The 51456-nt window shown below is 42.0% G+C and overlaps 7 protein-coding genes and 1 long non-coding RNA gene across 9 annotated transcripts; 5 read left to right on the top strand and 3 right to left on the bottom strand.

Annotated features, from left to right (window-relative positions):
* The first annotated feature begins 8269 nt into the window (after positions 1-8269).
* Positions 8270-11816, top strand: LOC108095303 (putative uncharacterized protein DDB_G0291608). Its single transcript, XM_017196363.2, has one exon. It carries the CDS (start codon positions 8825-8827, stop codon positions 11162-11164), a length of 2340 nt encoding a protein of 779 aa, XP_017051852.1. The 5' UTR covers positions 8270-8824; the 3' UTR covers positions 11165-11816.
* Positions 11817-16168: 4352 nt separating this feature from the next.
* Positions 16169-28402, bottom strand: LOC108095374 (autophagy protein 5). Its single transcript, XM_017196454.1, has 6 exons — positions 28152-28402; positions 27987-28086; positions 27817-27922; positions 26996-27221; positions 26786-26891; positions 16169-16700 (listed from the first exon to the last, which is right to left on the bottom strand). Exons 1-6 carry the CDS (start codon positions 28302-28304, stop codon positions 16582-16584), a joined length of 810 nt encoding a protein of 269 aa, XP_017051943.1. The 5' UTR covers positions 28305-28402; the 3' UTR covers positions 16169-16581.
* On the top strand, positions 18546-19101 carry LOC122319772. The gene is made up of 2 exons (XR_006245317.1): positions 18546-18858; positions 19029-19101. It is a non-coding gene; the product is annotated as an uncharacterized LOC122319772 (long non-coding RNA).
* A 453-nt stretch (positions 28403-28855) lies between the features above and the next one.
* LOC108095321 lies at positions 28856-35463 on the top strand. 2 transcript variants are annotated; one of them, XM_017196400.2, is made up of 3 exons: positions 28856-29292; positions 30228-30533; positions 32551-35463. In XM_017196400.2, the coding sequence occupies exons 1-3, from the start codon at positions 29209-29211 to the stop codon at positions 34090-34092; spliced, it is 1932 nt and encodes a 643-aa protein (XP_017051889.1). In that variant the 5' UTR covers positions 28856-29208; the 3' UTR covers positions 34093-35463. The 2 variants fall into 2 exon arrangements, with proteins under 2 accessions (XP_017051889.1, XP_017051888.1); XM_017196399.2 differs by having other exon boundaries at positions 32548-35463.
* Positions 30597-32474, bottom strand: LOC108095323. Its single transcript, XM_017196402.2, has 3 exons — positions 31297-32474; positions 31032-31240; positions 30597-30972 (listed from the first exon to the last, which is right to left on the bottom strand). The coding sequence occupies exons 1-3, from the start codon at positions 32284-32286 to the stop codon at positions 30735-30737; spliced, it is 1437 nt and encodes a 478-aa protein (XP_017051891.1). The 5' UTR covers positions 32287-32474; the 3' UTR covers positions 30597-30734.
* Positions 35464-35541: 78 nt separating the features above from the next.
* Positions 35542-38019, top strand: LOC108095322 (malonate--CoA ligase ACSF3, mitochondrial). The gene is made up of 3 exons (XM_017196401.2): positions 35542-35752; positions 35815-36004; positions 36316-38019. The coding sequence occupies exons 1-3, from the start codon at positions 35675-35677 to the stop codon at positions 37875-37877; spliced, it is 1830 nt and encodes a 609-aa protein (XP_017051890.1). The 5' UTR covers positions 35542-35674; the 3' UTR covers positions 37878-38019.
* An 8-nt stretch (positions 38020-38027) lies between these two features.
* On the bottom strand, positions 38028-38977 carry LOC108095324 (antigen 5 like allergen Cul n 1). Its single transcript, XM_017196403.2, has 3 exons — positions 38842-38977; positions 38362-38780; positions 38028-38306 (listed from the first exon to the last, which is right to left on the bottom strand). The coding sequence occupies exons 1-3, from the start codon at positions 38947-38949 to the stop codon at positions 38087-38089; spliced, it is 747 nt and encodes a 248-aa protein (XP_017051892.1). The 5' UTR covers positions 38950-38977; the 3' UTR covers positions 38028-38086.
* A 5955-nt stretch (positions 38978-44932) lies between these two features.
* LOC108095373 lies at positions 44933-50866 on the top strand. Its single transcript, XM_017196452.2, is given in 4 exon segments — positions 44933-45443; positions 48467-48691; positions 49343-49651; positions 49722-50866. Coding segments are annotated over 4 exon segments (1659 nt in total). The 5' UTR covers positions 44933-45302; the 3' UTR covers positions 50706-50866.
* Positions 50867-51456: the final 590 nt, after the last annotated feature.

Genomic DNA, 51456 nt, shown 5'->3' with positions numbered 1-51456 from the left:
GGCTGAACTGCTGTACTTGTATGGGTGAATGGGGGTACAAAGGGTGGCATGTCCATGTGCGCAAAGCCAAAAGCTCAAAGCTACAGTCGAACCCCTCGAACAAGTAATACCTAAAAAATACATTAGATTTTGCATTTTGGAAAGCTTTTTTAATTACCAGTTTGAAAATATAGGACAGATTAAATAACTTCCTTGTACCGTGTACGATTCGTACTTTTTAAACTAAATTTACAGAACCTTAAAATGTCTTACATTTTGAATAAAAAAGATAATTGATCAGCATTTAAAAAAAAACATGGATATAAGCACTTATGATTCAATCTTTTTCAATGGGGAACCTTTGGAGGTTTTGGTAATCAACATTTTCGTGGGGACGCCAAACAAAAAGTTTCTTTTGGAATTTCGCCTGTACCGGAGCGTCGACGTCGGCAGCGACAGGGGCGTCAGCAGCGTCGGCGGCAGCGACGACAGAGTGTCTGGCGGCGTAGCAAGAACTGGCGACATTCTGTCTGGTGGCGATCGCCGCAACGTTGCCACTTTTCACCAGCCACAATGGGAATCGCTCTCTCTCTCTTATTCGCACTCTTCGAGTACCTGTTTGGTCGAGCTCCCGCTCTCCCTCTCTCTCTTTCTGATTTTGGACTAGACAGAGCGACGTCAGCGAGTGAACGCCGTGTTGGAGTGAATGTGTGGCAACTCCCTGCCCCCTCTGCCCCACTATACGGATCACTTTGGCCGCTTCCTCTCTTCCTTCCAACGAGTGCTCCTTCATTCTATTCATTCTCTCTGGCGTTCATCCGCACAGACACACACATACACTTTGGCGCTTGCTGCCCACGTCCGCTTCTCAATTCCCCATCTCGCTCCAGCACACAGTAGAATCAGGCGCAATGTGTGAATACGAAAATAAATTAAATAACATTAGCTTGGGTACACCTTGCTTTTGCCACTGTGCGGTTCTCTTTATCGCTCTCTCCTTCTTGCGCTGCCGCCAACGCAGACGTTGAGGCGCCGTTTTCTTGTTGTTATTAACGTGGCAAAAGCCAAGATCCTGGAAAGCTTTACTCCTGGCATTTCCGTAAGAGAGCGCATGTGATTTCTGCTATTTCCTGTGTGCCGCCCTACCAGGGCTGGGAATGAAATGAACATGGCGCCAGGGCTGGCATATTAAATTAGCCAAGCTCCCCACTCTTTCTCTCTCTCTCTCTCTCCCCACTCACTTTTTTCTTGCTACCGCTCTGTCTGTCTTTCCAATTGAAAATTGACAACGGCGCAACAACAACAAAGTGTGGCGCTGCAAAAGAAAGAGAGAGAGGGGTCAGGGGTAAGGGGGAGCCAGCTCGACAGACGAGTTATGTGTGGCTGGCGGTGTAAAAAAAACCTGTTTGTTTAAACAACAATTTTGTACTAAAAATACACACAGATACACACACAAAAGCTGTGAAGTGGAAGAAGAAGAAGTGGCCAAGTGGAAGGAGAGAAAAAGAGAGTGGGAGCGGGAGCGGGAGAACCAACGAGCACGAGTGCGAGAGTGAACTCGTAATCGCACACACAAACACACCTATACGCGCACACACTCACACATGGTGTGGCGCTTTATGCTGCGCTGCTTGGGGCGCAGCCGAAAGAAGAAGAGGAGGCCAAAGAAGCCGAAGCAGCGGCAGAATGCAAGGAATGAGCGGATGCAAGAGGAGGGGAGCAACCAGGAGGAAGAGGAAGAGCCGCCTGCCAGCTTGTCTGCCAGAGTGCGCCACACAGTCTTCGATTGTTCCTCTCCCTCTTCCTCTTTCCCTTTTCCTTCCCATGCTCCTTGGCCCCCCCTTTTATTGCCTCCCCCCAAACACTCCACGCTGTGCACACAGCTGCATCGACGGAGGCAACTTTTCGAACGTTGTTGTTTTTGTTGCTGCTGGCTGAGCACGTAGGCGTCCGCTCGTCTGTCGCTGTGGCCACAGTCACACTCAATAAAATAACACTTGTAACAATCGATCCGAAAAAAAAATTAAAGAAGTTGACAACAGCTTGAAATTTAGATTATTTACTTTTGATAAGTCATCAGAAAGACCAGTGCTTTGAGTATGAGTAAATCTTTCAAAGATAAGATAGAAACTCAAGCAAAAATAAATAATATGTATTTTAACTTGAGGAGCGCATATTATAAGCAATAAATGTTAACGTAATAATGCATAATAACACATTTTCTATTTGTTTAACCCAGACTGTGGGTTTGCTGCGTTTTGTGGTTATATGCCAGTGTGTGTGTGTGTTGGCGTTGGAGGGCCCCCAATATTTTTGAGGCACAGGCCCCAGGCAGCGCCTTCTTCTTCTGCTGCTTCTTCCTTTGCTGTTTCTTCTGCCCTCTTCTTCTGGCTATTTTTGTTGTTGTTGTTTTTTCACGTTTTTATGCGCTACGTTCACGTTCGACTGCAAAACAGAAATTGCCTCAAATCGACGTCGTTCCCCCCTTTTAGCCACTATCCCCCCGTTTTGAGAATCCCCAAACTCTGTCGCTGTTTGCAAAAGTGCAACCGCAAAACTTCGACGCTGGCAGCGACTGCGCAGTCAACGCCGTCGTTTGCTAACTAGCCAAAGACGAAAAAAAGGATGAGAGGAGTGGGGAGAGGAGAGAAGTTGTGAAAAAAGGAAGAAGACGGCAGAACACCTGAAGCTTAAAGGCTGAGCTTAACCTGTGTAAGTGTGTGAGTGCGAAGGAGAGAGCCAAAGAGAAGGAGCCGAGGAAGAGGAGCAGAAGGAGGAGAAGGAGGCAGCGCATTAAAAGTCAGGCGAAGCGAGGCGAAAACAGAAAACAGGCAACACAAGGATCCAAGAAATTCCAATTCTCGGAAAAGTTAATAAAAGTTTTGCCTTCGCGCATTGCTTTTCTCATGTGTGCACTGCAAAAAAACGAGCAGAAAGATCAAATTATAGGCGGTATTAATACAGATCTATCTTCGCAACTATCAAATAGTATCTGAGGGTCATATGTTTTATTTCAAGGATATACATATATCTTTAAGAACATTATAAAAATCTGAAAAGCTTGTATTACTTTAATAATATTAATAAAATTTTTGCATAACTAATTTATGAAATAAAAGTTTGAATGCAGTATATTGTTTCTTAAAATTTGTAGTTTTTGAGGAAAGCTTTCGCGACAGTGTGTTTGTCCGTCCCTCCTTTCCGCCTCCTTTGTATGTATATGTATACATATTTATGTAGCGCGGTTTTTTCCTTTGTATATGGTCAGCGTGCATTTTTATGCGCCTTCCAACCGCCAAGGCGGCCCAATGTCTGGCCCATAGGGGCCCCACCAAGCGGGGGACTGCGGCGTCTTGAGATCCGAGCGGGGCGGCCAACTGGGGAGGCAGGGGAGGGGGGTCATGGGGATACTGGGGATGGGACAACGACAACGTTACTTTACCATGACGCTGGCTTTTTGGCTCGCAGCTTTGGCAGGCCGCTTTCTTTTCCGAGAAGAACTATCCATTAGGCGCCTGAGTTCGCTTCGGTTCGTAGTTACCTGGAATCGGACCTGCGAGTCGATTCTTCGAGAATCGGGAATTGGGAATCGGAAGAGGAGGAGGTTGGGGAGGAGTGGATGGGGAAAACCCATCCCAAGTAAAAACGATCGTGCAGCGAACGATCCTTAATGCTGCCATTGGAAGTCGTTAAGATTGGGCAAACACACAAGAACTTTGAAGAGGGGGGAAACGAGGAGGAGCCGAACTGAAAAGGTTCGAGGAGAACAACTGAAAATGGATATTTCACACATTCCCAGTAGCGCAGCAAATAATGAACCGGAAAATCGGAAAACGCAGGCGTCATACGGTGAAAAACGTGGATTCGGCGATATGTGATAGCCATACAACAATCAAAAGCTCCAAAAGCAAATATTATAATTAGGTTTTGGAGAACATCTAAAATTGGTTTTCAAAAAAGGGAACTAGCCTAGATTGTACTGAAACTCACTAAGAAGGTTACTAATCTAATTATTGAAAATATTACGACTTCGATTAGTCTGAAGCTTTAGTTACTAACCGTGAAGTGGGGCGATAATGAGCTATAAACAGGCTGGGTCAATGCTAAGCTTTACAGAGAATGGAAACCAGTCAATCAATTAATTGTATACATATATGAATCATTTTTCTGAAACAGATCACTTTAAAAACTAATAAAACACATTGATAAGAATTGGTCTTATAATTTTATGTATATAACACTTAGGTACTGTTTGTTTTTGCAAACCATAAACAGTTTGATAGGAATAAATCTGAACAGCACAAGAGACGTGATATCGGTGGAAAAACAAGAGTGGAACCTGCAATTTGTAATAACTATTCATACGTACTATATCATTTAGGCCTTCAACTGATATAATTTAGCGCTCGAACAATGTTTCCTGGATCAAGTTTTTGCTCGCCACCCGAAACGTGATCGACCCACGTGGATCGGTGGGGGGCAATAGCAAATAGGGCTTATTCGAGGGGGTGACGTACCCCATAAAGATACCGGAGTGGTCAGTGGCGAAGAGATTGCAGCAGGGGCCCCCAACCGATAACCCGGGGGCACTACGTGTTCAGATAGATAGTGCCGATATGAGTGTGCTGTGCGCACATATAGCATGTATACGAATACGTATATTTGTATATATGTATATACAGGGGGTATTCACGATTCCGATTGTGGATGCCACTATATAGTGCACTTTGTAATTGCTCGAGCCCCATTCCGTCGAAAATTGTTTACAGAATCGACTTTTATTGGCCGACAAATAGAACTTGGCACTTGAATCGCCTTTGTTTGATCTTATCGCCTGATAACGCTTATATATATACCTATATTTTGTACTCTTCGGGTTTAGTCATAGGCTAAATGAGCGTGCCTGCCTTCATAGTTGAGGAATTTCCTGTTGTTTTTTTTTGTACTTATGGGTTCTGAAGAGGATAATATATGTAGATAGGAATGTTGGCATTGCAGCGGGGGAGATATTAAATTATTGGCACTATTTATTTTGGAATTACAATTTTCTTTAAGAAACTCCCCAAAATGTATCCTTTGAAAATCGTTCTAGGTTCGTTAATAAAAAAGGATCACATCTTGTGGGTTAAGATCCTTCTATGGGCTCCATTCTTCTCCCGGCCCTTTGAGTGTATCCTGGCATTTGTGCTTCTTCTTTTTGTGGCTCCATCTTGCGATTCTTCAGTCTTCCTCTTGTCTTCCTTCCCCCTTGTGGCTCTTTCGTGTGTGATTGTTTGTGTGGGCTTATTCAAACGCAGACAGCGCGGCGGCAGCTTCGTTGAAAAAAAGCAAAGTGAGGTTCTCCTCCTTCCCCACTTCTCCTTCTCCCACTCTTTTTCCTCCACCTCCTGTTTCTTCGCTCCCCCTTCTCCGTGAGATTGGAGATCATAAGTGCCCCAGCACGTCGTTCTCCAACTTCTCCTCCTTTTTCGTCGGCTGCCGCGCCCTTTCCCTTTCCCAATTTTTTATACTTGGTTTTTTTCTCAACTTTTTAATCAATTCATGGGTATGGGTGTATGTGTGTATAGGTTTCTTCGATTTTTACGTTACCTTTTTATATTCAATTTTTATCTCTTTGGCTTCGTCTTTTCCGCTTCTTTTTTTGTTTTGTTTTTGATAAATCGATTTAGAAGCCGACGGGGTCTAAATAAAAAAAGTGGAATTCTTTTGATTTTTATGTGGCAGTGTTGTGTGTGTTGCTTTTGAACTTTTTGTCGGTTGAATTTTTCGTATGTGTGTGCGTTTTTTCGGCATATTTTTGTGTTGTTTGTGGCCGCATTACGTGGAAATGCAATTCAAAAATGTATTTTTCGCGCCTTCTTTTTTAATTTCGTACACATTCTTTTTCAAAATGTATTTTTTAAAAAAATTGTGATCTTTACTCTAATTAATTTTTTACACAAATGATTTTAAAAACAACGAATACCTTATCATGTATTTAATATTAAATTTTGTTGAATTTCTAATTATAAGAGTAACATGTTTTTAATTCCAGTACATACGGTTTAAATCTGTTTTTTCTTAGTTTTTTGTGTATTATTTTTTTATGTGCAGGCGCTTCGCAGACTCCATCTTGTCTTGTCGTCCCTTTTCCTCCTTCCTTGATCTTTCTAGACAGTCCGTCGTCAACTTCTTATTCGTCGGTACTGTGGGATCCGCATTCATCCCACAGTACAGACGAATAAAAAATTGGGGGTTTTGGGTACAGTGGGGCGGGGCCCTACCGACGTGGGAATCTGGACCCCAGAGATCTATCATCGTTGTTTTTTCCGAGATATTTTAAAGAGCTTGGTGACTCAAAGATCTTTCGTTTCCCCCTTATATTTTACCATATCGCACGCGCAAATTGATGCTGAACAACAACACCTTGTATATTTTTGTTTTATGTTTTTTATTTTCATAAATTTGCATACACACGCAAGCAAAGCAACCCACTGTCGCCAACACTCATACGCATGCAAATAGGGAAAGAGAGCGAGGTGTCTGTGTGTGAGTATGTGTTTCATTCATGAATTCCAGATTTTGCCGAAGCAGGAGAATAACAAGAGGAAGAACAGGCGACAGATGTAGAAGAAGAAGAGGTAGCATTTTCGTTTGTCATTTGCAACAAGTGCGGAGGGTCCCCTCTTGCTGTTGTTGCACTTATTGCATGCCCTTTTAGTTGTTCTTCGTTATATTATATTTTTTACTTTTTAAGCTTAGACAGAACGGCGGCAACGTCGACAGAAATAAACTATAGCTACACATATATAAATATATATATTATATATGCACCCACGGCCATAACAACGAGTAAAAAAATAAAACCAAGATAGTTGGAAACCATTCGTTGTGTGTGTAAAAATATAAAAAATGCAGCAATGCATTCAACAGTTGATTCACGAGAGAAAGAGAGCGGCTAGTGAGAGAGCGGCGGCGAGAGAGCGCTCAACAAGTTCATCGACGATCTGTTGCGTCGTTTACTTCTCGGGTTGTGTGTGTGTAAAATGAGTGGAAGAGGGGGTCGGTGGCACAGGGGTGTGGGTCAAAAGTGGTGGGGGGATATGCCGGCGGGGGCAGGGGGGCGTCGTGTGGAGTGGCAGTGCCAGAATGTCTGGCAGCCACGACTCAGGCGCACACACACACACCACTCCAATGGGTCAGCGTGAGCCTGCGAGTTTGTGTAAGTGAGTATCTGTGTGAGCAACTGGCAGAGCCAGCGAATTTGTAGCGCGGCCAGCAGCTAAGGCAAGAACAACACAACACGGCAACAGCAACCGCAGTCGCTAACGAAAGTCGCAGCACAGTGGGGAAAAAGCTTCCAACAAGTGGTTATCGATTTCTTTGCTATTTGTATCTTGACTTATTATTTTTAAAATATGCATATACATATGTACATATATGTTTATGTATACTCCCTGCCAACTGCTAAGTAATATAAGAACTGGTTCTAGCATCTTTATAATAAGTGCTTAAATTATTTTTAGCAAGCTAGTACAATTAAAATTTGTTTAATTTTTATAAAATAATAAAATTTAGTTCAAGAGCTTTTTGAAAAGAGACATTTTTAGAAATATGTAATTTATTTGACTTGAAAAATATATTTAATTTTATATATATGTACCTATGTTTTGTAATTTTTTTCTCCATTTAATACTCCCTTTCCTACCATTTTTGCTTTACTGTGCCCGTTTGCGGTGTTTGTCAGTTAGTCAGTCGACGGGTGACTGTGGCAGTGGCTCCGCACTCGAAAAAGGAAGGGGGAAAAGGGAATGGGTTGGTTCGTCCCCTGGTGTTCATTCGGTCCCACCGTGCACACACAACAGCAACAACACGACGAAAAAAACAACACGGCGCACAAAAGCGCCGCGGCAGCAACAACAAAAACGCAACGAACGGGTATTTTGCATCCTGCTCGCACTCACGCAAGCACTCGACACAAGCAGACGCAGACACCTCGCGACACGATTGTCGTCAGTTTGTCTGCAATGCTCAGCGCCATGCTTCTTGTTCTCGTTGTTGTTGTTGCCGCTGCGCCACTCGACTGCGCTCTCTCTTGCTTGCGTTCGCTCTCTCCTCCGCCTCTGCTTCTGCTTCTGGCTCGGCTCTCTTGCACACCCACACGAAGGCAGCGCAACAGCGGCGGCAGCAATAACAACCCGAGCGGCAGCCGCAGACAGGCAGGCACTCTACGTCTGTGTTTGTGAGTGAGCACTCCGAGCAGCGACGCCGACAGTGACGCCGGCAGAGAGCGGCCGTCTAGAACGTATCTTCGAACTAGAACGCCGAGGGCAGAACAATTGTGTTTTGGATTCCTTGCCGTGCGGATCGCAAACGCGAGTTGTATGCGAAGAGCGTAGTAGTAGCAAAACGTACGAAGTAGCTAAAACAACAGGAAAAAAGAAGACTAAAAGCCAGTCAGTCAGCCAAAAAACACAAACATTAGTGCTTATACATTTTTTTTAACTGTGTCTTCTGATATACACTATACAATATAAACGTCGTATACACCACGAAACGGATTTTAAACAGAGTGTGTTTTTTGTCCGATTATAAACTCCAAAAGTATCAGAGTGCGTGTGTGTGTGTGTGAGTCGCAGTCGACGTCGCTGCTTTGGGGACAGAGCTGCCAGATCGCGAGTTATGAAAGCGCAAGCGTCGCACGCAAGTAGCAACAACAGCTACAACAAAAGCACCTAAACCTACAAAACACCAGCTAGCCAGCACACTTTTATACATCTCTATATATATTTTGATACAAAAAAATATATAACTCGACTCTCAGAATAAATCTTGAAAGACTAAAAAACCCATACAAAAAACCAACATGGATAGCAGCAGCGAGCAGTTGAACGGCTCTGGAGCTTTGAATTTTAAGCGGCCCAAGGATTCTTCCGCGGAGAACTCGACAAACAACAATAACAACAACAACAACAGCTCGTCTTCGGGGAGCCCAAAGATGGGCAGTCGTCGGATTTTCACGCCCCATTTTAAGCTGCAGGTGTTGGAATCGTACAGAAATGATAATGACTGCAAGGGCAATCAAAGGGCCACGGCGAGAAAATATAACATTCACCGCCGGCAAATCCAGAAGTGGCTGCAGTGCGAGTCGAATCTGCGATCTTCGGTGGCCAACAACCAGCAGCAGCAGCAGCAGCAGCAACACCAACAGCAGCAGCACCACCAGCAGCAGCAGCAACACCAGCAACATCAGCAGCAGCAACTCCTCCCGCAGCAATCGGTATCGCCCACACCGTCGGCGGTCAAGGTGTTCCACCAGCTGAACCATCCGCTGGTGCACCAGTTGCACCACCATCACGCTGCCGCGGCGCACCACCATCATCATGCCCACCATCATGCGGCACATCATCATCATGCGGCAGCAGCGGCGGCGGCAGCAGCAGCGGCAGCGGCAGCAGCGGCGGCCCACCATCATGCCGCCCATCACTTGCTGGCCGCCAACGGGATGGTGCCACACCCACTGGCCGCCCATCCCCATCTGCATGTCCCGGTGGCGATTCACCCGCAACTGCAACATCAGAAGGAGCAGCAGCAGCAGCAGCAGCAACAGTTGCAAGAAGAACAGCAGCAACAGGAGCAGCAGCAGCAACACAAGTTGCAGCAGGATCTGGCGGAGCCAACAGCAACTATTGCTGCAACAAATGGCAGCAACCAAGGCTCCTCCTCGAGTGTCCTTTCGGCTGTGAAAATCGCCGCCGTTGTTGCCGCCGCCATGGCCACCAGCAATGGCAATCCCGCAGCAACGCCAGCAACAGCAATCCCCGCCAGCAGCAGCAACACATTGCCGACCAACAGCAACAGCAGTTGCAACAACGGCAGCAGCAGCAGCAGCAGCAACAGCAACAGCTGCAACACCAGCAACCAAGTGCCAATACAAGTGCCAATTCTGAGTGGATCCCCAGCAGGAGGAGCCCCGTCATCGCCAGCCAGTCACATTCCACACATGCCCTATGCCTTCCACCACCACCACCACCAGCACCACCATCATCCGCATCCGCAGCTCCACAGCCACGCCTTCTTGGAGAGCCGCCTGGAGGCGGTGGCCACGCCCGCGCCCATGGACCTCTCCCTCGGTTCCTCCGCCCGCCGCCAGATGCAGCTGCACGAGGAGGATCCCTCGGGCGTGGACCTCACCTTCCGCAAGCGCAAAGTGGCCACCAGTCCCATGCAGCCGGACAAGATCAGCAAGCTGGAGGTGCAGCTGGAGGTGGAGGTGATCAAGAAGGAACCCGAAACGGAGGCGGAAACCGAAGCAGAGGCGGAGGCGGAGGCGGAAACGGAGAACGAGAACGAGGACGTCGAGGTGGATGTGGACGTGGAGACGGAGCAGCCGGAGGAGCACAAGCTGCCCTCCAAGCAGGTGAAGCTCTTCAAGCCCTATCTGCTGGACGACGAGGAGGAGGAGCAGGACAACGAGTCGGATTTGCCGGCTGCCGGCGAGGAGAAGCGTGACCAGGAGGCGGATGAGTCCCGGGATGCCGATGACGACGAGGTGGACTCCAAAGTGTCGTCCGCCGACAAGAAGCAGCGCCGCCTGAAGAAGAAGCCATCGGTGGTCAGCGAGCAGAGGGAGCCCATCATCTGGAGCAATCATCCGTATCCCGGCTGCCTTTCGCCCGGCAGTTCCACTGCCAGCTTTCAGTGCCCCATTGGCAACTTGCAACAGCAGCAGCAGCAGCAACAGCAACAGCAGCAACAGCAGACATTTCCCGTCGGCGGCGGCGGCGGGAGTCCTAATCAACAGTTTCAGGATAACTGCGGCGGCCCCAGCAAGGCAACCACGCCCCTCAGCCCCTTCTCGGGCCCCGCCCTCTCGCCCACCGGCTTCTGCTGCCCCAAAGGATCGCCCGTCTCCGGCTACGAGAGCAGCTCCTCCACCTACAGCGACAGCGGCAGCAACTACAGCCTCAATCTCCAGCTGCACGCCGTCTACAACGACAATCTGATGTACATGCAACAGCAGCAGCAGCAACATCAGTTGCAAAGCCAGCAGCAACATCAGTTGCAACACCAGCACTTGCACCTGCAACGCTGGCTGGATCAGGAGTCGCTGGCGAGTGCAAGGACATCGTCCTCGTTGTCCGCCAACCTGCCGCTGATCCTTGTGGCGGATCCTGCGCCCACAAACCTGACCCTGGTGGCCTAAAAAGGGGGAAAAAAAGAGGGGGAAAGGGGAGCACACACAAATACACACATACAACATTGAACACTGAATCGTAGAGAGTAAGGAAAGCAGCAATCCCACCAATCGGATCGGTTACAACGGCAGTCACTGGGCCTGGCCTTTTAGTTCCCTAAGCCATATTTAAGATACAGCAGAACACATTTTTTTTAGCTCTACCACCTAAGTTTACCTTAAACAACAACAACAACAATTGTACATCTAAGCGACGACATATATCTTCCAAGCATATCAAGCAGAAAAAAATGCCCCAACCCTAGGATATAAGACCCAAATTTTTTTTTTTTTTTGGTTACCAACTAAGAACAAATTAAGCTTAGGTTCAGTTTTTTTTTTTTTTTTTTTTCTTGGTTTAGCTTGTGTAAATAATTGTGTACAAAAACTAAAACAAAGCGAAACATTTAAATTTGCTTAAGAATTTCAACGCTAAATTTAATTTGTAAAAGAGGAAGAGACGGGCGGAAAGGGGGTGAGAAAATTGTGAAAAATGCAACTGGAAAAACTGAGAAAATTGTTAAGAGTAAAGCTTTAAAAAATGAAACAAACACACACATCTTTACAAATACACACTTTTTTATTTGGAAATTGAAAATTGAAAATTCTTGTGATATGAAAAAACAACAAACAAAATTTTAATAAAATTGTTGAAAACTGAAGCTTAATAAATATATAGCTATACGTATATATACTATATATATATTTACAAACACAAATGAGAGCAAGAAATTAAATGTAATCTTAAGCAGTTACATCTAAAAGTTAATTATAATTATATACAATATACATATATACAATATATTTATATACAAGCAAGATGATTACGTTTTTTTTCATTGCCAAGGGAAATCTTTACTGAACCTATTTAAAAGTGCATACACACACACAGAGAGATATACACCTAAATATTTATATATAAAAAAATCAGTATTTTTATATATAACATTTGACAACAACAATAATTTTGTGACCATACAACAACCAACAAGCAACAACAAAAATCAATAACAAAATGAATTGATTAAATTAACAACAGAAAACTAAAAACTTTAAATTGAACTGGTTTTATCATTGAATTTTGGGCGGAGTTTCAATCGAGGTTTTGCTTTTCAGATAGAAAACGATTGGGAATTTTTCTCACCTTCATGGATCAACAGATGGTTTCCTAAACTTATGGTTAAGAAGAATGAAACCATAGTCTGTTTGAATGAAAGGACATTACTTAATCATTTAAAAGTATATCTACTTACGTAGTTCGTTGACTAAGCGCTTGCTAATATTTTTCTAAATACCCCCCGGTGTTTTTTGTTCGAAGTCTAGAAAGATCTCCCTGATTTTCGGATCGGTGGTAATTCTTGGCTGGCTGAATGACTGACAAATGTGTGAGGTTAAGGCCCCATTTATAGAATCGATCGCCGTTTGATCTCCGGCGATGTTTGACTTAGTGTGTGTGAGTGTGCGTGCGTGTGTGTGTATTGTATTTGCGTGCCGCATTGTGACAACTCATGGGTTGTCAGGGCATAGCTTGAGGCTTTGGGGCTTTCCATTTCAACATTTCGACATTTCGCCACTGCCACGCCCCCTCCCGCGTACCCACCCATTTGGACCACACACCACCACCCACCGCCCACACCCCACTCCAACCCCCTTCCCTAATCCCCTCGAAAATGCCTCGGTTTCTGGTCGAAATTCGCGCTGGCACATTTTGGTCGGCGGGGTATGACTAAGCCGCAAATTCTATAATGATCGTATTTTTAAAACGTTTAAAAATAAAGTGCTCTCGTTTGCCAATGTGTGCGCCAATCACGAGCTCCGAGCCGCAGCATTCAGCATTCAGCATTCACAGCACAGCACAGCACCACCGCTATCCGCAGCCACATCCATCCATCCACATAGTCACATCCACAACCAGATCCACAGCCACAGCCACAGCCACCGTCACATCCACATTGGCATCAGAGAAACCACCGCAACCGCCACCGCCGCCAGCTATCGCATCGTATCGTATCGTTTGGGATCGTTTGGGGATCGCTTGGGATCGGATCGGATCAGATCGGATAAGTTTTGGGGATTGGTTCTCGAGTCAGAGCGGCACATAGTCATTGTTTTTCACTTGACGCGCAATCCCTTCAGCAGAGCGAAAAAAAAACGAAGCAAATCCGTCCGATCGCTGCCAAAGAATTTCTGCGACATTTGCGGACTCAGCGGACGGACGGAGGCGATCGCAGACCCCCTGGGATACCCTAGTCGTACACAGAACAAAAAACTTACTAACTTTGATCATTTGGTAATATTTAAAATCATATTCTACAGAAACCACATAAGGCTGTGAACCAACTTTACCTTTACGTTAGTTTTTTTAAAATATTTTTTCTGTTTGAAAATGGTGTGTGGATGTTGCCGGGAGATCGGAACTGTTGGCATCTATGTGGTTTCATAGTTCAGGTGATCGTTCCCACGTAGTCAAGTAAAAATGGGAGAAAAGGTGAAGGTAGAAGGGGAGAGACTAGCTGAAAAAAGAACGGAGGTATTGATTTAGGAGAACTACATATATGAACCAACCACTCCGGAATTAAAACTAAGCTAAATCAAATTTAAAGCACTTTGAAACAGGGATTTTAATCGGGAAGCCTAACAGGAATACGGAAGGGAAAAAACCCATGAATGTAAGCCACATACCTTTATGTAGATGCACAAGATTGGGAAAAAAGCCACAGTGAAAGATAAACTTTGAACAGGGAACAAAAGATGACGAACTTAGGGACAGAAATGAAATGGGAAGAGCAAGGTGTTAGGAAGCCATACAACCTTCTCGATGAGAAACTCCAAAAAAAGATAAAAAAAAAAAAAAAAAAAGAAAAAACCCCGCGAAGATGGGCAAACGCAAAGATGGGTCCCCGTGACAGGGAACACATTTCGATTTTCGATGCGAGGTGGGGCCCACAGGTATGGGAAACTGGGAAACTGTGGGAGGAGCGACCGACCGACCGCAGATGATTGCTAAATTTCGATTTATTTTCGTGTTGTTTTCGTCGAACCGCGTTGCCGTGTAAACTTTTTCGTGTCTTTTTTTTTTTTTTTTTTTGCCCACCTCCACCTCCCATCGAAATGTGCGGTTTTTGTTGCTGTGCTTTCATGCCACGTGACAAATTTCGATCGCTCGGACGTAACAAAAAATATATATTTTGATTTGCAGCCAGCCAACATTTTACAAAGTAAATAGGGGAAGACGAAACAGTGCCGTGCAGTGCAGCAATTGAATAGAATTCACCTGAGTCCCGAGACTCGAGATTCAAGTCTCGAGTGCCTTTGCAGATGGCGATCGTCTCTATGGCTATTTAAAATATATATACGCTTATATAGTTTGTTATTGATCAAGCGAGTGATGTTGTAATCAAGGGAACGGATCTCGCGCGATCCGATCGACAATCGTGACATAATGTCTTATATGAATTCTTTCAGCTCTGAACTGTACCAATCGGTTTCTTTGCTCTATATCTTTTGGGTTCTACATGACATAACGTAAAAGCAGCTGTGGTAAAAATGACAGCCTTCAAAACACGAAAGAAAAATTACAAAAAATAATCTTGGAGAGAGAGGAAAAATCAGATCAGTAATTTTTAATCGAAGAGATTTAATATAATTTTGGTAACAAGATATAAGTATAAGTATATATTGGTATAGGATATACACCCACTTTTATTGGAAATCGGTTTCTTTGCTCTATATCTTTTGGGTTCTACATGACATAACGTAAAAGCAGCTGTGGTAAAAATGACAGCCTTCAAAACACGAAAGAAAAATTACAAAAAATAATCTTGGAAAGAGAGGAAAAATCAGATCAGTAATTTTTAATCGAAGAGATTTAATATCATTTTGGATAGATATAAGTATAGGTATATATTGGTATATCCACCCACTTTTATTGGAAAAACCAACCCAATGCACCCGCCGAACCCTTAAGATCCCTGATCAATCAGAATCGCTGACAGAACAGAGGACGAACGCAAGGATCCATCAATGTTGCGGGAGCACTTCGCCGAATCCATCAGATTTGCGATAATGTTAACCCCCTCTTGTCTTGAGAAGCCTTACTACCTTACCTACCCACATGCACTATTTTCGGCTAATAATTCATACGAAAATTGATTTTAATTTGGACTGGCTTTTTATCAGATTTGCGGCTATTTTTGGGACTCGCCGGGGCAAATGTGGCAGACAAACGATACGAATAACAATCAAATAAATCATTCTCGAGTGGGCTAGAACGTCAACTAATTATAGATCAGGACAATGTTGTTGCTACACGATGACTATAGGCTATATGTTCCGCTGACAGTGTCAAATCGATGTTCTTCAAATAAAGGAAACTCGGTTAAGATCGCCGAACGATTTCGGGGTTGGCCAAAAACGTATTGTGTAAGGTCCGCCGGGTGGCTAACCGAAAAAGATATAGCACTGCCACCAGTCCAGACCCAATTTTCGATTTCGGGCGTTATCTCGACAGGCGGATAAATCGCAAGCGAAATTGATAACCCAGACCGTTTGCTAGTTTGTTTGTTGGGCTTGACCAGTTTCCGGCGGCTTAAAAGTATCTAATGGAGGTTGATCGATGAACAGTGAAACCGATCTGCCGATCCACACGCCAGAAAAATTGTAAACTAAAAGGGTACTTACCTCAGACTTTCTTGAAATTGCACCACATATTTATATTTGTTTTTATTGGAGCTGAAAAAAATAAATCCAAAAAGTTTTACCTGTTTTAATCATATTTATCAAAAGAATAAAACTAAAAAAAAATCCCCAACAATTTCATATTAAAAATTTCCCCCCAAAAACAAATACAATTTTTCATAACTTTTGTATATATATTTTGATTAAGTCAATACAAAATAGGTTTCATAGATCGTTAATGTAGTGTGATGTTATTTTAATAATAAAACTGCAAAGTAGAAAAAGGAAAGGAATATGTAATTTGATAAAATAACTAAAAAACTGTGGTTTAATTTCAGAAAACATTTCCGCAACTCAAACTGGCAGATTGAATCGAGTTATATATAGTAAATGGGGGTATCATTAGTTAGTGGGTAGTTCCAGTAATCGATTGGTTTGCGCTGCTCGCTTCCTTTAAATGCTGGCGTATATCATAAACATTACATACAGATTAGCTTAACTAGTCGTATATTTCTATATATACATTTAGGCGTATATATGACTGTAAATCGATCGCGGAGGATCGCCCTGGGATTTGCTGGAATCGAAAAATAGAACGGCACACACACTCTCACAAACACACACACGGACATGGACGCACACACACACACGCACACTCACACGCGGACTGGGCAAAACATCGAGAATATATATATACACATTGACATAGGCTAAACATCCTTGAAGTCCACCGATAGATGCAGAAAGTTGTCGGGATAGCTCAGGTGTTCGGACATCCATTGCAGTTGGGTCTCCTCGTGAAGATCGATGCCATGGGTGCGGCATCCAACTAAAAATAAGAAAAATCAATATTCAAGTGATACTATAGCAGATCCAATGGAAAAAATATAAATTTGGCACTCTAAAAACCGTAGATAATTTAAAGTAAATAACCCTCAGTTTTCGTAAAGCCCAAAGTAATCGTTTTACCTATTTAAATTATTTTATTAAGGATTAATTTAAGGATTTAAACTTAATTGAAGTGGAGACTTATTTCTATAATAAATTGCATTAGCATTCCCATTTTCATTTCTAGCTATTGGTAACCAGGATTTAATTCAACCATCGATCATTATTAAGACTGCAAATTAGGCAAACACACATTATCGATCTTCATAAAAGTTAATGAGATCATTTAAAGTTCTGAGGAATTATGCCGCTGAACGCAGCGGAAACTAAATTAGTCTGATAGCAGAAAATAGGGTTAAATAATAGATATTTTTCGGTCTTCACAATGTCTGATCTTTTCTAATACCACTAAATATTCGGAAAGGTAATCCTAGAAAGCATAAACGTGCCCGAGAATTATCCAAGGATCTATCATTAAATATCACAAGGGTTTTTCTGAAGATACACGGTATAAAAATTAAAGTTCTCATCAACGGCGTACTGAACCATTATGTAAAAGATTAGCAATCAATATTTCATTAATGAGAGACAGCGCTGCTGGCGAAGCCTCCATAGGCGAGTACCTATATTATAATGAATGAGATCAGGCAGCGATTACTGGCGACTGATAAGCCTCCACCTCTGTCGCTTCTATACAGTACAAAACGCCGATTTGATCGTGATCAATTTGCGAGCTATAAAGATTGTGGAATCCGAGCCGAAAAGAGGAGGCGGGCTCTTCAGAAAATCAGAAAATATCAACTCGCTTGGAAATCAGAAATCAGAGTTCTAGCGGCTTATCTACGAGTGTGTAGAGTGTGTTTCCTATTCTTATTTTTCCTTCTTTTTTTTTTTTTTTTTTTGGCGTACCCAATCATGACGATTTTCGTCATTTTTAATTTTAGCATATGAATTGTAATTATAGATTGGCGATTGCCAATTTTCGATGCCGTGCGATTGCCAATCGGCCGGTGGTTATAGCGAGCGTCCCGATCGAGGCTTTATGTATGTCCATGTGTGCCTGGTATTTCACACACACATATGAACGAACACCCGGGAGATATAGGGTGTATGGGCTGATAATGCCTGATTACGGACGGTGGGAGGCGGGAGGCGGCAGGCGAGTGTGGAGTGGTGTGGTGTTGGGTGGTGTGTTTTGGTGTGTGTGGTGGTGGCGATAAGATTTGTGCAACGGGGCGCGAGTTCAAGTAGGGCGCATAGGCGGCAAAGCCCATGGAGCTCCGTAATATTATAGACCCCGCGATACTACCCACACACCGTTCCATTCCACTTCGATCCGCTTGCGTTTCGGTTGGGCAAGTCACGAGTTTAATGACCAAGCTAAAGCTAATGGCTAATGGCGCTACCCCAAAAATAATAAATGACCGGAATCCAATTGCCTCGAGTGGAAATATGGGAAGCCGCCCAGCGGGAAAGTGAGAAGTAGGTTTTTTATTTGAGTGGAAAACCTCCTTCTTTTAGCAGGCGTAGGGGTAGGGATAGTTGAAAACCTACTTCTTTTAGCAGGCGTAGGTAAGGGATAGAAAATTTCGGACCGCTAAATGGGGTGGGTTTCTGAATATGACCATAAGTTACAACGAAGTTGTGACTAAATATTGTCTTTCTTCGGGATTTTGTTATATGATGCCCGGTCACATCAGTATAAAATTTCGTGCAAAAAGTGTAAAAAGTGAAAGAATGTTGTGTTAATCTTAAAAAACAAGATAAAGGTAAGTTATAACATAAATATTTTTGTTTGTATATCCTTATTTCAGCGTTACGGATATGGTGAACATAGGCATTTTTCCAAAAACTACATTTTAGCCGCCGGAGGCGTTTGTCAAGTAAGTATGTAAGTTTTTCATTTAAATTTATTTTTCAATTTTAAAAGAACAAACAATGTTTTTTTTAGAGTTTGTAATAGATTCGACTTCAAAGATTCTGGCCCTTGTGTTAATATTAACGGCAAATCTGAACAGGCGCAAGCGGACAATTCGATTTCGTCATTTGAAGAACTCGGCCATTTAGACTCCGATGGCGAAGCCAATCCAGAAGCATTTGTAAGTACTCACTACATTTTTAATAAGTTTCAACAGCCCTGTGTTCCCATGCTTTTTACTATGTTTATTACTTACTTTTCTAAATTTCTCTAATTTTCCCATTACTTTTTATATATTTATTATTTGTGTTAATATGTAATATATTAATGTATTATGGTTTTTATTTTCAGAGTCACTCAGAAACGACAATTACAGTCTTACCCAATATCAAGATGATCTGCGTTCACCGTTCACTAAGGCAAATAATAACATACAACAATACTTATGATAAAGGCCCTTGGACTGTAAATAGATTAATAAATGCATATACCAAATAAAAAGTATTATTTTTTATTGTGGAAATTCTGTAAAGCGGGAAGGCCAAAAACCAGTGGATTTTGCCCTGCATTCAGCAGTTACAGATCCACTGGATTTTGCCCTGCATTCAGCAGCTGTAGGTCCACTGGATTTTGTCCTGCATTTAGCAGCTGTAGGTCCAGTGGATTTTGTCCTGCATTGAGCAGCTTTGGGTCCACTGGATTTTTCCCTTTACCCCTTACTTTTGTGTGTCACCCCCGTGTATTTTGAAAGGAGAGACGGCAGATTTGTAAGGGGTAAAGGGGATTTTCCACATTCCGCTTGTATGAAGAAACCACTGGAAAATAGCATATTTTCCACAGGTTTTTCCCGCTGGGCGATCCGATCGATCGGCGGTACGGGGGCGCATTCCCAGCGGGAAAGTGAGAAGTAGGTTTTTTATTTGAGTGGAAAACCTCCTTCTTTTAGCAGGCGTAGGGGTAGGGATAGTTGAAAACCTACTTCTTTTGGCAGGCGTTGGGAAGGGGTAAATAATTTCGGACCGCTAAATGGGGTGGGTTTCTGAATATGACCATAAGTTACAACGAAGTTGTGACTAAATATTGTCTTTCTTCGGGATTTTGTTATATGATGCCCGGTCACATCAGTATAAAATTTCGTGCAAAAAGTGTAAAAAGTGAAAGAATGTTGTGTTAATCTTAAAAAACAAGATAAAGGTAAGTTATAACATAAATATTTTTGTTTGTATATCCTTATTTCAGCGTTACGGATATGGTGAACATAGGCATTTTTCCAAAAACTACATTTTAGCCGCCGGAGGCGTTTGTCAAGTAAGTATGTAAGTTTTTCATTTAAATTTATTTTTCAATTTTAAAAGAACAAACAATGTTTTTTTTAGAGTTTGTAATAGATTCGACTTCAAAGATTCTGGCCCTTGTGTTAATATTAACGGCAAATCTGAACAGGCGCAAGCGGACAATTCGATTTCGTCATTTGAAGAACTCGGCCATTTAGACTCCGATGGCGAAGCCAATCCAGAAGCATTTGTAAGTACTCACTACATTTTTAATAAGTTTCAACAGTCCTGTGTTCCCATGCTTTTTACTATGTTTATTACTTATTTTTCAAAATTTCTCTATTTTTTCCCATTACTTTATATATATTTAATATTTGTATTAATATGTAATATATTAATGTATTATGGTTTTTATTTTCAGAGTCACTCAGAAACGACAATTACAGACTTCCTCAATATCAAGATGATCTGCGTTCACCGTTCACTAAGGCAAAAAATAAAACATACAACAATATTTATGATAAAGGCCCTTGGACTGTAAATAGATTAATAAATGCATATACCAAATTAAAAAGTATTATTTTTTATTGTGGAAATTCTGTAAAGCGGGAAGGTCAAAAACCAGTGGATTTTGTCCTGCGTTAAGCAGCCAGATTTTCACTGGTTTTTTCAGTAAAAAAACCATTGGATTTTGCCCTGCATTCAGCAGCTGTAGGTGCACTGGATTTTGTCCTGCATTTAGCAGCTGTAGGTCCAGTGGATTTTGTCCTGCATTTAGCAGCTGTAGGTCCAGTGGATTTTGTCCTGCATTGAGCAGCTTTGGGTCCACTGGATTTTTCCCTTTACCCCTTACTTTTGTGTGTCACCCCCGTGTATTTTGAAAGGAGAGACGGCAGATTTGTAAGGGGTAAAGGGGATTTTCCACATTCCGCTTGTATGAAGAAACCACTGGAAAATAGCATATTTTCCACAGGTTTTTCCCGCTGGGTTGTTCAGGTGCTTTTACAGTCGCCGAATTTCAATAATTATCGTTTTAATTTATACGATGCTAAATAGAGTGGTACACCTAATGTCTAACCTATATTTTAGTTTCAAAGCCAGTATTCCGAACGCAAATAATTACAAACCTTAAAAGGGTAAACTTATACTTTAAAAAGTCAGGTATTAGTTAGAACTAATTTAAGAAATGCAATAAATATCAAACGCTTGAAGTGAAATTATGGAAACTAAACCTATTGGATTGTTCCAAAGTTCGCTAAATGAGTGATTACATTCAACAATCATTTTATAATACAAATTTTGAGTGGCTGTTGTCATAACTATGAACACGAAAGCAATTAATACAGTAATTATTGTCTGTGTTGTAAAAAAAATATTTATTTACAAATAAATATATAAACTATAAATACCTAAGCATTTTTGAAAGCGATTCAACTGTTTTCTGAATTATATTACTAAACTTCCAGAGCCACATAATGCCATATAAATCGCATATTTGACTCACAGATCTAGTTTTATGGTTCCGAAAAATAAAATTGTAAAACAGTTAAACGTAATATCTCCCAAGGTGACGCTCAATCGGCGATATATCCAGCGATTTGAGGAAACCATAAAACCAAAGACACCTCCAAAGCGCCAAAGAGATCATAAATCTTGCATAGGAAACGGAGCCGAACGATATAAACTATTAAATGGGGGACAAGCCCGCAGACAAGCATTATACATATACTATATGCCTCTGATCTCGGGGTGATATGTGTGTGCGGCCCCCACAGAAAGAGAGGGGAGACAGCCGTGTGAAAGAGAGGGAGCGAGAGCGAGAGTGGCGCCAAACAGTCTGAAAATTTATTGATCCCATTTTTATTATCGTCAACGTGGAAAGAAACGAGGGAGCGGTGGAAAGCGAACGACATCGCATAGCTCATGGCTAAAAATAACAGCGATCCATCGATCTGATAAGGTGCCCCAATCGTTATAATCACTTAATAGATTGTGCTCCATAAAGCCATTAAATAAGAGTATAAAAAACCCCTCTCTGTTCCACACGATTCCAAACGTTCCGACGCCAAAAAAAAAAAAAAAAAAAAAAAAACACGCTTGCACTGGGAAAACTCAATTTTTACAGTTCAGTGACGCCATTAAAAAAGAGTGCGAAATCGAAAAGTGCTAATCAATTGTTTTTGCCTTCGCTTGCCTTCTTTTTTTTTCGGGGCCCCCATAATTTCAATTTTAATTTCGGTTTCTTTTCATCCAGCAACAAAGTAGGGGAATTACGAGCAAAGGCGGAAGGGAAGGGGGAGGGGAAGGGGGAAGGGACAGGGGTTGCGGATGTTTAGCGAAAGAAATAAAATCGGATTTCGTTGACGGTGCAGTTGAATTGTGAATTGAAGATTGCACCCGATTATGGCCGATCAAGCAGACAAAAAACAACAAACAAACAAAAAAGTGGGGAAATTAAGTGGGTGCTCAAAGGGCGGGGGTGTGGCAGGAAATGGAAGAAGCGAAGGCTTTTTAAGTGCTGTCTAATTGGGAATGCCAACAATGTATCAATATTGTGCCGATAATGAATATTGATAATTAAACAAAGTTAAATGTATCTTAAGAAAAGGTGTATTTAAGGTGTATTTTGGAGCATTGTTAAAAAATGTTGTATACTGTCCAGAAACTTTATTTAGTAAAGAAATATATATTTCGGTTATATAAACCACATATGTATATAAAGATAGGCAGAACTTTAAAACAATCTTTCTAGAAAGATTTGAAATCGTTTGGGATCATTTAAATGCCGTATGATTGATGATCGCCGGGTGTTAAAAAAGGTAAATTAAAATAATGATGATGCTGCGAAGTCAAACACACAAACACTCGTACTCACACTTACACTTACAGGGCAGCAGCCCACCCAAAAAGCGGGGCGTGGCACTGCCAATTGTCACACACAAACACAAACACCTGCCCACACAGATACACACCGATTCCCATACATGGGCATTGTCCAGGTTGCATTTTGCAGGTTGGCATTTGTATTTGTATTTGTATTTGCGTTTGTGTTTGTATTGTTTGTCTGATTGACGAAATGCAAACGAAAATGTGTCGAAATGGGACTAAGCAAATGCGCCGATGAACGAGCGAGGAAGAGGGAGAGCAAAAAAAAGGTGTGTGGGGGGAGGGGGGATGGATGGACAAGGAGTGGAGGAGAGGAGAGGAGAGGAGAGAGGCTAAAGTGATAAACATTGAGGTGCGATTTCCGTGCGCCGCCGTTTTCACCGGAGTTTTGTTGGAGTGCAGCGAAAAAAAACAGGGAAAATAAAGAAGTGGCGGGGGAAGTAGGAGAAAAAGATCGGGGGCAGGGGGACAAGGTGCCGGCGAAGGTGTAAATACAAATAAGCGGAGGTGATATCTCAGAACTTCCTTTTCACACATTCGAGAGCACCCTACACAAATACAAACACAGCCAGCATGCCACACTCACAAACACACCGAAAGTAGCTGCAATAGCGCAGAGATATTTGATTTTTTTCAGGCTAAATCTAGCTTTTTATGCTTATAACATTTCCATAAATATATTTTTAAATATTATAATATAATATAATAATATAGTATATAGATAAATATATAGCTAATATCTGGAATCCAATAAAAGTGGGCTTTTCGTAAACTTTAAAAAGCCTTGCAACACTAAAAGCCACTTGCATTTATTGTTGCTGCTTTCCGGCAAAGGCAAAGGCATCGCAGTCGGCGGCAAATCATGAAAGCAGCAACAACAAATGATGCGAATGCCAATGCAGCAGGAGCAGAACGCGAGCGAGCGAGACGGGCTGAAAGGAGCGAACGAGATGGAGAGAGATGGAGGAGCCAAAGGCAAAGCCAAAAGAAATGCGTTTCTTTTATTTTTGACGCGTCTTAGATTCTTCCTCTGCCGCCGCTTTGCTTCTTTTTTCGTTTCTTCCCGATTTTTGTTGTATGTATTTTTTTGTTGTAGTTGTTGTTGTTGTTTTTGATTTCTCGGAATCGCATCTACTTTGAACCTTTCACGTTCCGACTGAAAACTCAGAGACCCGGCTGCATTGTATATTTGAATTTCATTTCAATTTAAATACGATTTTCTATGAAAATGCACGCACCACAAATACGTGCAATCGTTATCCAAACGATCGCTCCCTCTCCACCGCCTTATCCGTCCTTCTTCTTCTTCTTCTCCTTGCCCCATCCAGTCCGTATGTATATAATACCATCCGAGTTTCATGAAAAACCCGGCGAAACAAATTGATCATGTTTTGAATGCATTTCTGTTTGATTTTAATTTGGATTTGTGTACTCCAAAAATGCGAAAGATTCTCGGATGGAGTTGGATCGGTAGAAAGAGGAGAATGGGAAAGATCGCCACGTCTTTTTGGAAATGCATCTTCCCCAAAGGAAACTCTGAACACTATATACCGTTATCTTCAGCCAACATTGCATATAGTCCATCTTTTTTAACTTTGTGTTAGGTTTAATTAGTTTTCCCAAGCAAATATTAATTAAGTAAAATGCATATCTAATAACACTCAACGTGTTTGTTAGCCCTCCCAAAATCCCGCTAAAACACGCAACATTCTATCCTGATCCCAAGGGATCTTAAGAGTTGCATACCCAGTAGAACCCGGAAAATGTCAGCGGATTGAATTGCTTTTGGCCCACTTAAGCCAGGCGTGCGGCCAAAACTATCCGAACAATAATACAATACTAGCTGAATCCGAACCCGAATCCGAATCCAAATCTAAATGTGAATGTGAAGGACAACGACGACGAATGACCTTTCGTTTCGGAAAGTACGTTTTACGTTTTGATCGACGTCCATCGGCAATTGTTTGGGATCGTCGGAAATTTCTCACCTTTCGAATGGGAAATTCCCTAGGAGAGCCTGCATAGTACATAGTACATGGCCGAGAAGGCCGTGTAAGCATGCAAATAAAGATTTCACACCTTGGCCAGCGCACCAGGGTGCACCGAATGCCAAGGAATGCCAAAGGACACAGAGATCTGAACACCTGGGAAATACCCAACCTGCCCGAAACATATGGACAGGACACACAGAGCACAGCACTTAGAGCACAGAACACAGGAGGGATCTCTCTCTGAATGGAAAGAGGAGAGCTCAGAGATCCTCTTCTGCGGCACTGGCTGTCCATCCAGTCCAAGTGGTTCCCGAAAAACCCCTAACAATATAATTCGTAAATCCCAGCCGCAGGTATTTAGTTCCGCCTTTTGTCCGTCGCTGGAATTCCCAATGCTATTATTGCACCTAAGCCACTGGAGTGGGAAGTTGGCAGTGTGTGTGCGTTGCAAGTTGCTGCCGGCCAGCAACACACGTTGCTCTGTCTCGCTCGCGCCGCTTTATCTCCTTCTCTTTCGCTCAGGTGCCATCTCGCTCTGGTTCGTGCTGTTCTTGTCACCGGCGCCGCAGGTCAACAGCGCAAGCAATGTGTGGCACCATCTAACAGTTGCTGCTGCCGCCGTTGTTGCAGGTTGCTGGTTGCAGGTTGCTAGTTGCATTTAGCTGGTGTATTTTGTTGCAGGTTCCATGACTCTGGCATTTGTATGATTGCCGTTGCAGGGAGTTCCCTTTGATGTTGCAGGTTTTCGACTGATATTGTTGCACCTTCGAGTGCCTGCTGTTGCATGTTCTGTGTCTGATATTCATATTTATGCAACTTTAGCTGGCATTTTCATTGATGTTGCAGGTCTACAGCTCAGATTGCACCTTCTATGGAATCTTTAGGAGTTTGTTAAGTTGATGCTTCAAGTTTGTATTTATGGTTCTTTTAATCCTGATAATTTAATGTCCCATATTTATATCTTGTGACATAGTTATAATATTTTTCTTATTGTTAGAAATATTTCTGCTTTATTCGATCCTTTAAGTAATTTAGTAAATGTTGGTTTTGTTAAATCTCTTATGGTTTTTCGGATGTTGTTTCTTCATCAACTAGCGCTGTTTTTGTTGCATTTACTGCACCTCTGGCTGTTGTTTTAGTTGCCGCTTTGCTTTGCTTTATTGTTGCAGCAAACAGCAGTTGTTGTTGTTGTTGTTGCTGCTGCTGCCCCGAAAATCCACACGCACATTTCATTGTCGACAAATTTCCAGCCGGCAGACAAAGAATTATTCATTCGTTTTTGTTCAACGCACTGCACTCGGTGTTTGAATGGCCAAGAAAAATGTGTGGCGAGCAAGAGGGAAACAGAGGGCACATTTTCGGATTTTTAGCCATATTTCCAAAGGGGGCAAGCGAGATGGCCAAAAAGACCTGCGATCCGCACCGCACCGATCCGATCCGATCCGCTCCGGGTCGCTTTTCCACCCCGGGGGCATTGCATTCAGCCCGACAGCATCGGAGAATCATCTCCTTTTCCATCTTCCATTTCCAGTTCTTTTTTTTTTTGTTCAGGTTTTTGTTCAGATGGGACATTGATGAATTGAAGAATGATTGCCGGAGAGTGCCGCTTAGGGCGGATTTTTCGGCTTGGCTCGCCTCGGCTCGTTTGTGTTATTCAATAGAAAAATAAATAAGTCAGACGGGTCAGCAGGGAGAGGTACAGATACACAGATGCAGATACAGATACATTTACAGGAAGATAGACATGCACTTGGCCATGCCAGACTGACTGGCACCTTTTCCCTAATTTCCAAGAGACGCTGCGTCTGCCCAGACAATGGGTTCTTCTCGTTTTCCTTTTCCCTTACACTTATTTTAAGGTTTTTTCTTCTACATTTTTTTTAGAGTGCCTGTGGTAATTGATAGCCGGCTAAAGGCTAAAGAGCCCGAAATCGAAAATCACCGGAGCCAAACTCACCCGCTTTGCGCACAGGTGTCGATAATTCGGCCATCAGGTCGGCTAGACTCTTCTTTTGTCCGCCCTCGCTGATCGGCGAAATCAGTTTTTGCGTGTACGTGAAGTCCTGTCAACAATGGGGATAAACAAAAAAAAAAAAAAACAGGGAGAGAATCCATCAATTTGAGCTGAACTGATCTGATCTGATCTGGTCGTGGGTTTTCCACTCACATCATCCGTGTAGATTCGCAGGGGAATGTTTTTGAAGGACTCCTGCTCGCCGTACGGTTCCATCAGCCTCCGGTTGACCGCCCAGAACTGATCGAACTTGTCGTTGACCAATCCCAGCCACAGTTGATTGTGGTCCTTCTTCTGCATCGCGGATATCACCAGACCGCGGTGCTTCAGCACGTCAGCCTCCTTCAGGCAGGACATGTAGTGCGATTCCAGCAGCTCCCTACAATGCATTAATGGTTAATATGGTTTTTTTAATTCAGTTAGACCTGTACTTCTAACCCCGCAACTTTTCGAATTTAAACAATTTCTATTTTTATCCTGAAGGGTTTCTTGTTAGAGTCCCTAACAAACTGCATCATTAGTTTGTTTTCGATTTTTTGGTCAATGTTATGATGTCATTTTTTATGATGTCCCCCTTTCAAAATTTGCAAAACATGGATTTGCAGAAAAGTGACCAGCACTTCTAATCCCTTTACTTTTCTAATTTTTATTCGATTTACAAGCGGCGTACCTCTTTGAATTTGTTATTTAAATATCTATCTAGCCGCATAACTAGTTTATTTTCGATTTTTTTTATCGAAGTATTGTAATTTTTTATGATGTCCCCCCTTTCAAAATTTGCAAAATTGGGTTTTCAGAAAAGTAACCAGATTCCAGTACTTCTAAGCACATAACTTTTCTAATTTTCCTGCGATTTACAAGTGTCATACCTCTATGAATTCGTACTTTAATTCCCTAGCAAACTGCATCATTAGTTATTTTCAGGCTTCGGCTTGCCGAAGAAGCTAACTTTCCCCTTTTGGTTTGATATTTACTTGGAGTTCAGCTTGACGAGCGTGTCCTCGGGGAACTTGGAGAAGTGGATAGTGATGCACCAGGGCGTGCTGTCCTCCTCCGGATGCAGCAGATCGTAGAGGACACCTGACCAAGGGTATAAACAGTTTGTAAACAATAGGAATCTGATGATATCATCCGTATATCCCACCAATTGGATAGTGAAGGCGAAGGGGCGTTCCATTAAAGTCGAACCACACGGCTCCGTCCTGATATTCGGCGGCTATGTAGCGGGAGAAGTACTTGCGCACCTGTCAACACCAACGGATATTATCACGATTGTCACAATACATCACCATGTTAGGCCATTGTTTACCTTGTCAGTGACCAGAGGCAAATAGCTTAGTCGAGATATCATCAAATAGAAGGGCTCCGGCTTAATGCCCACGATCTCATCGCGATCCGCCTGGAAGCATATGCCTATCTGGCCCTCCCAGATCATTCGCAACACCTCGCGGTCGTGGGCCATGCTCCTTTTTTTGCTATTGTTTTGACTAAATTCTATTTCCTTTTTGCACAATACGACTTGATAATAGCGATGGCACTTGCACGAACGAGGTGGCAGTGCTGCGCTATCGATAGAGCGTACATCGCAGTCGGGCCCAAAAAACATTGCCAGACTGCCTGATTTTTGTAAACAATGTAGCTACTTTTAATTTTAGATTTTTTCATAAATGACAAATGTTTGCATAATAAAATGTTCCAAAATGAACGATTGTTTTATAATTTGTGCGGTGTGAATGGCAACTCGTGAAATTTATTTCGTAGATTTAAAATAAATTTTAGCGATCCATTTTTGATTTTCAAGCTCGATAAATAGTATCTCAAAAGCAGTGATGAGTTTAAGCAACGCAATTATGAGAAATATATAAATTTAAAAGAAGAAAAGTAAACGATGAATTAAAAACTAAAATTAAAGCTAATTTGTTGAAAAAAACGTTCCAATTTTTTAAATTTTTGGAGTGCTTAAGCCTATCAATCGCCGAATGTTATCGATGTCGATTGCAGCTTGATCATGCAACCGTTCAGCGCATAAATAAATAAAGTCGACTTGACTCTGCTCGCATTTATTGGTGATATTTTTTTGTGCTGCGACTGCGCTTTTCGAAACTTCGTATTGCCGTGCGATGTGATGTAAAATATGAAGTGATAACACCCCAAACGTGAAACGATCGAAAATCCCTGAAAATCGAATGAAATACGGGAAAACTTCAGAAATCGCATAGCCAACTCCAACAACAATTCGGAATCGGAATCGGAGGCGCATTGTGTGAGCAAGATCGACGAAGGAGTGCGAGAGGGAGGGCGACAGAGATAAGGAGACGAAGGAGAGTGGGAAGAAGGAGAGGAGAGGAGGAGGAGTGGTGCACAGAATGGATGTTGAAATACCTGTTTTGGCTGGATTTCTTAATGTGCCGACCCAAACTGGATTTTCGCTAAATCGCATCTCGAAAAAGGTATGGAAAATCGTAGAACTCCCCATTCAGTACATTTGGATTCCCAGATTTTACCCATTTATCAAGATTTCAACACTTCTCCCAATAGCTGCTATTTTTGAAATTCCCTACAAGTGCGTAGTGTTTCAATAAACCAAACAGGACTTACATGTGCCTGTGTGTTTCGCTGTGTCTGCATACTTGTTGCATACAAATGAGTTCCACTGTGCGAGTGGGAGTGAGAAGGAGAATGTGCGAGTGAGAGGGGGCCGACAATATATAGAAATGGTCAAAATAATAGCACTCACGGCTTTTTTGGAATTCCGATGTCTTGTACTTCAAACTCCTTCATTATTTTATAATCTAATAATTATTGTTACAGATTAATTAAATAAATTTCGGTAAAAGCATAGTTTTTTTCAAGAAAATAATATTGTGAGTGCTATAATGACATTACGATTTAAACAGATGATATGAAATGCTTTTTAAAATCAATAGTGAATGTTTTGGGTAATAAGCACTATTTTTTTTATATGTATGTTATAATTGTAGAGTGGCTAATGCCTTGACCGCAAATGTTGGAGTTTCAGATGGCACACACAGCTGGGCGATTCATGCGATTTCATGGTATTTGTGTTTATGTACGACAGGAAATTCTTGAGCCAGCAAAAAACTGAGAAAAAGCGGGGGGAAAAGGGGGGCTCAAAGGAGGGGGAGTGGGGAGCGGAGGATTACTTCATGGCTTAGGCCATTATGTAAGCCAGAATCTCTGCTCTACTTGCTCTACAAATATTACATGTCATCAAGGGATAACCATAACTCCAATGGAATATTGCTAGACTTATATTCTATTCTATTTCCTGTTCCCTAAGTCCTTATTGTCTATATCGTGTATAGTCTTCATTGCATGATTTCGAACAGCTCAACCAATATAATAATATTGCAATTCTTTGCAGAAAGCATGCAGTCGCCACTGCTTGCTATTCAAGGCGAGTCGCCATGGAATCGCCCGACTGGAGATGTGCGAGAGCAAGGAGGACCGCTTCCCCAAGATCTTCACGCTCGAGAACTGTGTGAAAATCACACAGGAGCCTCCGCCCGACCGCCTTATCCACATTGTCAAACGGCATGAGACGCTCACACTGAGCACGAGCAGCGATGATGAGCTCAAGGATTGGATCACCGCCCTCCAGACAGTCGCCTTTTGCGACACCGTGATTGAGGCCATCGAGGAGGACAACGACCTCTACTGCAGCTCCTTTGTGAGTGTTCCATGTTGTATACATCCTGGGTGTGTCGGTTTTGGTACATATGTAATTACCAAATTACTGGGGATTTCTAGAGTTCGTTTATTATTATTATATAAATTCACTGATAAGAAAGATCGCCTTTCCGGTCCCAAAATAATATTTCTAAATTAAGTTAGACAGTTTAATGAGTCACTAGAATTTGTTTCTAGCTGATTATTTGCAATTCTCCCGCGGACAGCATTTGACGTCGGGATCGTCGATAATTCGAACTGATTGCCAGTGCTTGGGTCCGGCGGTGTGCAGAAACCTCAGATAATTCACAAAGGTCTTAAAGTCAATGTAGTGGACCCGCCGGCAACTGATACCGTGATGATGGGACGCCCGGGAATCAAAGATCCAGTTGCGATGACCGGCTCCGCAGCCTCCTTGGAACTTCCTCGGCGATTTGCCACTATGGTTGGGAATAGATACCCCTGTCGATTATAGTTATTCAACTGGATTTGCACTTACATTAATGCCAAGGTTTGGAATACCCGCCTTCGAACAGCGGTGGCGTTAGCTATCATGCGAACAACTGGCGGACCATCCCGTCGCGTTGCCACGGACATTAGAAACGCATAGGGCAGCATCTCGAAGCGTATGCTATCCATTATGCCCAAGACATGCATTTTGCGGCGGGGCCATTTGTAATCCAGCCAAAGAACGGCAGCCAGATAGACCTTAATGTGACCTTATAAACCCGGTAACAAATGATGATATACCATTCCTAACCTACCTCCGATTCCGAATTCACAGCCAGGGTAGATAATCCCAGTAATCTTCGCATGGGGCTCGCATCCATGAGCAAAAACTGCTTGCTGGCGGCAAATTGCAGAAAGATACTGCCCAAGCGAGTTAACAAACCCTCCTCCAGATGCAATCCCAACGCTCGGCTGTAGGCATACAGGCGCAACGTTCGATCCGGCTGGCGGGAACCCGCATCGAGTCCCTGCCAACAGTTGTTGATCAGTTCCCGGCAATCGAAGAACTCTGCTGCCCGGTAAACCTGCACCAGCAGGGTGCCACTCATCACGAATGACGGCTCCATTGTCCAGCGATACAGGGCCACGAATGCCCGCGTTGTGACTGGCACTGGACTGGGCAGCTGGAAGACATATGGAGCCGGGTAAGCCGGCTTCGGTCGTTGGAAATAGGTGGAGATCACTTGGAGTAGCATGGCGTGGCACAGGAACTGGTGCTGCTCGACCCGAATGGTCAAAGTGGGTATCGCGTTCGTTCGAAACGATCGGAGTAGAGCCTCGGCGGCTTCATAGCGAGGAGGACACTGCGACTCTCGCCAGAGTTGATCCAACTCCAGATCCCGGGTCTTCTCCGGATCCAAGCTGTCGAGCAGTCGATTGATGGATATTTTCGCGAATTGGCGAGCGCTTCTTTGGGGTTCGCTTTGGACTAACCGGTCGAGTACTTCATCAAAGTTTCCCACTTGCAGTTTAAGCGGTTTTCCAAGCAAAAACGTCCTCCTCAGGCGATCTGTAACTGCCGTTCTTTGAATGCTAGGATCCATGCTTTCGAAGCACTCGACGACTTTGTTTGACAATCTAGGAGATTCCTGGTCTTCTTTTGCGGTTGTATCAGCTTTATTACCATCTGTTTCTAACAAATTTGGCAACATCCCATCGGGGGCTTCCTTATCATTATTTTCTTCTGATAATTCCGACATTATTCTTGTATAACTTCTGTTTTCACACGTTGGATTTTGGATCATTTTACACGGCTGAATATCAAATCTTGTTGATGTGTCTAAGTCACTGTATAGATTGTGATCCTGAATAATGTTTGTTTTCGTTCGATTTAAAAAGCAACGAAAACTTCTGACAAAATTTAATATTTGGTGCGAGAAAGAAATAAACCTATGTGTACTAAAAACTTTGAATGATTAATTCATTTTAAGTTAATTAAATATAATTTGGGGAAAAGAATAAAACTAGTTAGGTTGAAAATATTAAAGATTCCTTTTGTTTACCAGCAGGATGGCATGTTCACAATCACACTGATCCCCTCCGAGGCCTCCATTCGCTGCTGCATCGAACCCAAGACCTACAAGCTCCAGATGACGCCCTCGGAGCTGCAGCTAAAGTCGGAGGACTCGGCTGCCATAATCGCCATGTGGCCGTATCGCTTCATCAGGAAGTACGGCTATCGCGACGGGAAGTTCACCTTCGAGGCGGGCAGAAAGTGCACGACGGGCGAGGGCGTGTTCACCCTGGACCACAGCAATCCGCAGGAGGTCTTCCGCTGCATGTCCGGCAAAATGAAGTCGATGAAGAAGAAAATCATTAGCGGCGATAGTCTGAGCACCTTGGAGTGCGGCGAGAATCAATTTAGCGCGGCTGCCGGCATGGAGCCGGGCTCGCGGAGTCCCCTGCCGCCTTCCCCGTCGAGCAATCCCCACGGCGGGGAGTTCGAGATCAACTCGCTGCAGAGTTGCATTTCCCTGCGGGGCTTCATTAGCTCCAACGATTCCCTCAACAACTTTTCGTCGTGTGCTGGCGGTGGTGGTGCTGGTGGTGGTGGTTCAAGTGGAGCAGCCGCGGCAGCAGCAGCAGCAGCCGTAGCAGCTGCGGTGGCGGCAACAGGAAATCCCAGCGGAATCACACTGACCGTGCCCGCAAATAGCAACAGCAACAGCAGCAAGCACATACCCAACAAACCGCCACGCAAACTGGGCGGAGTCAGCCCAACAACAACCAACCATTGTGATAAATACAGGAACATTGTGAAATATGAGCCTGTGGCCATAACGACGATATCCTCGCCATCGGCCACCTCCGATGTGAACAGTTCGGTGATACTGAAGCCGCTGGAGGGCGAGTCGTCGATGATCAACCTGCCGCTGGACAATAAGCCCGACCTGCCGCCCGACTTGCCGCTGCGCAACGAGAGCGCCTCGAAGGCGCCGCCGCCGGAGCGCGACTACGAGTGCATCGAGAACATCACGGAGGCGTGGCGCACGAGGGGCGTCGGCGATGTCAGACACTGCGAACGGATGCCCATTCTCTGCGACACCTCGGAGTTTGTGCGCCAGCGGTCCGTTGGCAAGACGTCGACTTGTGGCCAAAGCACACCCAAGATCATAGACATCGACATTGGGGAGGGGGGGACGGTGGCGTCCATTGCCGAGTCCACCTACGATCGTTTGGACTTCCTGTCGCCAAACAACAAGACGGCGAGCGGCTATAAAACCATCGTGAACGTAACCCTGCCCGGCAATCGCCGTTGTAGTCCGCCGCCGCCCAACGAATACGAACTGATCGCTAGTCCCGACACGGAAAGCTTCCGCAAGGCCGACGACAGTCACCAGGGCTACGGGGTGCTGCGGAAAACCAGCGGCACAGCGAACAGCATCAACATCAACAACAACAATAACAGTCTAGGAATCTCCAACAGCAACATCAGCGGTGGCAGCAGTAGTGCTTCTGCAAACAAAAGCAGCCTCGAGGCGGCCGCCATCGATCATCGCAGCTACAATGGCCTCAACTACACGATCGTCAGCAAACCGAAGCGAGTGTGAAAGGATGGATGGAAGGAAGGATCCGTGGGGGAGAGGAAATCCGGGGTTACTGCGATCGAACCGGGTGCACTGGGGTTGGGGGGTGGATCAGGAGGAGATGAGCAAGGCATTGTTTGTCCCAAAAAACTCTACTGTTTCCAATTTAATGCAGCATGCCACTTGTCGTTTTTAAGATATATACTTTTTTTTTTTTGAAGAGATCTACAAGATATAGTTTAGTAAACTGGTAACTCGGACAATTAACGAGTTTAGAGAATAGAAGTACGTGTACTTTAAGTTCAGTTTACACAGCCAGTTTTAAAAGTCTCAAAAGAATAGTTTTCTTGTGAAATTATTTAAATAGTGAAAACAGTAAGCCAGTACACTTCCATTGATTGCATTTCGAGACTAAGTTAAAAAAAAAGAAGAGACTGCCAAGTGCCTTACAGTTCTACACAAAAAAGAAACAAACAAAAATTTAGGTGGTGGCGGAGGAAAGAGAGTGCGCCGAATCTCCAAATCCCAGAATCTTCTCTTCGCTTCGCCCCGCCAAGCACCAAAACCATTCGAATCGTAATATTTTGTACTTGTTTTTCGTTAATTATGTTAAATTCGTAATCTGTGATTGTATTGTTAATTGTGAAACTGTTAAATTTTAGCAAGCACTGCCCGCCACTTGATCGCACTCGAAGAATTCCCCCTGCCCTCAATTATCAATCTGAAAATGATCTTAATTCGAATCCTGGACGCAACGAAAACTTACAAAATGTGTATGCGATTTGTGCTAAATATATGTGTTTTGTATATTTAAAAAAAAAATAGATTTTAGATACACTGCAATCGTAATTGTTTCCGTTTATCCGTCCGTCTCTCAAGGTTTTGCTGCCATAATCGGTTATAGAAATCGCTCGAATTGTTATTCCTATACATTTTTGTATGATAAATCATATAGCTGCCATAGGAACAATCGGTGTAATGCCATAATCTCCCAAATTAGTTGCCTGCCTCCCGTTTTTGTTCAATTTTAGACTGTAAATATAGGTCTCTTAAGTGTTGTTTTCTATCGCACCTTCACTCCTCATAGCCCTTCAAAACAAACCCCCACCATCCCCCCATGCACATTCGAGTTCTCAAGCCAGGATCGTTGTAAACGACACTTTTAAGTACTATGCCAAGGTCACAAAAAAAGTAAATAATAAAAAAAAAAAAAAAAAAAAAAAAAAACGAAGCGAACACAAAAAAAAATCAAGAGAAAAATTGTGACATTCATTTTACTTGAAATCATTTTTTTTACTTCCCTTATGTTTACGATTACGACTTTTGTAATTATTATTTTTTGTGTCTGCAAACTATTATTGTGTAAATAAAGACCAACAAAATCAACCAATCGAATGCAGTGAGTTTGATTATTATACACCGAGTAAGCCATGACAAATTCAAGTAAGCCATGACAAAAGCCTCAGAATCGTTTTGGCTCTTCAAGCGATAGCATTTGTAAATCGGAGCTAAATTCTGCTCTCTGTACCAACTACTCTAATCAAGTGTTTTTTTGCCCATACACCATTTAATAAACAAAAAAACCAAAAAAAAAAAAAAACGGAAGATGATGCTACTAAGACGTTGCAACAAACTGACACTGCGTCCATGGGTTCGCCTTTGCTCCGCCGAGTTGATCCACAAGGTGATAGTTCCGTTCCGAATACTTCTCATTTTGAGTGTCCTAGTTGAAATATCTGTTTGCAGGATGGCTTTATCGAGAAACTGCGCCACAGCTTCGATGAGGATGAGCGCAGTAATCTGGTGGTGCCCACGTTCAAGAAGGCCATGCTCTATCCGGACGAGATTGCGGTGAAAGACATTACCGGGGAGTACACCTATTTCCAGTTGTACCTGGCCGCCAAGCGCCTGGCCATTCAGATCTCCAATATTTGTGGTAAGTATGGGATATTATAAGTTGTATTCCAGTTATCCTTCTCTTATCTGGTATGATACTTTATAAGGTTTTTATCTATCTGTATACCAAAAGTTCTAATAATTCGTTGATTTTCTTGTTGACTATCATTTATGTATGTATTTAATTATATATGTATTATAAGTTCTATACCAGTTATCATTCTCTTATCTGGTATGATACTTTATAAGGTTTTTATCTATCTGTATACCAAAAGTTCTAATAATTCGTTGATTTTCTTGATGAACATCATTTATGAATAACCCTGGCAAATTCTTTTCTCTGCACCACAGGCAGTGCCTCGCTGTCGAACGTTACGTACTTGTGCTCGAACAACGCCCTGTGGATCGCCATACAGTGGAGCTGCTGGATCTCGGGTCAGGTGGCGGTGCCCCTGGAATCTGGCCAGGCAATGGAACAACTACGTGACCAGGCGACCAGTTGCAAGACCAAGCTGTTGATAGCCACGCCGGAGTTCGAGTCCCTGGCCCAGGAATTGTCGCAGGGTCTGCAGTCGGCCACCATTATATTGGATCACGCATTCGTGCCAACGGCGGAGAGTGTCTCTTCGACCACGATGTACGCGAAACAACTGCTGGGAACCCAGGGAGTCATCCTCACGGAGAGCACGCTGCCAAGTGACTTCTATGCCAAGGCGCCTGCCATGCTGATCTATACGCCCAATGCGGTGAATAGTCCCAAGGCGGTGTTGCTCACCCACCGCAATATCGATGCCCAGATGCGATGTCTGATCGGAAGCTGGCGTCTGGGACCCACGGACTGTATGCTCCCCATTCTCTCCATGAACCGAATGCATGCCGCCTTGGGCGCAGTGCTCAATGTGGGCGGCAATGTTGTGCTGCAGCAGAAGTTCGATGGCCACAATGCCTGGAGTGCCCTGTTGGGCATTAACAGTCCGTCGAAGCAGCGCGTCACGCTCTTTTTGGCCATGCCCATTGTCTACAAGCGACTGATTGCCGAGTACGAGAAGATGTTCGCCAAGGACTCGCGGATGGTCGAGTACATTGTGAACCATTGCCGGCAGAAGATCAAGCTGATGGCCACCGCCTTTGCCCTGCTGCCGGACTCGGTGTTCTACCGCTGGCGTGAGATTACGGGCCAGAACATTTACGAGTACTACGGGATGATGGAAACGGGCCTCGTTCTCGGTCATCCCCTGGAAGAACCCCCTCGCGATGCAGCTAATAATGCCAGTGCCCCTGCGGGATCAACTGTTCAAAGCAATACCCCGCCCAACGACTATCGTCCGGGGACTTTGGGGGCTCCCCTGAAAGGAGTGACAGCCCGTTTGATCGGCAATAAGGGCAACGAACTGATAACCTGCAAGAACGAACTCGGCGGCACTGTGGATCACGGTCTCATCCAAGAGGAAGACATCGGCGGCGAGACTTCGTTGGCCCACACGGTGATTGGTGAGCTTCAGATAGCCGGGCAGCATCTGGTGTCCAATTCGTTGGCCAGCGATAACCAGCAAATGGAACCGGGAGCAACCAGCCAGCAGGAGATTGCCCAAGATGGCTTCTTCAGAACCGGCGACATTTGCGCCTACCAGAACGGACACTTTTACTTTCTGAGCAAAGCGAGTGATGTCTTCACCGTCGGCGGCTACAAGGTTTACGGTTCGGAAATCAAGAAGGTTCTCATCTCACACCCGAACATCAACGATGTGGCTGTGCTGGGCATTCCCAACAAGTTGTGGGGCCATCGACTCGGTGTCATCTGCATTGTATCGCCGGATGCGGATATCGACTTGGATGCGATCAAGACGTACTGCTATCGCCACTTGCCGGCCCACAAGTGCCCAACTGTTTTCAAGACTCTGGTTTCCAAATAGATGCGTGTCCAGGCCCCCTTAAAACTAGTCTTAAGTTCCACTTGTCGTGGCCTAAGCTACAAATTCATGTGATGTTTCGCTACATTGTAGAAATGGCTTTCTTTGTCATAACACTAATAATAATTGTAATATTTTCAATTCACTCGATCGTTATGCTCGTATTTATGCTTTATTTGGTGGCACAATTTGCTCCAACTATGTTTTCTTGTTTAGGCACACAGAGGTGCGTATTGGGAGCTCACTCCGTTTGGACACTCGCTTCCACCTTTGGCGCAGACACTGTACACACTATGATCAACCATGTTGGTGTAGGCGTAGTTGCAAGCCATATTAAACCCGTGAAAGAAGTCGTTCAGCTTGTAGGTCACTGCGGCACAGCCCACAGCAATGCTCTTCTCGTTGATCATGACGGTAAGGTGACCGATTTGTCTAGAAACAGAATAAAGTGAAGCTATATACCATTCAGTGAAATTTGAGCAGTTACTTTGGTTGGAAATTGGGGTAGCTCTCCAAATCCTCGGCTGTGACGTCCTTTTCCTCTTTGGCCCACATCTGAACTGCTGTTACGAGAAAGCTCTTGATTGGTGTGCCCCAGCCTCCAGTTTGCCCGAACTGAGATGCATACAGATTCTGACCGGAAAGTCGATACTTTTGGGTGTTGTGGCACTTGTCATGCTGCATGACACAGCTCTTGGCATTCAGTTCCGCCAGTTTTGCCAACTCCTCGTCCCACACCATTGTGCCCATCTTGCAGGCGGATCCTCGGAGGTTCGACTTGCTGCCATTGGCCCACTTTTGCCTGACCAAATTGTGGGCCTTCACCACATTATTTATATCATTCTGATCAAATGCGATCACGGTGACATCCTGCGGACAGGCGCTACCAAAGCGGTTGTCCAGGGGCTGCTTAGTATATATTTCAATTTTGTTTCATCCAAAAAGAAATTGATTTTATTTCACTCACACAAGCAATATGTTTGACGCCGTAATTACAGAGGCTCCTGTCACAGTAATCCTGTGCCAAACAAGCACTCAAGGATATAACTAGTAATAAAACGTTGCGACCTAACATTTTGCAATTTTTCTAGTTCTGCAGCCCCAACTATTGCAAATGCTTTTATATCCAGACTTCTCTGGCTTATCTCTTTGTAATTTGCACGACAAAAGGCGAAAGACACCTTCTAAAATAAGTAAGTACCTATTTACATTTAGTTTCATTCTTTTAAGTGGAAAGCACGTAGAAAAGTCATAAAATGCACAAAGAAATATGAAATTAATATTGTAACTCATCACTGTAATATTTGCTTAACATTAACATTTTCGAGAATTAAACATTTTAAAACTCTTTAGTTTTCCAAAACACTTGATTTAAACTTAAGGATCTTTGCATCTTTAGGATCTTCAGATTGATCGACTACTTAGTGAAAATATGTCGATTGTGTACAATGTCAAAGGACAACTTCGTAACAACACTATAAATTAAAACAGACACTATTAAATTAATTAAATCAAAAATTAAATAACAATAAACTAACCTCATTTGGTGCTATCAATTGATAGTTGCATAAATCAAAATGGGAATACAAGAATGAATGGCTGTTGAAATGATATCCGCCCTCTATCAATGTCTATAATTTTTGGTAAGTTTGCGATAAGTTTGTTGATGTTGATGGCTTGTTGTTGTTTACTATATTTTTTTTTTACAATTTTGTTTACGCAAAATATTTTGTGTTAACGTGCCGGTAGCAACGTCGGCGTTACAAAATTACCCCTTTTTCTCTCTTCTTCTTGGGAGCCAGATAAAGCCAAAAAAAAATTTTTGTTTGCCGCCTAAAAATAGGAGGCGACAGCAAAACAAAAAGCAATTTACAATTATGCTTAATGGAAGTTTTTACTGCTGTTTGTGCACAGAAAAATATCCATACCTTACAATAAAATCAATGATATTTGAAATGCAAAAATTAAGGTAAGTATTTCAGGATTTATTTAGCAAAAGAAATCATACAATATTCATACAAAAACTATACTATATAAAAGAAAATGTATTCTGCTTCATTAAGATGTTATTTATAATATTAAATCTGATTTCAGAAGAAAAGTACTAGTATACTGATATTTTTTAGTTCAAATTTCTTTCTGTGTGGTGGATCTCCACTTGGCACCTAAGGAGCTTTCAAACGTCCGACATCAGGGTTATATGCCGGTGTGGATTACACCAAAAACTCACATGCCTTTTGTGTTTGTTTAGATTTTTCACATGTTTTTGTTTTGGTTTTTTTTTTTTTGTTTTTCTGGGCCACGTTGTTGTTATTTTTCTTTTTTTCAGAATGCTCTTTGTGGTCGAAGGTCAATTACACAAGCCCTAAATGTGTGTTTATTGGCCATAAATAAAAGATTAATTTAATTAATTTATCATTACATCGAAGGCGATCGCTGGCAGAATAAATCGTTCAGGTTTATTGCCGAATTATTGACCTTACTTTAGTTTATTTAAAAGGCAAATGGAAATTGCTTACAAAGAGTATCTTAAAGATAAACTATCTTTCTTTTACAAATTGTTTGGTAGTTATTGTATTTATTTTAATTGAGAAGGAATGATAAGGTTTTAATTAATTTTATGTCGCATAAGTTCCAGTTTATTATCCAAAGAAATACAGCTAACTTTCCTCTTTACTTAAAGAACTAATGCAAAATTGATGGTTTATTAATAAATACTTTTGATAAAGTGGTGATAATTGGTATTAAAAAATTGAAAGCTTTAACAAATTCTGTAAATAAACGTAAGCCTATTTTCAAAAAAATAATATTTATTGTTTACCATTTTTATTTATTTAATGGATTCAGTAGAGCGAGCTTGAGCCTCGAACCTTTTACTTTAAGTGCCTCTAAAACTGTAGCCAGAAATCAATGGCCTTGTTTACTCGCCGATTTTCGTGGCCCTTTATTTACCGAATATTTTCGAAAAGCAATTCCTAATTTCCAAATCTGTTTTATGTTTGCCCTTTTCATTTTCATTTCGTATTTGCTTTCTGGCCTAATCTTTACACTAAAGTTGGGCTGGCTTTTATCTCTTGCTTTAGGGTTTCGTAACCCACGATGGTCAGAAAGTCATGTGTTGTTATTTTTATATTTCGGTGTTGCTTTTGTTTTTGGTCTTTTATCAGCCATTATAAGCAGGTCGCTGATAAGGCGACCGTCAGCTGTAATTTAATTTATTACACTCAAAAAATAACCTAATATTGCAACAATACATTTTTCAAACATGAGAAAAAATTTATGAGTAATTTCGTTATCCTTTTATGTTTTTTATTTGATAAAAAAAGTATTCCAAACTTAAGATTGTTTTTACGTTACTTGAATCTTAATACTTTTTTTTGACGTGTATCAGACCTTTAAGAGGGTTCTAGAGTTTTGACAGTTTTCCGCTTAACAATTTAAATTGTTTCTAAATTAGGAAAATGAAAAGTCATGGGACTACGACAACATTGACGAAAAGGATGCGTTGCAAGTGGCACGTAGGCTCTGTTTTTTTTCTAGTTTTTTTTTTGCTTTTGTTTTCTGGTGGTGCAGGCAACTGGAAAACTCAAACGCACACACACCAATGCACCACGCAATTAAATTTTATGTCATTTTATGTAAAGACGCAGCGCGACGTCTCTGCCGACGTCGCTGCCTCTGTCGCCGGTGTGTCGACGTGCCAAAATCCGCATACTGAAAAAAACTAGTGAGCCCAAAATAAAAACAACCCCAGCTGTTTCTTTTTTAGTGGCATTGTGAAAAAGTAAAAATATATCTAAAATATGTTGAAAAATAAAAACAATGCTTACAAAATGATTAAAATATGTATAAGAAAATAAAATAATTACATTTAGTTCACAACTATTTAAAAGCATTGTTACATTTTATTTATTTATTTTGTTTTTTCAAAAAATAATTATGTACAAATGAACAAAAGTTGCCACTTATTGTCTGAAGTTATACAATTAAAGATACATAACCGCATCTGATCATGTGTACGTTGAACTCATATTTATTAGTGTCGTTTCAGAAGCATAAAACAGCATACAATATCAACAAAAACATTGCTCACATGTTGCTGCTGGGCTGATGCTTTTTTGTCTGGTTTTTCTCTATTCTTGTTTTTCTTAACTTTTTTTGAGCCGGCGTTGGGGCGCAACACGTACGCCAAAAACTGAAAAGCAGGAAAACAACAATAACAACAGCAGACTCTCGCACTTCGCACACAAGCGCACATCGATTTAAATGGCGTTGCGGAAATCTGAAATGGCATTAAAACTGTGAAACAGTGGACCTTGAAAAGCGCGACAAGAAATACTCGAAACGTAGAAGTAGAATTCACGAAAAAAAAGGCGAAGAGCATGGAGCACAAGGCTTCCCCTTCGAGACAAGACGATCTTGTCCAATATTTTGTGTACTTCGCACAGCACACGTGTGTGTGTCAGCAACAAGCCACCCATTCCGATTAGATCCCAGGCACACGCCCAAAAAAACATTTGAAACAGAAGCACAAACTGGGGAGCGGGCTTTCAATTACAAAACAGTGGGCATCAGCTAAGTCAAACTTGAAAATATGTAGTAAGAAATTTCTATACACCATAATGTTCGAGACCTATAAATCTTTAAAAATGTTTTTGAATCGTCATTTAGTTTTAGGTAATCCAAAAAATATTACAGATAATAAAGTTGTAAACTATTTATCTTTAAGATACTGTTTGGAGATGGTGAAAACACACTCAAGTCGTAGTTCCACTGCGCTTGTACACCTTTTTCGCGTACGCTTGTTTATTACGCATTTTAATTTTCGGTAATTTAAATTTAAGAGCTATGTAATCAAATAGCAGATGTCATGTGAATCGTGGGTGTAATGGTAATAACTCGCTTTGACGTCATTAGCCAGGTCGTGTGCCTTCAATCAAAGGGATAGCGGTTGCTTGTTTGTTTTTCCATTTTTCCACTTTTCCTCTGTTTGCATTTGCAGGTGCAGCACCAAACAGATTATAATTTATGTATTTGTAGCGGGCGCATGCTAAACTGCACACACGCTATATACTATGTATTCTATACTTTGTATATCATTCAGACTTGCAATCGGCTGAGACCCTGTTTTGGTGGTCATATGTTTGCAGTTGTTTTGTGGCGCTTTTGTTGTCCGTGGACCTGGCGTTACGTGACGTTCGGAAAGTCAGCAGACTGCCGATGCGCCGGTTGTTCTCGCACACACGTCCACCTCAAAACAAGTGACGTTTATGGGGGTTTCGATGATGCTCTATTTTGTGGTTTTTAGTAGAATAACTTCTTGGGCTTTTCATTATTTTCTAGTATGTACTTCTAATAACAGTAAACCTCATTAACTTGGTTTACTGTTAATAGAACAATAAAATCGTTTTCTCGCAAAAAAATAAGAAGTTTCTTAATCTTCCATAATCCACAAACCGGATTTGGGCCAAACATCATTATTTCGGCTGCGCATGAACCGCTTTGGAAACTTCCCGGCCAGCTCCACATGTTTTGGCTTTCTGTCTGTATTTCCAAGTTTTTGCCTCCGCAGAGTGCACTGCACTCGCCGCTGCATTCGAAACGGTAAAGTGGGGGGCCTTCGATTTATAGTTTTTACATACATAATAGGTTGCGCTTCTTGGCGGAACCAGTGCTTGCCAAACCGTTACAGATCCTACGGGTTCGGTTTATAAAAATATTGAATTTGATTGCCGCTGATTTTAACTAGCAGCATAATTGATGATAGTTAGCCGCGATCTTGATAATTCCCTTTAATTTTCGCCGGTCATAGATATCCATTCAAATCGCTCCTCCTCATTATTTTTTTGTTGCTCGTTCGTTTTTTGTTTCTGTTTTTGTTTTCGATGCATGTTTTTTTGGGTCCAAGTCCAGTGGCGCTCTATTTGATCAAGACTATTATACAATCTCTCACGTACACCTATGTAATAAGGGTGTATGAGTGTCTACAGTTGAGGCACCAATAATAGTGAGTCTTTATGGATGTGTTTTTTATCTATTTTTATTAAATTAAATATTTTATTGCATACTTTTAAGAAATATTTAGAACATTACAAACAAATTTCTTCTGGTATTAATAAAGACTCTATTTTATTTTTAAAAATCCTTGTAATGGAACTATAATTTTTACCGCAGATGTGTGTGTAAACATGCGTTTTGTGTGGGGCAATGAAGTAGAACAGAAACGAAAAACAGAAAAACCGAGACACCAAACTCACTGACTATTTGTGCGTGTGTATGGGTGTTTGCATGTGTAGTGTGTGCGTAAGGGGGGCACATTTTGGAGGGGAGAAGGGTGACTTAGGGCATATTGTATTGGACCGACAGTTTGTCACACGCAGCGACCTAAATACGCACATTTTATGATATTTTGTTTTTCAATTTTTGTCTTAGGTTTCTTTCGTTTACATTTACCCATGATATATTGCTATGCATGTTTGTGTATATGTATTTATAAAATCATTTTTCCTGAGCACTTCCATATTACACTGAATAAAATTCACCATTTAAGCAAGGTTTTAGAGTCATTGAGTTTGGTGATTGTTTGTTTTTGCTTATGCTCCTTCTTCTTCTTCTTTAACCGGCTTACATGGTTCCCCTGCGTGTGTATGCCTACTTACACACAGCAGAGTTCACATTTATAGTAATAATAGTGTTTTATTAATTATTTATCTGTAGGCCGAAATCGTAAATTTGTAGGCTTTATTAATAAATATTCTAATAATTCTAAAATAATCACACTTGAAAATAGCTCATTATTTTTTTTCATACCAGGATATACATATAAATATTTCTCTGTAAATTTTTAAATAAGTAACTAACTACTATTAATTTGGGCACATCTGTTTTGTATAGTCTGGTTCTGGCAACAATTTCTAAGTAGCAGCTGTTGTCCCCGCACCCTTCTTTTGCAGACCTCTCCCTCACTCACACACAGTCACTCGAACTCCCGCTCACACACACACTGACAGACCGCTCTGCTTTACAGGCGTCGACGTCGACTTCTTTTCTTTGCGCAGCGATGGTTTTCAAAACGAATTCGAACGCTTAAGCGAACGGTTGTGTTTCTTCCCAAGCAAACGAAAAAAAACAATATTCAAAACAACAGAAAAAAAACTTGAAAACCAGAGAAATCGAAAAAGAAGTTAGCGAACCAAAAGTGTATTAAAATAAAGCGGATAAAAATAAAAGAAAACATTTTTTTGTGGTGCATCCCAAAAACCGGTTGTTAAATGCGCGGTGCAATAAAACCATCCAGAGTTAAACAACAACAACCATAAAGAAACAACGTTGCACATTATACGAAGTGCAGCTCAAACTGTAAAAAAGAAGCGAAAATCCAAGAAAAAAATTGAAGAACATCGAGAGAATATTTAAACGAAAAACAAGATGGCATTCTCCATTGTGAGCCGCGGTATTTTGCGCACTTCGAGAGAAATTCTGGAACGCAACATGGCAGCAACTGTTGGCGCTCTGCAGCAGACCGCCTCCCCGCCCCCGAACACGCCCATTTCACACAGCGAATGCCAAGTAAGTCCATCAGTTTTTGGTCAAGTGTATAAGAAGTTTAAGTTGCGCTAATTCAATTACCGGACAGTATTCTAAAAAGAGAGGTTTTAAAACAGTAATCTTAGATGTGGGGTTCAAAATCAGTTTTCAAAACTAACGTTTTCGAACATGAAGACGAGCCAAACAGAGAAATAGAATTGCAATTTAGAAAAAATACGGGGCAAGGGGAATTGTAAACGGAGAGGAAGAGGAAAAACACAGAGAGAAGGGGAAATGGGAAATGATTGGGGAGAGACTGTGAGAGGGGAGTTTCACGAAACGAGGCCAGTGCCAAATAAACTGTAGCAGTAGCTCACAAACTATAAGAACTCTAGGGAATCATTAATTTTTATTGAAACTAAACCACTGATATATGATAGTTTTCTGAAAGAAAAGATATCTTCGGTCTTTCAATTTTGCTTATTTCAAAGATATATTGTTTGTTTTCTCTGATCGAGGAAATTGGCAAATATTTAACAATCAATCATTAAGGGGTTATATCCAGTTGCGATTTTGAAAAAATCGAAATTTTTTTTTTGCCTATTTTGAATGTATATATATCTAAGAAGATTATCTGAAAATTTCAAAGTATTCCGGTAAATAGTATTGGAGTAATCAGTGTATTTGTAAAGAGGTCTCCCATGTAGTTCAACTAGTAGCCAAAACTTTAAATGCGTTTTTCTCGAAACTATGTCTTCAATGTCGGTGAGCAAAATTTCTCAGAGACGGCTTGTCCGATTGACTTGAAACTTTCACATTCTCTTCTTAGATATTTTTTCAGGTAATGAAACTTGGAATTTTGGCTCCGACAAAAACTTCGATTTTTTAGCCACTTCAAAGTTGAAATTTTTGTGCCAAAAACGAAGTTTTATGTTTGGGAAGCCGCCATTTTGTCAAAAATCAAAATTTTGAAAATCCCAAGTCTCATTACCAGTATTTGTCTATTCTTTACGTAATCCTTCCGGTTTTTTGTATTTCTGATCATTTGGACCGGAGATATTTTGCTCACCGCAAAACCTTTTTTTGAAGTGGACCCTCGGGAGATCCTCTACAGGACCGACGGAGTCCAAAATATTTTTTTTTTTTAAATATATTCTAAAACTAGAAATAATGACCTATCTTTTCATATATATTACGTATTCATACAATAAATAGCCTCTCCAAAAATAATTTTCAAAAAAGCTCATTTTTTTGGCCTCGCAACTGGATATAACCCCTTAAAGGGCGCAGCAATCCAATCAAATCAATCGATAATAAATTTGAAGAGGCGCCAAAAGACGCATTTCCCTATATGCTATGAATGAAACCTGAAACAGTAATGCAAACAAAATATATTACACTGCAACAAATAGGAAAGAAATGATTTTATTTAGTAGCTTAGTAAGCTCTAGATTGTATAATTTATCTGAATTCCAATGTACCTGTTCATATTTGTAAGCCCTATTTGCATAAATGTTTTGGTTTCGAAATTTGTAATATTATGCTAATGTTATTGGCTCAATATAAATGTAACCGGCTACGCCAACATCAGCTATTGCTATTTTCCCCTGTGTATTCAGGTGAAAGCTAGTTTTCCATTGCCGCCGACAACAACCCTCGCATTTCGAAAGTCGGAAAACTGCGCAAATTCTGTGGCTGGGAAAAGATGCGCAAAAGCATAACAACACAAGAAAAACCTCCTACTAGATTTTTCTTTTCCCCCCCAAAAGAAGTTTGACAGTCACAGGAAGTGATTCTAGATGAAATTCCGCATATCTTTTTTTTTTCGCGATTTTTCCTTTTGCTGTTGATTAACATTGACCTGTTGCTCGACTTTGAATTTAATTTGCCTCTCTGCATCTTCTACATAAATCATGGGCTTTGTTTTTTGTTTCTTTTTTTCTCTTATGGTCGAAACGTGTTTCTTTTTTGTTATCGAGACGCGCAGACATATAATATAAATGAAAGGAGGCCCGTTTTTCGCATTCATTAATTCGTTTTTGGAGAAACTTGTTTACGAAAAAATAAAACAATCCAAAGTTCGTTTAACCAAGCGAAGCCACTGGAACCAAAAAACCGAAAAAGGTTCCAAAGCAGTCCGACAATAAGTGTGCGGGCTTTATGATAATGGTATTGTATGATATCATCGTCGTCGGTGGCTGCCAACATCTGTATTTGGATTCTTTCTTATCGAGCCATTGAAATTCAAAACGTTTACAAAAGTTTTTTCTGTTTCTTGTAATTAAAAAAGAGCAAGCTCTTTATCTTTTCCTAATGACATTGACGGAAGCTGTCGGTCTAATGATGGAAAAATACATTTCTCCGAACTGGTTTGCTGCATCTATAATTATTTGTTTTAATTTTAAAGGTTGCAATGTTGGGGGGCTTTTGTGTTTTATTTTTACGTGCCTTAGGCCAATTTCTTGTGTTTTGAAGTTTCGAATCCGCTTAAAAATCACATTAAATGCAATACAGTTTTGGTTTGGCCTTTTACAGCTATTTTCTCACATCTTTTCCAAAATATTTTATCGCAAACTGGTTTCCATCTGCTCATATTTGTTTTGTTATATGATCGCCACGTGTTTTTTTTTTTTAAGTTAGAGCCTCTAAAACTGTAAATTGAAAGAGTTCCAACCATAAATTTGACAGTCACTCCCGGCACTTTTTTGGGGCAAACAAAACTTGAAAACACTCGTAAAAACCGATATCAAATCGGGTTTAGAATTGTTTTGTGAGTAAACAAAACTGACCTTAACAATAGGAAAACAATAACACAACAAAAAAGAACAACAGCAGTGCGCCAAGTTGTAATTAAAAACAAAATGACTTTTTTAAGGCCGAAGGGCACACATAGCAACCATATCGAAAACAACAAAGTTCAGTCAGCATGGGGTTAAAAAACAAAAATAAACTAAACTACAGTGGTTGGGCAATATTCTATTGTTATAGTAACAGACTATTGTCATACATAAAGATGTAAAATGAAATAAATATACTAATTTATTGTTATTATCTCCTCATTTCAGCGCCTTTTCCTGGCAACTGGTGGCCATATCTGTGGACATGGAGCAGCACACTCACTGCTGTGGCATCAAATGCCAACTGCCGTGGTCCAGGCCGTCCGTCAATATTCAAAGAAATCCGCCGGAGCGGCCAAATTGCGACGAGAGCTGGAAAGTGATAGCGATTCCGATTCGGACGATGAGTTCGAGCGTCGTCGCCAGAAAATGGATTCCAAACGCAGCGAACGGGTGAGTGAACTGGCTGACAAAACCGCATTAACAAATACATATCTTGAATTTATAACCCATAAAAGAGGCCCAAAAGCACACACCTCCACGTGGCTGAGAAATTTCAATTGTGTTTGCTTGGGGAGCCAAGAAACGTGTTTCGAAACTTGGTTATCGCGCTCAATGCCGTTTTTTGAACCTGCTCTGTGGTATTTTCAAATGCCACTAACATTGTAACCTGGTTAACAGTGGCCAGTTAACAGTGTTAACTGGTTCAGCTATAGGTTTATTTCGAGATCAAAGCTTCATTTTTAAAACCAAGTGACAAGGCTGTTTGTCATTTGACTGCTTTTGTAAGCAGTTCATACAAGTCCTGTAATGAGCTTATTCTAAAAGCATGTAGATTTACTTTGTGTAAGCAATAAAAGCACACAAGCAGTTTAAAAGTGTCCTGTAAAAGTACCTTAAAAAGCAAGCAGGACAAAGTTCTGTACAGCTTTTGAGTTCAAAGCTTTTGGGCCATGACGCCGTAACGCAACCTAACAAAGCAGTTCAAAGTTTAAATACAAAAAAGCTTTTAAGGAGTTTTGTGTTTTAAAAATCCATCTCATAACCTATATTATTTATTAAAAATTGTAATTTAATTAAAAATAATTTTTTTTTAATTTTTAGGGCGACTCAGCCTTCTGGCGCCGCAAGATGCGTACCCTGCACCGCATTTTGGACGTAAACCACGACGGCGTGGTGTCCTTCGACGACTTCAGTTTGCTGGCCAAACGCTTCAACGATCTTGGCCATTTGACCCCAGAGGTCGCTGCCGAATTCAACGATGTGATCAAGCAAACGTGGGAGGAGCAGTTCGGGGAGATAACCCCCTACAATCTGGTGACTGCTGAGCAGTTTCTTTCCGATCTGCACCATCGTCTCAACGACAAGAAGATGGCCAAGCGCATTGGTCGCTTCTTGCCCTATTTGTTTAAGGTTGGTATTGGGTGAACTTCATTTAAAGGCGAATTTGGCTTATTTTTTCGTATTTTCTTTTACATTCTAGGCTGTGGACTTTGATCACACTGGCCATTTGGATCTCGAACAATACAAGCTCTTCTTCCGCTGTCTGGGACTGACTGAAGACGACGCTGCCGTTTCATTCGCTGTGATAGACAAGAACGGCGATGGCCAATTGTCGCTCAAGGAGTTTGTACATTTGGGCCGCCAGTTCTTCTTAACCGAGGACGACTCGAAGATTTCAAAAATGTTCTGGGGACCGCTGGTGGCGGATCATTGACGGGGTGCAGTCACTGCTGTAGATCATCACACAAAAACAACCAAATCAACAACAATAACCCCAACAAATCCGAACTACAATCTGAACCATCAAAACCAACAACGATTGCAAGAGCACCAAAACCGATGCCACAACATCGGCAACAATAACACCAATGAGCCAATGCTAATTACATTTCAAACGACAACGAGAGTGGCCAATAATAATAATGATAATAATATAAAGATGGCCCTATCGTTGCCAACTCGCGTGCAGGCGGCAGGCGGCAGTTGGCTTAATCTACAGCATGTGGCGCCGCATAAATCGGGACCGATAAACATTAGCAACACCACCACCACGATCGTTACAAGGAACATGAGCATTTACGACTTTTTACGCAAACATTTGTGCACGTCGAAGCGCCAGCGCTCGACCTTTGAACCCCATCCAACGCCCAATATCCCCGCCCCCAAATTGCGCAAGCACAATTTTAGTAACTATCAAAAGGAACGGGAGAGGGAACAACGGCAGAAGGAGCATCGATCCAACGGCAAACCATCGATGGATGAATACGATATAAGATTCTTTTTCTACCTTAACTCGCTAATAATATTCACCATGTCGTGCAGTCGTCAGTCGGCCGCCGAGGGCGATGACCTCAAGCACTTCATTTGCGACCGGATCCGGAAGTTCGATCGTCTGCGGCGAAAGGCACGAAAGCGCCGGAAGCGGAGGCCCAAACAGCTGACCGACGATGAAATGCACCTCTGATTTGAGGAAAGTGGAGCTACTATTACGCCCCCTATTTACCATATAATCGATCATTTTTTTGCCTAGTTAAGAGTTACGTTTAACTGATATATTACACAATACAGCAAGCATGATATAACAGAATAAAACTGATTTTAAATGTATGTTTAATAATTCGAAAATTCGTTTTTTTTTTACAATGGCCGTAAAAGAACTAAGAACGATCGAAGGAAACCCTTGTCGCGCTTTGCGCAAATTGCATGCAAGCGCAGAAAAAAGCAAGCAGACGGTACTTCCTTCCACTTTTTTAATTTTTCCCTCACTTGGCATCTGCGGCCACATATCATTATGTAAGCACCAGCGAAAAGGATTTGCGATATCAACTGAAAAGTGTTTAGCTGGATGTTGCGAGGCAACAAAAAATGGTACCTAAAATAGGAGACAGACTAAGCGAAGTATGCAATACTCTTAAACACCTCTACAACAAATGGCAAATGCATGCCAATAAATTCAAAATATATCTCTTTAAAAATGCAATACAATAATATAGAATAGAAGATAACTTCTGATCCAAATGTGCAGCTCGATTAGATAACCCCGTAAAGGGTTACCAAATCCGCAGACTCCACGGATAGGGCATGGAAAAGAATTACGTTGTGGAAAAGGGCAAGAAAAACTTGTCGCGCGTAAATCTCTGCGATGGCAACCTCCCACGGCCGTCTAGGCTGGCTGACCAGAGCTCATTATGCGCATTTGTTGCTGGGCGGCCAAA

This window comes from Drosophila ficusphila, unplaced genomic scaffold (assembly GCF_018152265.1).
Source record: "Drosophila ficusphila isolate 14025-0441.05 unplaced genomic scaffold, ASM1815226v1 contig_198, whole genome shotgun sequence".
Lineage (NCBI taxonomy): Eukaryota > Metazoa > Arthropoda > Insecta > Diptera > Drosophilidae > Drosophila > Drosophila ficusphila.
This window is presented reverse-complemented; position numbering and strand designations above follow the sequence as displayed.

Bases quoted from the DNA above. Each gene is read 5' to 3' on its own strand.
- LOC108095322 (XM_017196401.2), top strand. From the start codon at position 35,675: ATGATGCTACTAAGACGTTGCAACAAACTGACACTGCGTCCATGGGTT. The intron at 35,753-35,814 runs GTGATAGTTCCG...ATCTGTTTGCAG, and splicing joins CCGCCGAGTTGATCCACAAG to GATGGCTTTATCGAGAAACT. The intron at 36,005-36,315 runs GTAAGTATGGGA...TCTGCACCACAG, and splicing joins TCAGATCTCCAATATTTGTG to GCAGTGCCTCGCTGTCGAAC.
- LOC108095303 (XM_017196363.2), top strand. From the start codon at position 8,825: ATGGATAGCAGCAGCGAGCAGTTGAACGGCTCTGGAGCTTTGAATTTT.
- LOC108095374 (XM_017196454.1), bottom strand. From the start codon at position 28,304: ATGGCCCACGACCGCGAGGTGTTGCGAATGATCTGGGAGGGCCAGATA. The intron at 28,087-28,151 runs GTAAACAATGGC...TGGTGTTGACAG, and splicing joins TGCCTCTGGTCACTGACAAG to GTGCGCAAGTACTTCTCCCG. The intron at 27,923-27,986 runs GTGGGATATACG...ACCCTTGGTCAG, and splicing joins TCGCCTTCACTATCCAATTG to GTGTCCTCTACGATCTGCTG.
- LOC108095324 (XM_017196403.2), bottom strand. From the start codon at position 38,949: ATGTTAGGTCGCAACGTTTTATTACTAGTTATATCCTTGAGTGCTTGT. The intron at 38,781-38,841 runs GTGAGTGAAATA...TATACTAAGCAG, and splicing joins GCGTCAAACATATTGCTTGT to CCCCTGGACAACCGCTTTGG. The intron at 38,307-38,361 runs GTAACTGCTCAA...TTCTGTTTCTAG, and splicing joins TACCCCAATTTCCAACCAAA to ACAAATCGGTCACCTTACCG.
- LOC108095323 (XM_017196402.2), bottom strand. From the start codon at position 32,286: ATGATCCAAAATCCAACGTGTGAAAACAGAAGTTATACAAGAATAATG. The intron at 31,241-31,296 runs GTAGGTTAGGAA...GGTCACATTAAG, and splicing joins CTGTGAATTCGGAATCGGAG to GTCTATCTGGCTGCCGTTCT. The intron at 30,973-31,031 runs GTAAGTGCAAAT...TCCCAACCATAG, and splicing joins TTCCAAACCTTGGCATTAAT to TGGCAAATCGCCGAGGAAGT.
- LOC108095321 (XM_017196399.2), top strand. From the start codon at position 29,209: ATGGATGTTGAAATACCTGTTTTGGCTGGATTTCTTAATGTGCCGACC. The intron at 29,293-30,227 runs GTATGGAAAATC...AATTCTTTGCAG, and splicing joins TAAATCGCATCTCGAAAAAG to AAAGCATGCAGTCGCCACTG. The intron at 30,534-32,547 runs GTGAGTGTTCCA...TTTGTTTACCAG, and splicing joins ACCTCTACTGCAGCTCCTTT to CAGGATGGCATGTTCACAAT.